At 34.9% G+C, this 71,518-nt stretch overlaps 6 protein-coding genes, 1 long non-coding RNA gene and 1 pseudogene across 10 annotated transcripts; 5 read left to right on the top strand and 3 right to left on the bottom strand.

Moving 5' to 3' along the window:
* The first annotated feature begins 14,270 nt into the window (after positions 1–14,270).
* LOC106393614 lies at positions 14,271–26,901 on the top strand (annotated as a pseudogene).
* A 5,943-nt stretch (positions 26,902–32,844) lies between these two features.
* Positions 32,845–34,444, top strand: LOC125589239 (40S ribosomal protein S18). Its single transcript, XM_048761753.1, has 4 exons — positions 32,845–33,008; positions 33,290–33,450; positions 33,819–34,007; positions 34,118–34,444. The coding sequence occupies exons 1-4, from the start codon at positions 33,006–33,008 to the stop codon at positions 34,221–34,223; spliced, it is 459 nt and encodes a 152-aa protein (XP_048617710.1). The 5' UTR covers positions 32,845–33,005; the 3' UTR covers positions 34,224–34,444.
* A 35-nt stretch (positions 34,445–34,479) lies between these two features.
* Positions 34,480–36,909, bottom strand: LOC106421174 (UDP-rhamnose/UDP-galactose transporter 6). Its single transcript, XM_048761752.1, has 6 exons — positions 36,657–36,909; positions 36,159–36,367; positions 35,882–36,066; positions 35,603–35,803; positions 35,343–35,504; positions 34,480–35,002 (listed from the first exon to the last, which is right to left on the bottom strand). Exons 2-6 carry the CDS (start codon positions 36,286–36,288, stop codon positions 34,673–34,675), a joined length of 1,008 nt encoding a protein of 335 aa, XP_048617709.1. The 5' UTR covers positions 36,289–36,367; positions 36,657–36,909; the 3' UTR covers positions 34,480–34,672.
* An 8,905-nt stretch (positions 36,910–45,814) lies between these two features.
* Positions 45,815–47,735, top strand: LOC125589237. The gene is made up of 3 exons (XM_048761750.1): positions 45,815–45,976; positions 46,328–46,827; positions 47,296–47,735. The coding sequence occupies exons 2-3, from the start codon at positions 46,328–46,330 to the stop codon at positions 47,363–47,365; spliced, it is 570 nt and encodes a 189-aa protein (XP_048617707.1). The 5' UTR covers positions 45,815–45,976; the 3' UTR covers positions 47,366–47,735.
* A 219-nt stretch (positions 47,736–47,954) lies between these two features.
* On the top strand, positions 47,955–49,167 carry LOC125589238 (light-harvesting complex-like protein OHP2, chloroplastic). The gene is made up of 2 exons (XM_048761751.1): positions 47,955–48,409; positions 48,893–49,167. Exons 1-2 carry the CDS (start codon positions 48,006–48,008, stop codon positions 49,005–49,007), a joined length of 519 nt encoding a protein of 172 aa, XP_048617708.1. The 5' UTR covers positions 47,955–48,005; the 3' UTR covers positions 49,008–49,167.
* LOC106421157 (putative methylesterase 14, chloroplastic) lies at positions 49,155–51,405 on the bottom strand. The gene is made up of 5 exons (XM_013861999.3): positions 50,835–51,405; positions 50,121–50,363; positions 49,904–50,047; positions 49,682–49,816; positions 49,155–49,588 (listed from the first exon to the last, which is right to left on the bottom strand). Exons 1-5 carry the CDS (start codon positions 51,078–51,080, stop codon positions 49,316–49,318), a joined length of 1,041 nt encoding a protein of 346 aa, XP_013717453.2. The 5' UTR covers positions 51,081–51,405; the 3' UTR covers positions 49,155–49,315.
* A 3,441-nt stretch (positions 51,406–54,846) lies between these two features.
* Positions 54,847–63,139, top strand: LOC125589236. The gene is made up of 3 exons (XR_007325413.1): positions 54,847–57,752; positions 57,846–58,991; positions 62,886–63,139. It is a non-coding gene; the product is annotated as an uncharacterized LOC125589236 (long non-coding RNA).
* Positions 63,140–65,685: 2,546 nt separating this feature from the next.
* LOC106425604 (regulator of nonsense transcripts UPF3-like) lies at positions 65,686–68,957 on the bottom strand. Of its 4 annotated transcripts, none has more exons than XM_022705820.2 (12): positions 68,674–68,955; positions 68,342–68,448; positions 68,068–68,262; positions 67,898–67,977; positions 67,685–67,789; positions 67,400–67,594; positions 67,062–67,293; positions 66,835–66,978; positions 66,689–66,739; positions 66,455–66,591; positions 66,320–66,377; positions 65,686–66,190 (listed from the first exon to the last, which is right to left on the bottom strand). In XM_022705820.2, the coding sequence occupies exons 1-11, from the start codon at positions 68,814–68,816 to the stop codon at positions 66,339–66,341; spliced, it is 1,428 nt and encodes a 475-aa protein (XP_022561541.2). In that variant the 5' UTR covers positions 68,817–68,955; the 3' UTR covers positions 65,686–66,190; positions 66,320–66,338. The 4 variants fall into 4 exon arrangements, with proteins under 4 accessions (XP_022561541.2, XP_013721780.2, XP_048617704.1 ...); XM_013866326.3 differs by having other exon boundaries at positions 67,685–67,783; positions 68,674–68,954; XM_048761747.1 differs by lacking the exon at positions 66,689–66,739 and having other exon boundaries at positions 68,674–68,957.
* Between the last annotated feature and the right edge of the window lie 2,561 nt (positions 68,958–71,518).

Below are 71,518 nucleotides of genomic sequence, written 5' to 3'. Positions count from 1 at the left end.
CGATGCTCGGATGTTCGATGAACTCGACCGGAATTACTCTTTTAAGTCATGGGTCAGAACTTGATGCTAAGGCCGCGAGAGCATTGACCTGGACGTTTTCGGAACGGGGAATTCGTGTAAGGGAAAAACAGTCAAACTCTTGAGCTAGATTTTGGACCAGTTTGAGGTACGCGTCCATCCGTTCATCCCTGGCTTCATACTCTCTGCTGAACTGACTTGCCACTAACTGGGAGTCGCAGAAAGCATGGATGTTTCGTATCTTCAAGCCGTGAGCCAAACGCAGCCCTGCGATGAGTGCTTCGTATTCAGCCTCGTTGTTTGAGGCGTGGAATTCCAGCCTGAATGATTGCTCTAAGATCTCGCTCGTCGGAGATGTGAGGCAAATTCCGATGCCTGATCCCTGCTTGGATGAGTATCCGTCGACGTGGAGGAGCCAGGTGGAATTTGGTTTCTCGTTGGTTATGGTCCCTATCGGTAGTTTGACCAAGAAGTCTGCAAGCACTTGTGATTTTGCGCTTGTTCTCGGTCGGTACTCGATATCGTACTCGCTCAATTCGACCGCCCATTTGGCCAATCGGCCCGACTGACTCGTGCTATGCAGAATCGTTCGTAGGGGAAAAGTCGTGAGTATGACGATCGTGTGGGATTGGAAATATGGTCTTAGTTTTCGGGCCGATGTTACGACCGCGCATGCTAATTTTTCCATTAGCGGGTACCTAGATTCGGCATCCAGCAAGGTTTTGCTTATATAGAAAATTGGTTTCTGTTCGCCGCGTTCTTCCCTGATCAGGACGCCGCTCACAGCTGTTGCCGACACAGCGATGTACAAGAACAAAGGTTCCCCCTCCACGGGTTTTGCGAGGACTGGAGGGGAAGCTAAATACCGCTTCAGCTGTTGGAAAGCGTTTTCGCATTCTTCCGACCATTCGAATTTTTGATTTACCCGTAAGACATCGTAGAAGGGCAGGCACTTGTCCGTTGATCGTGAAATAAATCGGTTAAGTGCCGCGACCCTACCGGTCAGCCTTTAGACTTCCCGCTTATTCTTCGGTGAAGCCATCTCGATCAGTGCGTTGATCTGTTTTGGATTAGCTTCGATGCCGCGGAATGTGACTAGGTAGCCGAGGAATTCCCCTGATGCCACGGTAAACCTGCATTTTGTCGGGTTGAGCTTCATGTTATGGGAATTTAACTGCGCGAAACATTCCTCGAGATGTGATACGTGATCCTTTGCTTGGAGGGATTTGACGAGCATGTCGGCGATATAAACCTCCATCGTTTTACCGAGTTGTCTGAAGAACATACGGTTCACGAGTCGTTGGTAAGTTGCGCCAGCGTTTTTGAGGCCGAAGGGCATTACCCTGTAGCAATAGGTTCCGCGATCGGTAATGAACGCAGTCTTCTCGCGATCGTCAGGGTTCATCATAATTTGATTGTAACCTGGGAAGGCGTCCATGAAAGACAAAAGTTCGTTACCCGCCGTTGCTTCTACTAATCGATCGATGTGTGGCAAAGGGAAACTATCTTTTGGACAGGCCTTGTTTAGGTCGGTAAATTCAACGCAAACTCGCCATTTCCCGTTTTTCTTTTTGACTACTACAGGGTTAGTGAGCCAGTCTGGATACCTCACTTCCGTTATTGACTCGACTTTAAGCAATTTTTCGACCTCGTCGTTTACCGCGGAAGCCCGTTCGGGTCCTAGCTTCCGCCTTTTTTGTTTGACGGGTTTGAAGGTCGAATCGATATTTAATTCGTGACACGTTATGTTAATGTCGATCCCTGGCATATCTTTCGCGGCCCATGCGAAAGTATTGAGGTTCTTTTTAAGACAGGTTATGAGCTCTGTCCTCAAAGGCTCACGGAGATTGGCTCCGATCTCGACGCATCATTCTGGAAATGCTTCGTCGAGACAGACTGTGACCACAGGTTCGCAAGTTGGTTCGCGTTTTTCCTCTAGGGCCGTGATGTTACGAGACTGCCAGACGAGTTCCGCTGAATCTTGACTTCGCGAATCCTTGTTGGAGATCTTTTTCTCCGCTTTTCTAGGAGTGGTCTCGAGGTCTCGTCTTTTTCATTTTTGTTCTGCGGCGTAACACACCTGTGATACTCTTGGGTTTCCCCATATTACCTCGACTCCGTTAGGGGTTGGGAATTTGAGGCAAAGATGGTACGTTGATGGGATGGCATGCATGGTGTTCAACCATGGCGTTCCCATGATAACGTTGTAAGATGCGGGACGGTCAACGACTAGAAACTCTGTGACTCTTGTCACAGTTCCGTAGACCATGGTTGTTACTCCCGAAAGTCCCAATAGTGGGCTAGGGTATTTCACGATTTCAGATTGATCGATCCCCATTTTCTCGAGAGTATCCTTGAAGATGATATAAGCCGAACTTCCGGTGTCGATTAGCACCATAGCGACTTCGACATCTCGAATCGTCAGCTCGATAACAAGGAGATCGTTTCGAGGTTTGGCTCGATAGACCGTTGCTCCCCCCCTTGAACGAGATGACGTTCGCGCACGTCGAGTCTTGCATATCGTTCCTGATCGTTGAGTAGCTTTTGCGGGTTAGATTGATCCGTAGTGTCCCCTCCTTCTAGCGCCAAACTATGGGAACCGAAATTTGCACTGTCGATTTTGGTTTAAATTAGGAAACTAGGAAAACCCTAATTTCCTAGAGGTCCCGGAGGTCCCGGAGATCTGTTAATACTACACGCTAAGCAATCAGAACACGAGATATCAACAACAAAGTACAAAAATCGTAAAAAGAAAGCAAAATAGATCTTATTCTGAATCCGTGTATGAGCGTTACAACAAGGTATAAGCCTGGGCTCGAGAGCTGTCGGCGAGATTTCTAGTTCTAGCAACCCTAAGACGGCTAAACCTAATTGAGTCGCAGCTCGAAATAACAAAAACGGAAATATGCCTTAATCGCTCTAAGTGCTAAGTTTGCTCCGAAAAAAGTCTCTCCTCATGCCTCTCGCCTAGGACTCCTTATATACTGGCTCCTAGGTCGGTTTACGCTTTTCCTCTTCTGCCCTTAAGCCGTCATAGCATAAAAATGGAGATATTCTAATTTTTCCGGTCTTTGTAATTATCTTCAAAATTTAATATTTATCCGCGGAAACTTGACATTTATCTTTCCTTGCGAACCAAGCGTAAACCGTCATGCGGCTTACGGGCTGTTGGTTAAGAAATCATAAGTTGGGCCTCGAGTCATGTCTTAGGTCCCTTTGGACCGTCTTCTGACTCGAAGCGTTTATTACGACTTCTTTCGATAAAGAACGAACTTTCCACGGTTTTTACCGTAAATTTTGATCGATGACTTAGAATGGCGGGAAACATGAAATGGGTTCGCTACGGTCTTCGGGAGATAGCATCGAAGGGTAGACGAGAATGCATGGACTAATGTCGTATCGACGTTTCGGAAGAGATCGGTTGCTACGTAGCGACCGAACTCGAGCCAAGCTCGGTCGCTACGTAGCGACCAAACGCGTGTTCCGCTCGGTCGCTACATAGCGACCTTTTTCGAGCTGTTGTCCGATGTCTCGTGTTTCCTCGGCAAAGCTTTTCGTAAGAAAGAATCTATTTCGAAAAAATATTTGTCGAAGAAAGTTCTCATTTTCTTCTTCGGACGTTTTGAATGTTAACTTCGTCGTAACCGTTTTTGAACCCAACACTAGTCCTCATATTTCTATCCTTATCTACTTATGTTGTCTTTTACTTTCGTACTATTAGGATTTGCTTTCGAACTTATTATTCTATGTTATGACTGGAATTTATCTATTTTGCTAACCTTGCATGTGTTTGGATTGTCTAACAGAGCTAACATAGCTGATTGATACAGATTCTATGATGAGTTAGACACCTTGATACGCTGCAGCTAGCACAGAAATCTTGTGTTTCTGCGCTATCGATCGACGAAGAGGTACTTACATCGATCGACGATGATGCGCTTATATCGATCGATAAAGAGTTGAATATATCGATCGACACTCGAGACAGAGGGGTACGAACATTCTTTTCTCTTGTCTAACATCCAACTTAGTACTTATTATTCATTCTCTAACCAACCAATCTTAAACTGAATATCACTGGGGACAGTGAAATTTAAGTCTGGGGGAGGTACTTACTCGCATTAGTTTAATCATTAATTATTATTTTTATTTTTTTTTAAATCATATTTTCAAAACATAAAGTTTTTATTGAGTCAAGAAGGGGATTATGAACTTATTAGATTTTTGCTTGTTATCTAACCACTCTTTAGCACCATTCTAGACTTACTGATTGCAGATAGTACTAAAGATACTAAAGTGGATCAACTTGTCAACTATGTTACATTTACTGAGATTGTTTGAAGGAACCAAAGCTGACCTCCAACACTAAACCTGACACAATTGCTTGTCTTGGGGATTGGTATACATGGGATCGGATTCTTCAAACAAGTCTGGAAGGTAAAGCCTTGTGTAGATAGATTTATCACCCTCTCTCTCTCTATTTTCGAAATATAGATATCAGAAAAAAAAAACATTTATATATATTTACATATCTATTAGAGATTTATTTAGGAAGAAATTCGAACAAGACTTGGTGGCTACAACCATTAAGGCTTGATTCATAAGAATTCTATAGGTAAATGATTAGAACAGGACTTGGTGGCTACAACCATTAAGGCTTGCTTCACAAATAATCCTAGGATATAGGTCAAAAAGAAGTTAACAGGACTTGGTGGCAACCACAATTAAGTCTTGATTCATGGAAGTCTGTCCAATCTTGTTCAATGATCATGCAAATGTAAGCAGACTTTGACTGAGAGAGAAAATTAGTAGAGAGAGAGGATAGGAACTAATGTTTACCTGTAGGTCCAGATACTTGTTTGAAAATCCTTGCATCCTGTGATCGATACTCCCAAGGTAAAGCCTGCACTTTTATTTACGCTAAGAAATGAGGTTGGTAGAGAGGAATGTCAGACAAGATTTCCTAAGTTGTTAGCTATGTGAATTTGGTTGCTAACCGAGGATATAGTATGATGTGCTTTTGTGATTAGGAGTTCTTAGATGTGGATTGCAATATTGTAAAGGTGATGATTCTAAGTTTAAAATTGTGTGAGTCTCTGCTGTTTTCAAACCTCTTTCAGAGAGACTGCTAGTATGTTTTGCTTGAGGACAAGCAAAAGAGTAAGTCTGGGAGAGTTGATAGACCATGGATTTTACCCATTATTAGCCATGGTTTATAAGTGTTTTAAGATATATTTACTATTATATAGAGTCTATTTAGAGTAATTACAGGTTCATGTACTAACTAGAAGAAAATGATGTATTTGGAGCTATTTGGAGATCTTTTGAGCTTTGTTGGAAATAGGAGATGGTCGACGGTTACCAAGAAATATCGACCGACGGTTGCCAACAAATATCGATCGATGTTGACCTCTTCTCATCGATCAACAGCGAAGCCACCCGAGATTTAATGACAAATTAGAAGATTTCAAGTTTCACAAAAGTTTTAATGACATATTAAATTAGAAGATTTAATGACAAATGGTCATGGCCGCCTGTTAGGCTATTTATTAGGGTTTTGTATCATTTTAGAGGCAGACTTGCCTAGGGACCTTTTTAGACCTAATTTGGAGGAAGCAAGAAGCCACCATTGAAAAGAGAGAGCTTAAAATTGGAGAGATAGATCAACACTGCAAAACAGAGAAGATCTTGAACTCCCTTGCTTTCATTCATTTTGTTGCTTACTCTATTTACTCATTTTATTTAAGTATTATTCAGACCATCATAACTATGTGTTCCATGAATATGTCTGAGTAGTCCTTACTGTTAGATTTAGGTTTCTCAATAGGTTGATAAATGTATTACTGACAACAACAATTGTTAGGGTGTTAAGAAATATAGTTCTTCATCTAGCTATGCTTAAAGCTAAGTTTAGGATTGATCACCCTTTAAACTTAGATCTTATGATTAATTGAGATCAAGCCATTGCTTGACTCAATACCTGAAATTAACTAGTATGATCTAACTGACTAGATACAAACGAGAGTTGGTCTAGTGAGTTAGAGAATATAAATCAAACCCATCCGTAAAGCTTTCTGGAAGAAGTATCGATCGACGCAGCAATAGCCCTGTCGAACGATATTTTGAAAGGTGTATCGATCGATATTCGTAAAGAATCATCGGTAGAAACTTTCTCGTGATTAACATACGAGAGTTGAAATCCGAGATCCAGATTAGATAATCAGATTGATTATATCTTAGTTTGAGTTCAAGAACAATTAATATCAATAAACCCCTAAAAACCACTTTAAGTATTACTTATCATACCTGAGAACATACCTGAATCTAGCTATTTCTCTCAACTGTTAACAACATCAAAACAAATCAATCGAGCAATAAACTTGCTCACCAATCCATTTACTATTTTAAAACTTATAAACCAATTAATCTAGATTTATTTCAAGACCATAATCTATTGTGTAATCCTAGAGTCTCTGTGGATTCGATCCCTAAGTACTACATCCAAACCTCTTATTTGAGAGAGTAATTCACTCCTTAGGGTAATTTGAGTGATATCAGAGGCATAGACAGAGACCCATTAGAACTAGTCAGTCAGGTATGTAGAGAGTGAATGCCAAGCATGGTATAATGCGAGAGAAACTATACCGGTTCCTCCACAGGCACATATTGCTGAAGAAACACATGCATTAAGCTTGGGTAATATTTGCATGGTGGATGGTTCATAGACCTCCACAGCTCAGTTTAGTGGACTGGGATGGGTGTAGAAGGATAGCATGGAGAAGATTCAACTCATGGGGACAAGGAATTTAAGGAGGCGTGAGACAGTGCTACACTCGGAACTGGAAGCGCTACAATGGGCAATAGAGAGCATGATACAACACTCGACCTGTCAGAGAGTTGGGACAGATTGCAATGATAGAACAGTCACAAGCTTGGCCTAACTTCTCAACGGAGCTGGAAATCATTCAAACTCTTCAGTTGTGTTTTTCGGACTTCAAGATCAGGTACTTCCCAAGGACGCAAAATGAGATTGCAGATTCGTTAGCTAGAAATGCACGTTCTTTCCATAGACCTTTATGTTTTATTGGTTGTTCTATTCTGGTCTGGCTACCAGTACTACCTCAAGTTTGAGTAATAGAATAGTCGTTTGCTGCCAAAAAAAAAAACAGTGACAAGTTTTGTAATAAATCTATACTATATAAAAGTTGAGGGCATAAGTCATTGAGAATGTCCACGTAGGATTTAAAATGACCAATCATATTATGAATAAAATGGAAATCAATATCAAATTAGTTAAATTAACAAAAGTAAAAAATTACAAATAAGTTAACTTAATATATAAACTATTTTTTGAATTTTAACATAAAAATATAAATACAAAATAATAATTAATTTAAAAATGCAAGACTTTCAAAAAATTAAAAGTAAATAAATTTAACTCATGATTTTCAAATTTTAGGCTATATGCTAATGAAAATATTCACAAATAACATATACTATGTACAAGTTGAATGTATAAATAATTAAAAATATTCACACAATATTTTTAAAACACCAAAAATATGCTAAATCATCATTTTATTTGCTATATAAAAACATAGGCTAAAAAGCCATTGAGAATATACACATAGAATTATAAGCAACCAATCAAAATACAAAAATCATAATTTTAGTTTACTATTGATTATTTGAATACAAAATGGAATTCAATATAAAAAACTACTAAATAAATAATTAAAATAGAATTGACTCATATATATACTAAGTATTTGAAAATTTAACATAAATCTATATTAAATACAAGTTTAGGTGATGTTAAATAAAAAAAACTGAGGCTATAAGTACTGAAAGTGTCCACACATGATTTAAAACAACCAATTTTATTATGACAAATCATTATTTTAATTTTAGTTTTCAAAAAGGTCAACTTTTCAAAACAAAATTCATTTAAAAATAAAATAGAAACCAATATCACACAAAGTAAGTTAACAAAATTAAAACATTATAAATAAATTCACTTAATATATATAATATTTTTCGAAATTAACATTAAAATAAAATACAAAATAAGAATTAATTTTTAAAATACAAGGCTTTTAAACAATTATAAGTAAATATATGTAACTCATGATTTTCAAAGTTTAAACTATATGCTATTGAAAATGTTCACAAATAACATATAATATATATAAGTTGAGGATATAAATCATTGAGAATATTCACATATTATTTTAAAACACCAAAATATGCTAAATCATCATTTTATTAACTATATAAAACTTGAGGCTATAAGTCATTAAGAGTATACACATAATATTATAAACAACCAATCAAAAGATGAAAAATAATAATTACAGTTTACTATTTGTAAAATGTTAAAATTTCCAAAACTGATTATTTCAATACAAAATAGAATTTAACATCAAATAATACAAACTAATAAATAAATCATTAAAATGGGATCGACTCATATATAGACAAAATATTTGGATTTAAAAAAAAACTAAATTAAAATAAAAGATAAAGAATACACGATTTTTAACATGCAAGAACACAAAATAAAATATACTCTTCAAAATAAAATTTGAAAAAAAATTACTTTCAAAATAAATTAAAAACCAATATCAAATGTATTTTCTTTAATAATATCCCAATCAAATAATCGCATAATCCTCATGAAAAAGAAATATAGGGTTTGAAGTGAATGAAGAGTAACAGTGAACAAAAACGAAAAACTACACGATAGAAAGTAAATCATACAAGGCAAAGGCAAAATCCGATAGTCAAAAAATGTATCACACCAGAAAATACCGGATATACTAGATAATAATTCAAATATAAAAAAAAAAAGATTGAAAATTTACACGCGCTCTCTCAGAAATATGTTAAGTAAGAGAACAAATTGAGATCTCCAAGCCATAATTTATTTATGAGTTTCAAATTATTTTTAATCAATCAGAAGAAATTAACAAATTTAATTATCCATTAAATTTTTTAATATTAATCAACACTATTATCTTATGTTTTTTTTTAGTCAGTTAGAGTCAAAATTTTCATAGAAACTAACCAGATAAGCTATACTGAAATAAATCTATCATGATGTGATTTATGAGATTTTTAAAAATTATTGTTCTTAAAGTAAACTACATGATAAATTCTCATTAGTGTGATTCACCTCTTATAACATTTAAAATTTAAGATGCTCTCTGTTGAGTTATGTTGAAGAAAATATTTAGAGAACAATGTTTATAAGATATATGAAAAATAAAGAGCCTAAGAAAGCATGTCAAATAAGTTAGTTAAGATTTTAAATAAATTTATAACGAAAACTAACAATAAATTAGCATGAAAGATAACATAAAAGAATTGTAGAAGGAACAATCGATATGAATTTATCAATATAAATATAATATCTAAGTATTATAATCAACAAACTAAAAACATACAAATTTTGAACATTTAGAAAACAAATCTCAAGATTAGAATGAATACGCTATCTAAGACTTTTGCTATCTTATCGTCAGCATTTGGCAACTATAAAAACCAATTATCAAAATTATTTAATAGTTTTCAAAGGATCTTAAAAATATTCGCCTAAACTCCGAAACAAAAAAAATATGATCTATTATAGCAAAAAAAAATAAATTATAAATATTTTAATACATTATACGATCATGAAAGCTTAACTACAATGCAAATAATTAGTTAGATCAAGTAGTAGATAAATCTAATACTTTAGATTCTCAATATTATTAATTCAATAAATAAAATGTTACATAACATTAGCTAAATTCATTATATTTACTGTACCTTTTATATTATCTTACAAAGGCTATTGAATATTAATTTAAATTTAAATTTTAAATATAAATTTTATACTATCACATACGTATAACAAAGCAAAATTAGATATTATGCATATAGTTCAATCGTTTATGTTATTCAAATAAAATCTATGTAAAATGTATGATAAAATATTATAATGTATTAACAGTTTACATGCATCAAACAATTTATATAGTATTTTAAATAAAAATTAATATTTTCAAAAATTATGAATATGCTTATATACATAATTATTACATTTATAAATACAAATAACTAAATAGCTATTAAGAGGGTATAGTTATAAATAGACATAAAAAAATAAAAACAACAAATCATATTTCAGATAAGAAAATTATATAAATAAATTAAATAATTAGTTTAAAAGTTATTATAAAACTAATCTAAATTACTAATACAGACTTGCGCGTAGCGCGAGTATAAAATCTAGTCTATACTAATAAAAGAGACACTTTTGAAGCTCCATATAGTGTCCACATCAGCGAAAAATCATTCTCCCGAAAAAAAGCCACATGGCATTTTGTTTTGTAAATGTCCTTAAAGTAATATTACCATTTTAAATAAATGGTTAAATAAATAAATTCGAAAGGTGAATAATGAGATTAAAAGTAACAAAACAAAATCACTTTTCAGTTTTGAAAGGTGAATAATGAGTAAATGATATATCACAATCAAATATTCATTAAAATCTTTTTCCACAATATAAAACATAATATCAAATTATTATAATCTTTTGCAGCATTAAATATTAATACAAAAAAATATAAAACAGTTATATATAAAAAGCTATATTCAAATATATACTAAAATTTAAATATTTTTGATGTTTTTGAAATTTCTCACTGTAGTCTATACTAATAAAATAAAGCTTTTGAGGCTCCGTAGAGCGTTCACATCATCGAAAAATATTTCTTCCAAAAGATGAACGTGGCATTGTTACTAAAAAAATAAAAAGTAAAAATACATATAAAGAAAAATAAATAATAAGTAAATATACAATATAAAAATTGGAAATATTCCATTAAAAATAATAAGTCAATATACAATATAAAGAAAAATAAATGATAAGTAAATATACAATATAACAAAAGAAATATTACATTAAACATCAATCATAATATTATCATTTGATATAAAAGCAAAAAAATAAAATAAGTTAATATTCAATTAAGAAATAAATAAATAAACTAAATTAGACATCTATCTGAAAAATGTATAGTAAAATAAATAATGACTAAATACATAATATAAGAAATAGAAATATTATATTAAAAATTTATTGTAATATTAGAATAAGTAAATATAAAGTATAAGAAAAAATAAATAATAAGTAAATATAGTATATAAGAAATAAAAATATTACATTAAATATATATTGTAATATTATCATTGCTATAAAAGCAATAAAATTATAATAAATAAATATACAAAATAAGAAAAGATAAAAAAATAAGTAAATATACAATATAAAAAATGAAAAATCTAAATTAAAATATATTTGAAAAATGTATAGTTAAATAAATAATAAGTAAATATACAATATAAAAATATTACATTAAACATATATTAGAATATTAGAATAAGTAAATATAAATCTATACTAGTAAATATAAATCTATACTAATAAGTAAATGTAAAATATAATAAATAATAAATAAATATACATTCATGTATTCACAGAAATATATAATTCAGAATACAACAACCAAAAGAGAAGTTATATCGTTAACATTTGAAAAAATTCACCGCGCGTAGCGTGGATTAGTTCCTAGTCTATACTAATAAAATGGAACTTTTGAGGCTCCATAGAGCGTACACATCGGCGAAAAATACTTTTTTCCGAAAAAAGTCACGTGGCATTGTTACGAAAAAATAAAAAATAAATTATAAGTAAATATACAATATAAGAAATATAAATATTACATTAAACAATAATAAGTAAATATACAATATAAGAAAAAATAAATAATAAGTAAATATACAATATAAGGAATAGAAATATTACATTAAACATCTATCAAAATATTTTCATTTGATATAAAAGTAAGCAAATTAGAATAAATAAATATACAATTAAGAAAGAGAAATTCTCTAGAATAACTCTTTTTAAGTTTTGTTACAAAAATAGTCCTCAATGAGAAATATGACAAAAAAAAGTTTTATTAAAGAGTAAAAATACATTTATACCCTAGGGTTAAATAAACTAGACTTAGGCTTTAGAGTTAAGGGGTGGAGTTTTGAGGATATGGTTTCAAATTTTAAAAAATAAAAAATAAATATTAAAATTTTCAAAATAAAAAAAAACTATGTTGGTCATTTCCTTATTGAATGCTGTTTTTGTGACAAAAATTTTAAAAATGGCTATTTAAGAGAATTGCCCACTAAGAAATGAAAAAACTAAATTAAACATCTATCTAAAAAAAGTATAGTAAAATAAATAATAACTAAATACACAATATAAAAAATAGAAATATTATATTAAAAATTTATCATCATATTAGGATAAGAAAATATAAAATATAATAAAAAAATAAATAATACGTAAATATAGTATATAATAAATGAAAATATTACATTAAATATATATCGTAATATTATCATTGATATAAAAGAAAGAAATTTAGAATAAATAAATATACAAAATCTATCTTACAATACTAAAAGAGCTTAATGCTCAAAGAATAAGCTGCCACCAATTATGAAGCTGAAATTTTCATTTTTGTCTCACATCTTTGTAACTAATCTATATTTTTGTTGCATGTTTTTAATTAGATGGTTCTCATCTTCCACTTGGATATGTACGTTGTGTGTTCTATAAAAGTTGATCTATCTAATTTTCCACTCATTTTCTCTGTTTTTAAACCATTTTAAATTTTTTTTTTATGCAGGTTTTTCAAACCAGGAAGTCTTCTCGGAAGTCTTATAAAATATAATGTGCTAGAAGACTTCCAAGAATTTTTCTTCCATATCAAGTGAAGTCCAAGCTTGTCTTTGTAGAGGAATGATTTATAATAGTTTTGTTTGTGGTCTGTTTTGTGATTTGCATGTGTACTCCTTTAGTTGTGATTTTGTTTTTGAAAATTTGAAGAGATATTAATGAAAAAATTTGGCAAATATGTTCATTTTCCACAGTATTATCTTGCCAAAATTACTTGACATAATTGAAGTTATTGATACCAATTCGATAGGAAAACACAATAACAAAAAAAATTAATCAAATTTATTACAACTAAGGGAGAAAAATTCTCAAGAAAACTTAGTCAAATTCACAAAAGATAAAACATTACATAAGTTCAAAGATAGAACACTTCCATTAGAAGTCTTCTCGGAAGTCTTCTCGGAAGACTTAAATTTAAAGTAGGAAATTGAAATATAAGCGGCAAATTTAAGCGGAAAATTAAAATTTAAGTGGGAAAGTAAAAAATTTAAGTGAAAATTGAAATTTCAAATTTCATAAAAGTTAAAAAGTGTATCTTATGATCTAAAAAGACACATTAAACCATGTTACTTGATATTCTTGAAGTTACTTAACACTTTTGAAAATTAAATAAACATATCTTAAAGTTACTTAACAAATTTACAAAAACTAACGTAGAAGACTTCTAAAAACATTAATATACATGAATGTTGGTAACTGGTAACTAAAACCAATTAAATTATGAATTTCATTCAGGAGCTCAAATATCAACTAATATACATGAATTAATAAGAAAATGTTAAAAAGTTTATATAGTCTTAGAGAAAATGAAAGTTTATTAAACATTGACGCATACGACATCCACGGAGGTCGTCTGGTAGACTTATGTAAGACTTTTCGTGGACAACTTACATTAGTCGTCCGGTAAAAAATTAAAAAAATCAATATTTTGTTATACCTAGACGACTTCCATGTAAGTCGTTTCAGGTTAGTTTTGCAATTGAAAATAAAACTTAAAATTTTATTTTTTTCTAGACGACTTACACGGAAGTCGTCCGTCCGACGACTTATACGGAAGTCGTCTAAGATAAGTAAGGTTTGACCAGAATCTCGGAAAAAAATCATGGACGACTTTCGTGTAAGTCGTCTAACGGACGACTTCCATGTAAGCCGTCTAGAAAAAATAGAATTTTAAGTTTTATTTTTCAATTGCAAAACTAACCTGAAACGACTTACAAGGAAGTTGTCTAGGTATAACAAAATATTGATTTTTTAAAAAAAATTCTACTGGACGACTTATGTGTAAGTCGTCCAGGAAAATTCAAATTTCTGACACAATCCGGTCAAATGCAAAACTAACCCGTTTACCCTAGACGACTTACTTGGAAGTCGTCTCGAATTTTTTTTAATAAACAAAGATGGACGACTTCCATGTAAGTCGTCTACAGCCAGAAGACTTTCATAGTTTCAACCAGTGAGATAACTTGTTTAGCACACAGAAGTCTTCTCCAAGCACCCATAATCTCAAATAAAAGTGACCCACCAAGAATCACAAGTTTTAATGGCTCTATGAACCATAAATATTTTAGAATCAAAATCTTGAGTTTTTTGGATGAATATATAGAGAAAGTGAAAGAGATGTTGTTTTTAATTCATAAGAATTGAAAAGAATGAGTGTAAATCGATTTAGGTGGATTAAAAGCTTCAAATTGGTTGTTCATAGTGGTTAGTGTATTTATGGCAATGACAATCTTGTAAATATTTGAAGATGATGAGGTTGAGAGAGTAAAAAGACCATTTTCGAAAAGAAAAAAAAATTAATGGCATTCTCGTGAGTGAATAATATAAACTTGTGGGGTGAATAAGACAAACAAAAAATCCAAAAAAGCATGGGTTAGTTTTATGTTTGACTTTGAGTGTTAGGTCATATTTGCAAATAGCCAAATAGCCCTAAAATATTTCTCTTTTACTAAAAAGAAATATTTGACCGAGCTTTATACGAAAGATGATTTGTTTCAACATTAATTTCAGCCAAGACAGATTCTCTTAATCTTAAAAATGTTCAACGATCTCTTAAAATTTATGAAAAGACATTAATTTTCACGTGCCAATCTTAATTAAAAGAAATTAAAAAATTCCGTTGGTAGCATAATTGAAAAAACCTATAAATAGAGGGATTAGTGCCATTAACATCCATTCATCACTACACATTCGATCGATACTTGAGAAATTGAGAGATTAGAAATGGTGAAATTCTCCGGTTTACACCTTCTCTTCTTCTCCTTCATCATAGCTACAGGTAAAACATACACACACAAAAATGTTGGATAAGCTTGAAGATTACTTGAGTTATAAGTTTCCTAATTATGTTGTGTTTATCTAAAAGAGATTAGGAAATATTGAGTTAAGTAAATCCTAATGAGGTTAGGATAATTAGAGCGTTATAAAAGGAGATGCTAATGTGTAACATAACTTGTGAGAGTTGAGAGCTTAAATTTTTGAGATAGTTTTCTTAAGCATTGTGAGTTAATAAGAAAAGTTCTTATTGAGAGATAATACAAGTGTTCTTGTGTTCGTGAGATCTTAAATTACAGTGGTATCAGAGCCATTCGACAACATCATGAGTGATATTGTTCCAGTAACCGGAAAGAAAGAAGGCAGAGGTCTTTCTTCAATCCAATGCCCTATGTTAACTACAACCAATTATACTGTGTGGGCTATGAGAATAAAGATTACCTTAAGAGTGCATAAAGTTTGGGAGGCAATAGAGACTGAGACTTCGACAGCTGAGAAGAATGATATGGCGTTGACATTATTATTTCAGTCTATACCGGAGAGTCTCATTCTTCAGGTGGGAGAACTTAATGGAGCCAAACAAGTGTGGGAGGCGATTAAAACACGGCATGTGGGAGCAGAACGGGTGAAGGAAGCTAGACTTCAAACCCTCATGACCGAGTATGACCGTCTACGAATGAAAGAAACAGAGACCATCGATGAGTTTGGTGGAAAGCTGTCTGAATTAACGTCAAAATCCGCTGCCCTAGGAGTAACCATTGAAGAAGCAAAGATTGTTAAGAAGTTCTTGTGCAGTCTTCCTCGGAAGAAATACATACATATTGTTGCATCTCTCGAGCAAGTACTTGACCTCAATACAACAAGCTTTGAAGATATCTTGGGTCGTTTAAAAGCTTATGAGGAGCGGATATCTGAAGACGAGGAAGTTGAAGAAGATCAAAGCAAGCTAATGTATGCAGATGGACAAGCAAATCAACAAAACCGTTCTCAATACGACCAAACAAACCGGTACCAATCTGAGCAAGCAAACCGTGACTACCAAACTGACTCGTATAAAGGTAGAGGACGGGGAGGACGATATTATTCTCGGGGAAGAGGTCGTGGTCGCTACAATGCTGGAAGAGATGCATCACGTATTACTTGTTTCCGGTGTGAAAAATTAGGGCACTTTGTGGCTCAATGTCCAGAGCTATAACTTAAGTTGCAAGAATCCCAAGAAAACGACAAATCAGATACACAAGAAGCCGACGAACTCCTTATGCATGAAGTTGTGTTTCTAGACCAGAAGAATGTGTTGCCTGAGAAGTATGAAACCAACAACAATGGGGAAATTTGGTATCTAGATAACGGAGCTAGCAATCACATGACAGGAGATCGAAGATACTTCTCCAAGCTTGACAATACAATCACCGGCAAAGTACGTTTTGGAGATGACTCGAGGATTGATATCAAAGGAAAGGGCACAATAGCCTTCACCGACATGAATGGAGACTCAAGAAAGATGACTGATGTTTATTTTATCCCTGATTTAAAGAGTAATATCATCAGCCTAGGCCAAGCTACAGAAGCAGGCTGTGACATACGGATGAGAGGAGAACAACTAACGATGCGTGATCAACAAGGAAAACTTCTAGTTTCAGCTAAGAGATCAAGAAACAGACTATAAAAGGTTCATATGGGGATTAAGAGTAGTCCGTGTCTGTATCTAACCTCAGAGAAGGAGTCAAGCAGATGGCATGCACGTTTGGGACATATAAACTATAAGAGCTTGCGAAGAAGAGATACAATCGATTGTGAAGAACAATACATGGGTGTTGGTAGATCTTCCTCCAGGGGAGACGCCAATAGGACTGAAGTGGATCTTTAAGATCAAAAGAAACGCAGATGACACCATAAACAAGTACAAGGCTAGGCTTGTTGCTAAAGGTTATGTGCAACAGTATGGGATCGACTTTGTGGAAGTCTTCGCTCCAGTAGCTCGAATTGAAACTATAAGGCTATTGATTAGTCTTGCCGCAACCAACGGATGGGAGATACTGTTGGGAATGTCCTAAAATCATTTTGTACCTACTCTAGTAAAAGTCGTAGTGTCGAGATTGACAATCGTATAATATTAGGTGGTTATAATGTTTTGCTAGAAACCGCTTATAATCTATGAATTGAGAATTCATTACTAATATTATATGATCCTATAGGGTCACACACCTAAGCGAACTGGATCAGATTGTAATTGAGTTTAATTAGATTAAACCAATATTAGAGTTTTGGTGGTTTAATATTTATAAGATAAATATAAAGTACATTAATCCAAATTGGATTTGGAACCAACACGTAAGGCCTTAAAGCCCATTCCCATAATAATTATTATTAGGGTTGGTATGTGTCGTGTGTATGTATGACATATATGCTGTGTAGAGATCGATTATTATTATTCTCAAGCCACCGTACTAAAACCCTAAAACTAAGAGACAAAAGGTTTGTCTAAGATTTGATCTTAACGGCACTAGCATCCCGTCTCGATCCAGTTTGTGTGCGTGTGGATACCGGTAAAGGCACGACGTTTGGAGTGCATGCAATCTTGACTTGGTTTGTTCATCTTTCCGCGGCAAGTAATCAGGTATATTCAAAACCGTAAGATCTAGATTTATTTCAGTATTTACATGAGATTTTAGGCAACTGAATTCATAGCTTGATTTATAAATTGTTATAAATAGATATGAATTTCCAACAGTGGTATCAGAGCCTACTTGTTTAATAGTGAAATTGAATAAATGAGTATATGTTAGATATATGTGATTGCTAAAATCTGTATGAAAATTGGATTATGATTTGAAGTTACGTTTCGTTCATAAGTTTTAGAAGATGAATACGTGAAATCTGACTTATTGATTTACGTGTGAAGGAATATTTAACTTTGGGAAAGTCAATATAACACATGTATGAGATAACTATAATCGTCCGATTATTATGCAACTAATATATAGTTTACTATATAGTTTACTTGCTTATCGTATGATATTTAATAACCAGGCATCGCGCATTATCGTAATGTTTGACTGCATGTTTTAAATATTTAGAAATAGCATATTCGTGACTAATGAAATCAATTGAATCAAAGTGTTTGGTTCGATTGGTTTAATACGATTAGTTTGGTTCAATTGGTTTGGTCGTTTGATAAGATTTTAATTAGATTAAATTCTAAAATCAAATATATAAATAATTAATTTATTTTAATTAGATTAAAATTATTTTAATTATTTGTAATCCAATTAAAGTATATATAAGATATGTATTAGTTATATTTATATTTATATTTTATATCAAATTTAAATTTTAAATATAAAAGTAAATTGGATTAAAATTTATTCCTCAATAAATCTCAAGTATTTTTGATGTCTACCCAATCTTATCAACCATCAAGGCTCGTTTCATTGTAAGATGAGCTTGCCAAAGCAAGGTGTCTGCAATTACATGAGTGAGGTGGATGGTAACGGTTACCATATGAATTAAGATTGGTTTACTTGACTAGGCTATCAAAACGATTTCGGGCTTAGAGACATAGGTTGGATAAGATATAAGATGTCATCTGACAACCAAGAATTATATTGGATATAATTAGTAAAGTGTTGCTTACCTAAATAGCTATACATTCGGGCGATGAGCCAAAGCTCACTCGGATTTTAGTGAAATATGGATCTTGGATATTATATTCAGTTTGAGGAAAATGTTTTGAATATAATATGAGTTTTCTTAATTGTTAAGATTTCTCTAATTCCTGAACATCATATTAATATTTGTTATTCCTCTATTCCAGAAATGTTAACTCCTCACAACCCATTTTCATTCCAATATGCCCTTAAAAAGGACAAATTGAATGGATCAAATTTCCTCCAATGGTATCGAAACCCGAGAATTGTTCTCAAACAAGAGTTTAAACCCTACTTGGAAGATCTGAAAAGGAAAAAGACTTTTGAAACATCGTCTAAGGGTATTTATGTTATAGAAGTAAATGTTACTACTTCTGGTTCTACTTCTTGGGTATTGGATACCGGCTGCGGTGCTCATATTTGTACGAATATGAATGGCCTAAGCAACAGTAGAATTTTGGAGAAAGGTCAAGTGGACCTACGGGTGGGAAATGGAGCAAGAGTTGCTGCATTAGCCATGGGAACATTTCATTTGTCTTTACCTTCAGGCTTGGTTTTAGAACTTAAGAATTGCTACTATGTACCTGCTATAAGTAGGAATATTATTTCCATTCCTTGTTTGGATTTGGAAGGATTTCAGTTTTCGATCAAAAACAAGTGTTGTTCCTTTGATCGTAATGATATCTTTTATGGTAGCGGTCCATTAGAGAATGGACTTTATATTCTAGACCAAAGCGTGCCTGTCTATAATATCAGTACCAAAAGATTCAAGTCCAACGACACGAATCAGACTTTTCTTTGGCATTGTCGTTTGGGCCACATAAATGAGAAACGCATCCAAAAGCTTCATAGTGATGGACTTTTGAGCTCATTTGATTATGAATCATATGAAAAATGTGAATCTTGTTTATTGGGTAAAATGGCTAAGGCTCCTTTTACTGGACACGGTGAAAGAGCCAAAGACTTGTTGGAACTTATACATACTGATGTATGTGGACCAATGAGTATACATGCTAGAGGAAACTATCAGTACTTCATTACATTTACTGACGACTTCAGTAGATATGGTTATGTTTATCTAATGAAACATAAGTCTGAATCTTTTGAAAAGTTCAAAGAATTTCAGAATGAAGTACAAAATCAGCTTGACAAGAAAATAAAAGCTCTTCGATCTGATCGAGGTGGAGAATATTTGAGTCAAGCGTTTAATGATCATCTGAGAGAATGTGGAATTGTTTCACAACTTACTCCTCCAGGAACACCACAATGGAATGGTGTGTCCGAAAGGAGAAATCAAACTTTATTAGATATGGTTCGATCTATGATGAGTCATGCAGATCTTCCACCATCCTTTTGGGGATACGCTCTAGAAACGTCTGCGTTTACGCTGAATAGATGTCCATCAAAATCAGTTGAAAAGACTCCATATGAGATGTGGACTGGAAAGGTTCCAAATTTGTCTTTTCTGAAAATTTGGGGTTCTGATGTTTATGTCAAACGTATGTTTACAGATAAGCTTGGACCAAAATCTGATAAATGCTTATTCGTTGGTTATCCCAAAGAAACCAAAGGTTATTACTTTTACAACTCCACTGAGAACAATGTGTTTGTTGCTCGTAGTGGCGTTTTTCTTGAGAGAGAGTTTCTTTCTAAGAAGAACAGTGGGAGTAAAGTACAACTAGAAGAAGTTCGAGAAACACAGGAAAATGTTTCATCCTCTCAGGAAAATGATCAATTAGATTTACGAAGAGTCGTAGAATCTACACCTGTGGAACCGGAGGTACGTAGGTCCGAAAGGACACGTCACGAACCTGTTAGATATGGGGTTTGGGTGACAGATCATCATGATCTATTGATAGTAGAGAATGATGAACCTACGTCATTGAGGAAGCTATGATGGGCCCAGACTCCGATAAATGGCGAGAAGCCGCAGAATCCGAAATGGACTCCATGTCAGTAAACAAAGTGTGGACTTTGGTTGATTTACCTGATGGTGTTAAAACCATTGAGTGTAAATGGATTTTCAAGAAGAAAACTGACATGGATGGTAATATACGGATATACAAAGCTAGATTGGTGGCTAAAGGTTACAAACAAATTCATGGTATTGACTATGATGAAACCTATTCACCAGTTGCAATGCTTAAGTCCATTCGGATTCTCCTAGCAATTGCTGCTCATTATGACTATGAGATTTGGCAAATGGATGTGAAAACAGCTTTCCTTAATGGAAATCTCGAAGAGGATGTGTACATGACACAACCTGAAGGTTTCACAGTCCCTGGAAGTGTTGGGAAAGTATGCAAGCTTCAACGTTCCATTTATGGTTTGAAGCAAGCATCTCGGAGCTGGAATCTTCGTTTTAATGAGGTTATCAAAGAGTTTGATTTCATTAGAAATGAAGAAGAACCTTGCGTTTACAAGAAGACTAGTGGGAGCGCAGTTGTTTTCTTAGTGTTGTATGTAGATGACATACTTCTCATTGGAAATGACGTTTCTATGCTTAATTCTGTAAAGACTTGGCTTGGAGGTTGTTTCTCAATGAAAGACATGGGAGAAGCTGCATATATTCTTGGAATAAGAATCTATAGAGATAGATTAAATAAGATTATTGGATTATGTCAAGATACTTATATCGATAAGGTTTTGCATAGATTCAAGATGCATGATTCCAAGAAAGGCTTCTTGCCGATGTCCCATGGCATAACTCTCAGCAAGACTCAGTGTCCGTCGACACATGATGAGCGAGAGTGCATGAGTAGAATCCCATATGCTTCTGCTCTAGGATCTATCATGTAAGCCATGCTCTGTACTCGTCCAGATGTCGCATGTGCTTTGAGCATGACGAGTCGATACCAGTCTGATCCAGGTGAAAGTCACTGGACAGCAGTCAAGACTATCCTCAAGTATTTGAGAAATACTAAGGATAAGTTCTTGGTCTATGGAGGAAGTGATGAACTTGTTGTGAGTGGTTACACTGATGCCAGCTTTCAGACGGACAAAGATGATTTCCGATCACAATCTGGTTTCATCTTTTGTCTTAATGGAGGAGCAGTGAGTTGGAAGAGTTCCAAGCAAAGCACCGTAGCAGACTCAACAACTGAAGCTGAATACATCGCTGCTTCTGAAGCAGCAAAGGAAGCTGTTTGGATTCGGAAGTTCATTACTGAACTAGGTGTGGTTCCGAGTATTTCTAACCCAGTGGATCTTTATTGTGACAACAATGGAGCCATCGCACAGGCGAAGGAACCTAGATCCCACCAAAAATCCAAACACATTCAAAGGAGATATCATCTCATTCGTGATATCGTCGATAGAGGAGATGTGAAGATTAGCAGAGTCTCAACGGATGCAAATGTTGCTGATCCATTGACTAAACCTCTTCCACGACCTAAGCATGAGAGTCATACTACTGCTATAGGCATAAAGTTTCTTAAGATGTGATCTTGATTCTAGTGGGAGACTTTTCTTTTATGATATGATGTTCAGTTTTACATACATTTGGTTATGTTTTAAAATTAATGAAATTGTTTCAGATTTATTTTATTATTGGATAATTAAATAAAAGTTCCAAAATAATTTATATCATTCTTATAGGTCATCAAGTACGTGACTTGATCATGAAACCCTATAGGTGAGAGATGTTATAAATTATTGAGGTCCCTAGTCAAGGTTGTTAACTTGGGACATTAATAACTGAGAATGACTAGTATGTGAGGTGATTGATGACTAAGTTTCATGGAGTCATTCAATATGTGGTATTGAAGTCAATCACATGGATATGTGTTAGAGAACACATGATCGGAATGACCCGCTATGAGAACTCTACAAGATTGTTATATGAGTGTCATAAGAGTTTCTCATCACGACTATAGAGTATAGTCCTTAGACCTGAGTTCGTCATGATTCTTTACTTATGGATTAGTTCACTTTGACCTTGTCAAACGTCAGCCGTAACTGGTGATTATAAAGGCATTGATTAGGTGTTCTATGAAGTTTGTAAAGAACAGGGATGTAACAAGATGGGATTTGTCCCTCCCATATAACGAGAGATAAATATCTCTGGGCCTATCGAAGATTTGATACTGAAAAATGCATGGCCATGCTCAAACGAGGTGAATGTCAGTCGTTTGTTTTTATCAGTATAAATCATAGTTCGATAAACGTGATCTAGCTTAATAAGGATGACACTAGTTCTTGCCTTATGCTGAGATCGAGATATAGCGACAAAGGGATTAGGAGAATAGATGATTCTAGTACAAGTGGGAGATTGTTGGGAATGTCCTAAAATCATTTTGTACCTACTCTAGTAAAAGTCGTAGTGTCGAGATTGACAATCGTATAATATTAGGTGGTTATAATGTTTTGCTAGAAGCCGCTTATAATCTATGAATTGAAAATTCATTACTAATATTATATGATCCTATAGGGTCACACACCTAAGCGAACTGGATCAGATTGTAATTGAGTTTAATTAGATTAAACCAATATTAGAGTTTTGGTGGTTTAATATTTATAAGATAAATATAAAGTACATTAATCCAAATTGGATTTGGAACCAACACGTAAGGCCTTAAAGCCCATTCCCATAATAATTATTATTAGGGTTGGTATGTGTCGTGTGTATGTATGACATATATGCTGTGTAGAGATCGATTATTATTATTCTCAAGCCACCGTACTAAAACCCTAAAACTAAGAGACAAAAGGTTTGTCTAAGATTTGATCTTAACGGCACTAGCATCCCGTCTCGATCCAGTTTGTGTGCGTGTGGATACCGGTAGAGGCACGACGTTTGGAGTGCATGCAATCTTGACTTGGTTTGTTCATCTTTCCGCTGCAAGTAACCAGGTATATTCAAAACCGTAAGATCTAGATTTATTTCAGTATTTACATGAGATTCTAGGCAACTGAATTCATAGCTTGATTTATAAATTGTTATAAATAGATATGAATTTCCAACAGATACACCACTTGGATGTAAAGACTGCATTTCTCCATGGAGAGCTGAAAGAAATCGTGTATGTATCGCAGCCTGAGGGTTTCGAATCAAAGGGTCAAGAGAATAAGGTCTACAAACTTAATAAGGCATTATATGGATTGAGACAAGCGCCAAGGGCATGGAACACCAAACTCAATCAGATTCTTATGGAACTACAGTTTCAAAAGTGCTCCAAAGAACCCTCAGTCTATAGAAAGATGGTGGACGGCAATCTTCTTGTAGTAGCCGTGTATGTAGACCACTTGTTTGTGACTGGCACATGTGATAAGCTTATCAAGAGTTCAAAGTTGGAATGGCAAACAAGTTTGATATGAGTGATCTCGGTAAGCTTTCTTATTAACTTAGGATAGAAGTATGTCAGAGCAGAGATGGGATTACATTGAATCAAAGCCGGTATGCGACAAAGATACTAGAGGAAGCAGGTTTGATGAAGTGTAACCCTATTTGTACACCTATGGAGCTCGGCCTGAAGATATCAAAGGCGGAAGATGAAAAAGAAGTTGATGCCACCATGTTTAGAAAGAAAATCGGGTGCCTAAGGTATCTGTTACATACAAGACCTGATCTGTCTTATTGTGTTGGAGTTCTAAGCCGCTATATGCATAGCCCTAGAGAATCGCATGGCGTTGCGTTAAAGGCGTGTCTAAGATACTTGTGAGGCAGCATCACATATGGTTTAGTGTTTGAAAGATTGACTATAAAGATACCTAAGCTGATAGGCTATAGTGATAATAGCTGCAATGTTGATCCAGATGATGGAAGAAGTACTACGAGTCACATCTTCTATTTAGGTGAAAATCCTATCTCCTGGTGCTCGCAGAAACAAGAAACTGTTGCGTATCTTCATGTGAGGTAGAATTTATGGCTGGGACAGAGGCTGCAAGGCAAGCAATATGGCTGCAAGATTTACTAAGCGAAGTAACCGGATCACCAAGCGTGAGAGTCACCATCCGACTTGACAATCAATCAGCCATAGCTCTGACGAGGAACCCAGTGTTCCATGAAATAGCTGCAGTTTCCCAGTCTGGCCGGGAATCCTCACTGGAAGCGGCGGCGCACAACTCAACGATGGCGGGTTTACCTTAAACCCTGGAGCCTCCATCAACGTAAGCGCGCCTGTGGGATGGTCCGGCCGAATCTGGGGCCGAACAGGGTGCAACTTCGACGGCTCAGGCGCCGGAAGATGTCTCACCGGAGACTGCGGAAACAAATTAAGATGCGCCGGCGCAGGAGGAGTTCCACCGGTCACACTCGCCGAGTTCACCATCGGTAATGGCGGCGGCGCGAAGGACTTCTATGACGTAAGCCTCGTTGACGGTTACAACGTCCAGATGGGAGTCACGATGCGAGGCGGCTCAGGCATTGCCAAAACATTTGCGGACCTGAACGGGCGCTGTCCGAACGAGCTACGCGTTATGGATGGGGCGAATGTTGTGGCGTGTAAGAGCGCATGCGAGGCTTTTGGTAAACCGGAGTATTGTTGCACCGGTGCGTTCAATACACCCGAGACTTGTCCACCGACAGATTACTCCAGAATTTTTAAAGGAGCTTGCCTTAAGGCGTATAGTTATGCATACGACGACGCTTCAAGCACTTTTACTTGTGCCAATGCTAACTATTCCATCATTTTCTGTCCTAGATAATTATCGTTGTCGTGGACGAATTGTATAATATTATGGAACTATGGATTCACTGAAACTAATAAAGGTTTTGTGGAATGAGATAAATTCTGCAGGCTAATAATGAAATAAATTACAGAATGAAGTTTATTGGTAAATCGTTTGATTAGTTAACTTTTGCAAAATAGCAGATTATATAAGAGAACTACATACCAATGAATGAATGAATGACTCCACTCACTTAATAAACGCTAACTATTTGTATATACACAGAATCATAACGAATTTTTTTTTTTTTTTGGAACTGACATAACTAAATTTGTTAATAATACGCTATATATATTTCCTCGTACATAATCTGTAAAAAGTGGAAGGGAAGCTATCTAACAGATTTCATCACTAGCTTAAAATGATGAGAGAATCGTAACTATACAAGGCCAATAGAACTAATGACCATGATATACTAAGTATTTGATGAATGTTTTCTGTGTATTCAACGTGAGACTAATGCTCAATATATATACATGTTTACAATAGGAGATCATCTTTATCTTTCTACCGACTTATATTAGAGTACTTATCTCTAATATATTACATGATTATCTACTCTAGATAAACACAATCCCAACGGCTATCCTAACACTCCCCCTCAAGTGGGAGCATGCGGATTAGAAATGTCCAACTTGGACATAAGCTTAGTGAACTGAACCTTTCCCAAAGCCTTCGTCAAAACGTCTGCTAGCTGCTCCTTGGTCCCAACATACGAACACGTCAATAACCCGGATTTCAGGCATCTCTAAATCGATGGCAGTCGATCTCTACGTGTTTGGTGCGTTCATGAAACACCGGATTCGATGCTATGTGTAACGCAGACTTGCTATCACAAAAGAGACGCGCGGGAGACTGTGGTGCAAAGCCTAAATCAATCAACAGCTGTCGCAACCAAGCTATCTCTCGTGTAGCAATCGACATTGCACGATACTCGGCCTCAGCCGAAGAATGGGATACCACATTTTGCTTCTTTGTCTTCCAAGACACTGGAGACCCTCCAATCATGGCTACGTACACTGTCACAGATCTTCTTGTCATTGGACATGCTGCCCAATCAGCGTCGCAGTAAATAGATAACCGCAGGTCTGTATCTGCCTTCAGCAATATTCCTTGACCCACGGTTCCTTTGAGGAAACGAACTACCTGGAGGGCTGCATCCATATGTTTCTCTCGCGGCTTCTGCATAAACTGAGAGAGTATGTGAACAGAATAGGATATATCAGGTCTGGTGTTGACGAGATAGATAAGACGTCCAACAAGTCATCTATAAAGCGCTGGCTCGGTGAGAAAAGCACTATCATCAGTTGCCAGGTGATGATTCTGTTCCATTGGCGTTGCGGCAGGTGCAGAAGTAGTAAGACTCATTTCCTCCACTATGTCCAACGCATATTTCCTTTGGCTAATCACAAAACCTTCCTTCCCTCGTGCAGTTTCTATACCAAGGAAGTACTTAAGCCTCCCTAAATCCTTCATATGAAAACACTCTCCAAGATAGTTTTTAAACTTTCGTATCGCTTCTCCATCATTCCCACATATAATCAGATCATCAACATAGATCAGTACTCTTATCTCAACGTGTCCATGAGATTACATGAACAACGAGTAGTCCGAGTAAGACTGAACGAAACCAGCCCTGATAAGCGCTTTGGTAAGCTTTTCAAACCAACACCGTGGCGCTTGCTTCAACCCATAAAGCGACTTGTGTGACTTGCACACTTTGTTTGGTTCAGAACTGGTAACTCCTTGCGGAAGCTTGATATAAACCTCTTCATGTAGATCACCATGAAGAAAATCATTGTGCACATCCATCTGGTGAACCTCCCAGTTGTTTGCAGCAACTATTTTTAATAAACTTCGAACTGTTGTCATCTTCGCAACAGGAGCAAAAGTCTCATCGTAGTCAGAACCTGCTTTCTGACGATTTCCAAGCACAACTAATCTTGCTTTGAACCGCTCCACAGTTCCATCAACATTATATTTTATCTTGAACACCCACATTGTACCCAAAGCAACACGACCAGGAGGTAGGTCTACCACACTCCACGTGTGAGAAACTTCAAGTGCATCAACTTCTTTGTACACTGCCTTACTCCATCTCTTATCTCGCATTGCCTCCGTAAAATTCTTTGGTTCTCTTTCAGCACACACAGCTGCAACAAAAGCTTTGTGTCCAACAGAAAAGGCATCATCAGAGATGAACTCAGTAAGAGGGTACAATCTCTTACCTGTGACCGGGTCGAAATAGACGATGTAGGAGTGATTTGAGGTGAGAGCGGGAGGTGTACTATTGTCGTAAACTGCGTTATAAGTGATGTAGTCATTGAGTAGAACGGATGGTGTCTTGATACGTTGTCCTCTACCCAACTGTTCCTCTGTTACCGGCACAACTACTGGATTCACAACCGTTGCAGTATCCGAGTTCCTCTGTTCCTCTGTTTCTGGCACAACTTCTGGCCCAATTTCTATCACTGCGGGGTCTTCAGAGACTGAGGTAACACCTTGATCTTTCTCAGTTGAAACAGAGCTACTCCCCCTGTTTCCAACGTTCCCATCACCTTCTTCATGTAATAGGATCGCATCATCAAATGTCTCCATCGCAACCAGTGGCGTTGATTCATTTGAAACCGTCTCTGAAAAGGGAAACTCTTCTTCTCTAAAAATCACGTCCCTAGACACGAAAAATTCATTGTTTTCCAAATCATACAGTTGCCATCCCTTTTTCCCAAACGGATATCCAACAAACACACACTTTCTACTCCGAGAGACGAACTTGTTTTTGTCTCGCAGTTTCTTGTGTGCAAAGCAAAGCGACCCGAACACGCGGAGGTCTGAATACGACTGAGCTGACCCAAATAATACCTCATGAGGACACTTTCCATTCAGAACTTTTGTTGGAGTAAGATTGATCACGTGAGCTGCAGCCAGAATTGCCTCTCCCCAAAACTTAACCGGCATACTCGACTGAAACAACAATGATCGTGCAACGTTCAACAAATGGCGATGCTTCCTCTCAACCCTACCATTTTGCTGTGGAGTTGCTACGCAGGAAGTCTGATGTATGATCCCTTTAGATTTGAAGAAATCCGACAAGCACAGAAACTCAGTACCATTGTCACTTCTAACTTTCTTTACTGTTTTTCCGAACTGAGTCTCGGCATAGACACAGAAACTCTGTATCATTCTCTTTACGTATGACTTCTCAAGCAATAAGAAAGTCCATACGGTGCGTGAGTAGTCATCTACTATAGTTAAAAAATAAGATGCACCATGAGAAGATTTTACTCGATACGGTCCCCATACATCGGTGTGAATCAACTCAAAACAATCACTAGTTTTATTAGAACTTTCTGAAAAAGATTCTCGAGTTTGCTTAGCCTCAAAACAGACTTCGCAAGTGTGTGAATCAGAAACACCAACACCAGAAAACAAAGGTAATGACGATAAAACAGAAAAAGCTGGATGCCCCAATCGCCTGTGCCACAGGACTGAACTCTCCACCTTCACAGCCTTGTTGACCTGAGCGACTCTGACATCAGTAAAATAGTACACCCCTCCACGTTCCTCACCTGCTCCAATCAGCGTCTTCGAACACCGGTCCTGTAAAACGCACAATGTATCAGTGAAGAATGCGAAACAATTCGAATGCTTCAAGAGTTTTGATACGAAAATCAGGGAGCAGTTTAAATCTGGAACATATAGCACATCGTGCAATGATATACGATCAGACAGAGGCAACACGCCTACTGACTTTGCCACAGTAGTACTTCCATCTGCAAAACCAATGTTACAAGGAGATATCTCCTTAAGATCTTTCAGGAGCCTTATGTCTCCTGTCATATGGTGCGAAGCCCCAGTATCAAGTATCACATAACCCATATTCTTACCAGACGACTTCTCGGAACTCTTTGATTTCTCATTGAGTATTTGAGAGATGGCTCTCCATTGTTCCAGCGTTATCTCAGGCGAGGAGGCCCCTGTTGGATTAGCATTGGTGGCGTAAGCCACATTAGACTGATTAGCGTTTGTGGCGTAAGCCGCATTGGATTGTCCTCTTCCACGCGAAGTACCGCTACGACCTCCCCCTTTGGATACACCACGGGTTCCTCTTCCTCCTCTCTCTGTAAACCATTCTGGATAGCCAATTATCTGCCAACAAGCACTCTTGTCATGGCCACTTCTCCCGCAGTTAGAACAGACTCGATCTCGTCCTCTGTTTTGTCCTCCTTGTGGACTAGAATCATCACGTGAATCCACATTATTCCCTTCACGACGAGTTGCAAACCCTACAGCATCTTGTTGTTGCTCTCTACTCTTGGCAGAGTTCAAACGAGCCTCCTCTCGTACTACTTTGTTATAAACCTTACCAAGGTCCGGCAATACATCAGCTTCAATGATCGCCGTAACTACATGTCCGAATCTGGACTCATCCAGACCCATAACAAACTGATGGACTCTCTCGTCCTCTCTTTCCTTCTCGTACAAGGCAGCTGCGTCACAAGTACACGCTGGTGGAGGTTTGTACGTCTGCAGCTCCTCCCACATCTTTGCAAGACGACCATAGTAGTCGATCACAGCGTCTCCATCCTGCCTACACGAAGCGAGCTTGGACATGAGCTGATGTATCCTAACTTTGTTTCCAACCGAAAATCTCTCTTTGAGATTCTCCCAAAGTTTATGAGCGTCTGTGATGAACGTCACAGTCGACCTAACGCGTGGTTCGATTGATGTTCTCAACCAACCCACGATCATAGAGTTCACACTCAGCCATGATTCGAGATCGGCATGTCCCTCCGGTGGCTTCGTTAGTGTCCCATCAATGAAGCCTGTCTTCCTCTTGGCTTGTAGAGCGTTCATCATCTCTGTTGCCCACTCATTGTAATTTTCACCTTTAAGTTGGACTGATGTGATAAGCGCTCCACGGTTATCAGACGAGAACAAGGAATAAAGGGAGCTTGCACCCTTCTCTCCGGTCACGCCGGCAATCACTACTTTGTCGTCTCCCATTGTTACGTTGAGAGACAAGAACACAAATGAAAATTGTCAGATAAAACAATAAGATCGTTCAAGATGGATCTATAGCTCTGATACCATGATAAACTAAGTATTTGATGAATGTTTTCTGTGTATTCAACGTGAGACTAATGCTCAATATATATACATATTTACAATAGGAGATCATCCTTATCTTTCTACCGACTTATATTAGAGTACTTATCTCTAATATATTACATGATTATCTACTCTAGATAAACACAATCCCAACGGCTATCCTAACAGACCACAGAGAGTCCACACGTGGGTTTTGAGCCAAGTCTAAACAGATGTTATATTCAAAGTTACTAGAATCATCGATGTTTTGCGTCTAGAACAAGAAGGGATGCCAGACATGATTCACCATATACCTCTGATTTATAACTCCTACAATAGCATTAGTCACAGCAAGTTTTGAAATATGTAAAATAAATAGCTTTTTAGGACTAGATTGAAATTTTGTTAAGCTTCAAAGTCCAGTAACAATTAATTGCTGGATCATTAAGCTTTAATAGGAAAAATTGTTTCCAAACACGTAAACCGGAACCATAACAGATCTCTCCGCTAAACCATTACAATCTCCGGTTACGTATTCCAGCGATTATGATAACCAATTTATCGTGGAGTTCGATCGATTGATGAAGGGGCCGAAGATCCATCACATACGATCAGAGACAAGGACGATCATCAACGGAAAATTCATTTTTGACGTGTAATCGACTGGTCAAAACCTACACGTGAGCACATGTCCGCACGTGACTATGAACTAGTATAATCTAAATGTTCTTCTTTTTTTTTGAACACAGTATATCTAAATGTTCAAACACTTGTAATATTCGAAGAAAGAAGCTCATTTGTTAAATGTTCTTATACTATTAAAAAAATTAGAAGTTCATTATATTATATTATGTTACTTGATATACATATTCAAATCAAAATAATAATTTAAATTGATTTATATCAAAAATTCATTCAAAAATATACATATATTCAAAACTTGATTTTTACTAACATATTTTTTAATAACCATTATAAAAAATGTTTTCAATATATATAAGAAAAATACAATAGAAAGCCCAATTACAAACATCAACTTAAATTATGGTTTTTATATTTCATATTGAAATATAAAATAAATATATGTGATTATTTATATGATTGTACGTATAGAATATTATTAATTATAAGATTATTTATTTGATGGTACATATAAAATACGATTAATTATATGATAACACATATTTTTGTAACCTATGATGACACATATAAGATATATAATAGTGATTAGGGGTGGGCGTTCGGGTTTGTTTTCGAGTCTATAAGGGAATTCGTGTTCGGTTCAGATCTTTGAGGATTCGGTTCGGATTTGGATAACCAATTTAAATTATTTTAAAAAAATTAAAATTTATTATTTGGTTTAATTTTTTAAAAAATCCATAAACAGTATAATATATTACATTCAATAACATATGTCAGAGTACCTAACTTAATATATAAATTGGTTTGATTTAAATATTTAGATAGAGAATTAATAATTATTTAAGTATTTTTAGAGTTTTGAGTATATTTTGATTATTTTAGATATTTACTTTTGATTATTTGTATATATTTTCAATTATTTAGATGAACTTAAAAGTATCATATATATTCTGGATGTTTTTATATATATTAAATCTAAAAATAAATAATATATATATAAGTATATAAATCTATTTTGGATACCCAAAATACTTCGGTTCGGATCGGATCAGATTAGGTTTCAGACTTTCAGTTCTTCAAATACCAAAATTTTGAATAATTCGGATATTTAATCAATTTTAGTTCGAATTTGGTACTACTTATTCGGATTGAGATCGGTTCGGTTCTTCGAATTCGAGTTTTTTTCCCAACCCTAAATAGTGACATAAAAATAAATAGCATCATATTTTTTAAAAAATACACCCGCGCGGATCAAAATCTAGTTGAATACTTCAAACTCTAATTCAACATAGCATAAGAGCATTTCTAAAAGACACTCTAATTTCATATATGAAATTTTTACTTTCTAAAAAGGAATTTCAAATCTAAAGTTTCATATTTTTTTTGCATTATGTTCCGTACAATTACATATCACATTTATGATTATTGTATATTTTGTTTTTATCGTATTAATCCTTACAAAAGATTATATTTCATAAATATATCTATTTATCTGTGTAAATATAGTTTTAAAATATTTTTAACCTCATTTTAAAGTTTTTCTTTATTTTCTACACATAAAATTAAATAAAAAATTTTAAATGAGGTTTTAAAATATTTTAAAACTAGATTTAGACAAAAAAAAAAAAAAGAGGCCACTGCTTGGGCCCAAATAAAAATCTCTTTACACAAATTTCACAGAACTTGGGCCGTTTAAAAGACACTGCTTGGGCCCAACTGTATGCAGTCTATACATAGATATAAACCACCGCTAAAGAAACCCTAGTTTTTCTAATCGGTTTGCGCGAGAGTTTAGAGTGTAAAACGGCGAGAGCTTCTCATCTTCTCTCTCAGGCAGCTTCTCATCTTCTCTCTCAGGCAGCTTCTATTCCAACCGAACAATGGTAATTAGTTCTTACGCTTTCTTTAGCATTTTCCAGTTAGTTCCTCGAATGCTATCGTCTCTTAGATCTATTTTATCGATTCACTGGTTCTCATCGATCTGTAGTAGTCTCGTTAAACACATCTACTCCGTTTGAATCCAGTGTTGTTTTGTTAATTTCCCGTCTATAGAAGTTAGAAACAGCCTAAAAAACATGAGCGAGGAGCCATGTTACTGAGTATCGTTTGATTTTCTTTCAAAGTTTTGATCTATTTTGTGTGTTTTGTGATTGTTAATGTGTAGTCGCTGGTAGCAAACGAGGAGTTCCAGCACATTCTGCGTGTGCTCAACACCAACGTCGATGGCAAGCAGAAGATTATGTTTGCTCTTACCTCCATCAAGGGTATTGGAAGGAGACTGGCCAACATTGTCTGCAAGAAAGCCGATGTCGACATGAACAAGAGGTATGCTTTGTCTCTCTTTCACGTGTGTTGTCGAATGTCACTGTAGTTCACTCAAAAGTAATTAATACTTCCTTTAGACCGAACATAGTAGTCTTGTGTTTTGTTTTTTTTTTCTGTAATTTCTAAGTGATGTTTGCTTTCACGTATCTACGGTATGAATTATGTTTCCATTTTAAATGAAAATGTTAGCTTAGACAGTTACTCTTATTATAGTTCTTCTGACTCTGTGGCTTTTTTTTTTTTTGTCAGTCTAACATGAGAAGTGTAGAATTGTTAGGGTTTTTGTATGTTCAGCGATAAGTTGTGTTGGAAATTCAATGGTCTTGTGTATAACAGTTTGAACATCCTCTTATGATCTTCAATTTCAGGGCCGGTGAGTTGTCTGCAGCTGAGATCGACAACCTCATGACCATCGTAGCAAACCCGAAGCAGTACAAGATTCCAGACTGGTTCTTGAACAGACAGAAGGACTACAAGGATGGAAAGTACTCCCAGGTTGTTTCCAATGCCCTCGACATGAAGCTCAGGGATGATCTTGAACGCCTCAAGAAGATCAGGTCAAACTCATTCCAATCATATAACTCGTTACCACTTTGGGTTCTCTTGTGATTTGAATTGAATGATTTTATGTAACGGTTGTTTTGCTTTTTTTCTTGACAACGAGCAGGAACCACCGTGGGCTGAGGCACTACTGGGGTCTCCGTGTCCGTGGACAACACACCAAGACAACTGGTCGCAGAGGAAAGACTGTTGGTGTCTCTAAGAAGCGTTAAGACAATGATGCTAGCTGCAGCTGGGATTGGATCTTTGACAAGGCCCCTTTTTTTATGTTTTGTTGCAAGTCTCAAAATCTGGATTTTAGGTTTTTTTTGTAAGACATCCTTCACTTGTTTTTTCACATTTCGTTATATTACTTTTGTCACGGTATCTCTGAAGTTGCTTCTCTAGTAATATTTTTTATTTGAGTAATAAAAGTGCTCAATAGTTCGTTGCATTTCTGTTTGATTAAAATACAAAAATATTTGTAGGTTATTAAAAAGAGATTTAATATATTATGAGAAGCTATGGGTTAATACAATTGTAAACAATGATTCCGAGAAAAAAACATTACAAAACAATCTCAAACGTCTGGGAGGATCATAAATTAAGCCAAGACCATAAATCAAAACAGAGATGTGGTAGCTATGTGATGTTCCTGATCATTTACTACTTAATACTACTACTAGGCTTTGTCTTCGTTGTCATCAGAATCCGAAGCAGCTCCAAGCTTCTGTTGACGAGTAGTTGGAAGAGAATAGCTTCTTCGTTCTTTGCCTCCTGGCTTGGAAGAGGCATTACCGTACCAGATCATACCAAGTACTGCAATAACCATTCCAATAACCACATGCAAGTTCAGACCTTCTCTACCAAAGAAGAAAAATCCCATCACCAGCACCAGGATTGTCTTCATGTGTCCCAGGACTTGAAATGACACCGCTGTGAATCTCCCGATGCAGATGAACTGGCTTAGGTTGGTCCCGATTGCTATTGTGCACGAGAGGGTTATAAACAGCTGCAGAATTCAAAATAACTTGTCAAGTTTCAAATGAGTTTATAACCATTTTGATACACCACGATCTGGCTAGGTAATCTGTTCTTAAGTAGACACAGCATTGAACTGCATGAAACAAACAAGCTAAGGCTCGTATTTAAATGTGCTTGGCTTAGTATGCAGATTTTAAACAAGGCTGGTACCAGATGGTGGAGATAATAGCAGACTACAACAAGATTAGTAAGGTAGTGACAATATTTATGGGTGTTGACATAGTGATGCTATTTCCCTTTTGTGAGAGAAGAGTCAATGCTAATGAGACTAAGGTATGAAACTTAGTTTGAGGTTTGTAGTGGCTTACCACGGAGACCAAGTTGTAGTCGTACATGTCAACTCTTTTTTCTGTGAGCCAATAATCAAGAAATGGACCAACAACCAGCAATGTTGCGGCTTGGGCTGGAGCGGTATGTCCCAATAGGTTGAATGAGCTAAGGGAGTACTTGCGCTGAAGGTAATGTACATACTGCGTAGCGTTCATGTATAAACCAATCTTACTTTTAAGACAAAGGAATGATATGTTTAGTTTTGTATGGAGCAAGATATATCCTTGAGAACACTTACATATTGTTGCAGAGAAGTACTCCAGACGGCAACAAAAGCGGCTAGAAAGCCTTTGCTATTGACACTAACATCAGTGACAGTGCATACACCAACACCAGCAAGAACCAGTCCTATGCTAAGCTTGGTGTCTCTGGAGTAACGGATCTTATCTAACACCATCTCCAACAAACAGGATACAGGAATCATGCTGAGCTTTGCAATCTGGGAGGCAACACATAACATTTGTTTTGTTAAATAGAAGATAAGATGTGCAATTTCTTTCAGAAGCAATTTAATTACCTGATAAAAACCAACAGAGTTCCACATAAGACTGACGTTCATTCCAACGATGGAGAAGTTGGCAAAGAAAATAAATCTGAGAAGCTCGGTAAAGGGAAGATGAGAAGGCTGAATGTAACCAAGACATCTTAGAACAATGGTCATGAGAGTTGTGAAAGCAAAATGTAAACCGGTTAAGGTTGTAGCTGCAGCAGGGGTTGAGACATAAGCAAGAAAACAAATCAGAGGAATATTCACGTTCAGATCATAAAAAAAAAGAGAGAGAGAGGTTGGTTACCAAAGCTATAACCGTAAGTGGCCATTAAAGCTTTATTGACAATGATGATACCAACAGAAGTGACGACATTGAACATCCAAGCCCCAGCATCTGCTGCTGTTTTCTTATCGGCTTTACTCACAGGAGCCATTCTCTCTCTCTCTCTCCCTCAACTCTCTATTTCTTCTTATTATTCTTCAATGTCCCATTCTCCAGAGACTGACTTTCCGCTAAGGATTAAGAAGATCATAGAAAAAATCAGAGAATCAGCACGAAGCTAAAGCGCAAAATCTTTCAAAATCAACAGAGTAATTTGAACGTAATACGATCAAAACTAGGAAAAAAAAAAAGAGTTTAATCAATTTTCAATCGGATCGGAGCGAATTTCCCGTAAGATCTAAGACCATAGAGATCAATCTCCCTAATTTTAAAACGATGGATCGATCCTCCAGACATTTATATCATCAATATCAGAGGAAACGAAGAAGAAGAATACGAGAACAGGGAGTGGAGTGTTACCTCAGCGTATGAAGAGAGATTGAATGAGGCGGAGGTGATCGGAGCAGAGCACCGGCGCCGGAGATGGCGAGAGAGTGTGGAGGAAAAAGAAAAAAAAAAGAGTAATCTGAAAAAAGGCAGTTGGGCAGCGTACGGCTCGTGGAGCGATACTAGTACTAGTCAGGCTCCAGCTATTTCGTTTCCTTTTTTTTATTTTTTATTTTATCTACATTCATGATATTCTTACTATTATACCCTTCTTTCTCTAAATATGAAATTAGTATTCAGACGAGTCGAAACTAAAAGAGAAAAAGACAAAAATAGCACTAAATCAATCAAGTTTTTGTTTCTAAACTAGCACTTAAGGTCAAAAGTCACAAAAATAGCATTTAATATTTTATCAAAAGTCACAAACTTAGGGTTTAGAGTTAAAGAGTGGGGTTTAGGATTTAGGGTTTAGGGTTTAGAGTTTAGGGTTTAGGGTTTAGATTTTAGGGTTTAGGGTTTAGAGTTTAGGGTTTAGAGTTTAGGGTTTATGGTTTAGGGTTTAGGGTTTAGAGTTGAGAAATGAGGTTTTGGGGATAAGATTTCAAATTTTGAAAAATAAAAAAATTAAAATTTTCAAAGGATAAACTTAGAAAGATGTTATTTTGGTCATTTTAGTTTTTGAGTGCTATTTTGTGATATAAACTTAGAAAGATGCTATTTTGGAGATTTGCCCAAACTAAAAAGTACTTATTAGATTAGATATGATCGACAGCTCTTCTTTATTATGGTCCGCATAGAGTTTTGAAGAATGTAAGGTTGTTTAAAACTGGGCAAATTTGTTTGAGATATCGTAAGCAGAAGCTACAAACATTTTCCACACAATGCAAGAGAACATGTTGTCGTCAACGGCGAACCCATAAAATTTTTTATGTGGGGTCATAAATATAAAAAATAGAAAAATAAAGGTCATTAAGAGAGTTGAACCCGGGTTTGTGGGTTCATTTACTACTTTTTCAACCAAAACTACCAGTGTCAACTAATGTACATAGCTTAAAATTTTAGGTTTTATTGTTTTTGTGGTGTCAAGTGACCCCACATCACTACACGTGGGTCCGCCCCTGGCTGTCGTGGTTTGGACACTGTTTGCTTTGACGTGGAAATAAATAGTAATTTATTTTTATCGAAATAGCAAATGCAAAAGTTTGTTAGGAAAAAAGAGAGCAAATGGTTTGATTGCTAAATCTAAAGGACATTGTAGAAGACACTCACATATGCTAAGCTTTACAAGACTGATCTTAGCAATTATCCGCGTGGCAGAATCACTCTAAAAGTTTGGCAAACAATGAATTGTCAAAATCTTCAATTATTGTTTTACACTCCTCCATGTATTGTTTTTGGGCTTATATACATAGCTCAGGAGTAATTAAGTTAGTAACCATAACAACCCGATGGATATGATATGTTACATAATATGCTCTGAAGTTCCAAAACTACTCTTCTCTTGCGCGTTGAAAGCCAAATCGTCACATATCTTCACTTTTGCCAAGAAACTGCAATTTCATAAACACATTTTCCTGCTTGCTTTCTCTTATGATAAACGAGTGCGAAAGTCATATTTTGCAAATGTGTTTAAGGGCATCTGTTGCGAAACGGAGGACGAGACGCCAACAATCGGAAAGCCCCAAACGGAAGCCGATAACCTGTGGAAGTGAGGGACATGTGGTGTTTGGGTTTCGGCGCCGTAAACCTTTGAGGCGAGAGTTGAACGTGGACAATTGACACCGACATAAACAAGGTAAAACATTTATTTTTTAAGAGTTATCGATCTCACAAGATTCGATGGTATGCCTTCTTGAGTGAGAAATAACTGACATCGCCTTGCAGCTTTGGCGGAAAAAAGTTTGGTAAATTAAATATTTTCTTTTATTGGTCGTGAACTTACTATTACACTTGAACAAACTAGACTATCGATAGCTGATTATAGTATAGAACCCCTTATGTCGGAAACGTAAAACCAGATGGAAGCTTGTATGTATATGATGTATGTCCATATAAGATGTCCTAAGAAGCTATGAAAAATTGCAACTGTTTACGGCTACGTCATATATGTATTTAGAGACTGAATTTATCAGTGTAAGAAAACACATCGTTTCATCTTGTACTATACTATAGCTATAATGGAAGTAGTATAGTGTATGTGTTTAAAAGCACCGCTTCCAGTTAACGGTTACCTAACCATTCTATTAGGTTTTTATATATATAATAGTTATATTTTGCAGTACCAGTGCTTTAATTGTAACACCTCCAATATTTACACACCACAGGATTATCGTGTGTTGCAACACATGTCCTTATGGAACTTAATTGAAAAGGGAGCCTGAACAATGCATCCCAACTAACAGAAGACGATCTTGGCACTGCAACACAAACATACGCAGTAGAAGCTTTCTCATGCTTCAACCCCGACTACCTCCAGCAATTTCCTGTGGAGTGATATTTATAAGTTTTACTTACCTACCCTGTTTCAACTTTTAATGTTATCGTATCTGTGTAACCAAACGTTAAGAGCAACTCCCTTATTGATGGGGGGGGGGGGGAGGGAGATGCTATTGTATACATTATCGTTCATGTTACCTTGTTGCGTATCCACTATAGTCGCCTCCACTTGAACCACTTGTTATGCCTTCTCCAACAAAATGTTTTCCCATAGCAACCTCGGCGAACTATACTATATCACATATTGTATACTAAAATTTCCACTCTTATTGTCCTTATATGTCATGTTAGCATATATATGTCTCGTGTATCGTACAGTCCAATACTTTCAAGCCTTTTATGGTCACCACTGCTATAAAGTTTATCTTATTGAATTGGAGTTCACCTTCGCGCCCCAGAAACACCTAGGCTGATGGTCTCTTTAACTTTTGTGGTGCTAATACTATGTCATATATATTATAGTATAGTGTTGCCTATCGTGTAATACACTTACAAAAAACGTTGCGTTGCGTTTCCAATTACATGAATATAGTAAGCTAATGGTTACAATAGAAATGTGCCACTCTCCTTATCTTCACGCGCATGCGAGTGCAATGCGAAGAAGGTCAAGATTTGGCTCTAATTGTCACATCCCATGACTTCCAATTTTTTTTTTTGTAAAAGGCTTTCAATTTAAGTTGCAGGAAAAAAAAATAAAAAGTTACAAACCTAATAAAAGGCTAGTGTAGCAAGGTCAGCAGACCCAATAAAGTTATTTATAAGAAGACATATCAATAGAACTTGGACCCAGAGCCCAGAATGTGATTAAATGAAGAAGTTTCAGAGGCCCACTTGTAGCCCAGCAGAAGAACTTGATCGTCATCAGTTGCAGAGAAGACGTTGGCGAAGAAGAACTTGATCGTCATCAGTTCGCTCCAACCAAAGTTTCATCATAAAGCTAGAAGATCGAGGGTTTGATTCTCTGAATCCTATTTCGGATTAGTCTGTCTAGGTTGCTAATGATCGAATCTGGTGATCTGAAGATAGTTCGGTGAAGTCGTTCTCACACCAGATGGAATAGATGGTAGATTGTCAACAGAGGAGAGTAAGTCGCTTTCCATGTTTGCTCCCAGTTAATTGCGCTAATTGAGTCACTGTTGCATCCCAATTTCGCAGCGGACGCAAGCTCCGGTGGGAAGCAATCACAGACCAAATCGCATATGCAAATGGGCAATCAAAGAACAAATGATTTATGGATTATGGATAAGAGTTGCAGAGGAGACAAGTCAGAGATACATCGAGGCCCCAGCTGATCATTATGTCTTTCTTTGGGAATCTATCTAGCATCACAAGCCACATCAAGAAGCTTTGCCTTGGGATTCCATAGGAGGGCCAAACCAGTTGTGACCAATTAACATTTGTGATGATGCCTCATAGGTAAGTGTACACTGCGCCAATTGAGAAAGTGTTGCTAGTCTTTCCTGCAATTTCCCATTCGTAGTATATAATCTTCATCTTCCGTTAGGACTAGAGTTGTTAGGTATGCCTGAAGCTAAAGTTGATTCTCTATTCTAGCAGGTGGTAGCATCCAGTTGCCATTAGTAGACAGTGAGACCAATGTAGCTTGTTGCGGAATTCCCAGTCGAGATGAAGCCGCATTTAGAAACGTATAGATACTACCAACGAAGACCAATTATCGTGCCAAAATCGTGTAGTAAGACCATTCCCAACTCTACATATAATCAATGGAAAAATCATATCCCTCCCTTTGATGAGTTTGTTTTGCAAGCTATGAGAATTTGGAGTTTTGCTTGATTGTCCAGTAGTTACTTATTGATCTTCTTAGAATGACTTCTTTGAACCAGGAAACCCAAACAGAATCTTCCCCGAAGAACATCAACCAAACAAGCTTTAGGATGCACACCTTATTCCATGTAGCCAAGTCACAAATTCCCAGTCCTCCTTGCTCCTTAGTGTTCGTAACTTTATCCCACGAGATCCGGGCTGAGTGACTCCCCTCTAGTCCACCATTCCAAAGAAAAGCTCCACACATTGAGTTTATTACTTTTACGCAAGCCTTTAGAAGTATGAAAGAGGAGCACCAGAAGGTAGATATCCCTGAGATGAATGTCTTTATAAGGAGTAGTCGACCCGCAAAAGATAGTGTTTTAACTGTCCAAGAACTGAACTTTGCTTTGACCTGTTGAATTAGGGGCTGGCAGATATGGAGAGACAGGTTTTTCGAAGAGAGAGGCACTCCAAAATACCGCATAGGAAGAGAAGCACAAGTCATACCAGTTGAGGCTTGGATAGTCGCAATTTCTTCTTCTGTTAATCCCAAAGCAAAGAAGCTCATTTTTTTGAAACTAACCGTAAGACCAGATCACTGCTCAAACTCATGAAGTGTCCTCAGCACAGTCTGCACTGACTCAATTGATCCATCAATAAAAATCAACAAATCATTAGAAAATGAAAGGTGGGTGAGCTTCATTTGGTGGCAGTTTTGATGATATGCAAGTTTTCCTTCCTCTGTGACTTTATTAAGCATCAATGACAAGCTGTTCATATCAATTACAAAAAGGTAAGGAGACAAAGGGTCACCTTGTCTCAACCCTCTTCTTCCCTTGAAATAACCATTAAAGTGTCATTATAACCCATAGTGAAATTGTAGTGCAGATACAAGCTTTCAACCAGCTGACAAATCGGGAGGGGAGATGAAGCGCATCTAAACAAGAGAAGAGGAAGTCCCGCAATAAAGTATCAAATGCTTTAGAAATATCCACCTTCAAGGTAATTCTCTTAGGTGCCTTATTCTTATGGTAGCCATTGACAAGTTCACTAGAAAGCATTGTGTTCTCAACTAAAAGCCTATCTTTGACAAACGTTATTTGATTTGGCACAATAAGATCCCGTAGAATAGGTTTTAGCCGAGAGACAAGTAGTCTTGAAATCACCTTATAGAGGGTATTAAGGCATGATATAGGTTTGTAGTCGACAATACGGGAGGCTCCTGGGAATTTAAGGACTAAAGTCAGGATCGTAGAGTTCGCAGAAGCTGGTAGGAACGATGAGTGAAAGAAGTGAGTAATAGAGTTAATCACTTCCTCTCCCAATATACCCCATGCAGCCTTAAAAAAAACTGGAAGAGAGACCATCAGGCCCTGGTGCCTTGTTAGGATTTAATTTGAACATGATTTTGGTTATCTCCTCCGAAGCTGGAATCACTAACATTTGATTCTGATGTGACATGGAACATCTGAATGGAGTAAGCGAGTGAAACAAAGCGATATGGGTGAACTGGCGTCTCAAGATTGAGCCTTCTGGACCAAGTACAGACTTGAAATGGCAAACTGCAAGATGACTCATCTCTAACGGGTCAACTATAATATCTCCCGAAGCCAGTAAGAACGACCGGATCATTATAGCTCACCCTTACTTGACTTATCCTTTGAAAGAAGGTAGTATTTTGATCTCCTAGGTTTAACCAGTTAATTCTTGATTTCTGCTTGAAGTAACTTTCCTCTATCTGTCTCAGGAAGTGCCATTTTTGATTTAAGATGGACTCTTGGAGGAATGACTCCGCCGATGGTGACTCAAGTGATTGAACCTGCAAAATTTGAAGTAAACGGTAAGTTTCTTTCACTCTCTCTTGGATATTGGAATAGTTATCTCTATTTAAGTGTTTTAGCTCTCTCTTTATAGTCTTTAGTTTCCAACACAAACTTGCAAGATCTGTGCACGTACTTCCGGCATGAATCCAAGCATCCTGAACCACTTGGTGAAAATTTGCGTGTTTAGTAAGGTAGTTTAGGAAATTTGAAAGGTTGGATATTGGCTTTAGGTAGTTGGAAGGCTAGGTCAATAAGGCAAGGGGAGTGATCAGAAATCATAGGGGCAAGGAAGAAGGAGGTAGTGTGTGGAAAAGACTGCAGAGATGCATAGTTGAGAAGCACCTTGTCAAGCTTCTTCGTAATGGGTAAGGCATGATGTTTATTCAACCAGGAGAAGCAGGGTCCTTGATATCTTGAATCAAACATTCCCAATTTCAGAAGAGTGTCTTTGAATTGGTATAAGGAAGTGGAGTTGTTGTAATCGAATGACACAGACTGCTCCGTAACATGAAGGATATGATTAAAGTCACCTCCGATCATCCATGGTTTACAATCAAGGTCTAAGACTGAGTGAAGATGGGTTAATTCTGTCCAAAAGGTATGTTCGATCCTGACTTGTATTAGCTGCGTAAATAGTTGTGAAAATGATAGCTTGCAGTCCCGGAATTTTGATTTCACAAGTAACTTGTTGTCGAGACTGGGAGATGATCGAAACAATGAGAGGGTTACGCCAAATGATAATCACCCTTCCGTCGTCATCAGATTGGTGGTTAGAAGCAAAGTTCCATCTTGGAAAGAGAGAGGACATGATATGGGTCAGTGAAAGTTTTTTGATATGTGTCTCTAGTAAAGCTCCAAAAAGTGGCTGCTGACTATTAATCCATGAAACAAAAAGCCGATGTTTGTCCGGATCATTTAAACCGCAGACATTCCAAAAAAGAGTTTGACACTCATTAGGAAGAAAACTTAGGTTCCCCATGAGAATGAAGAGAACCTAAGGACGAAGAACAAAAAAGGTTAACAGAAGCTGGGTCAACAAGGTTAGGGCAGAAGAAACCGGCTCTGCAACTCCTGAAGAAAGAGTGGTAGTTGCAGGATTTTGATTTTTTGAGGGCGCTGGGAGTGTGAGGGTTTTTTGTTGATGGGGAGGTGATAGAGTTGGAGAGGATCAGGAACATTTTAAGAAGGGTCTAGGAGGGTCATGTGGGCTTTGGTGTGTATTTAGAATGGCAAAAGGATTAGAAGAGATTGGAATAGGGGCAGTAGGTAGCTTTATGTAGTGAGTTTTTTGGGTATTGGGTTTAGGGATAGAGAATGAATTCTCAGTTTCCATAAGGGACGATTTAGAATGGGTTGGCTTTGAGGATGGAGTTGCAGGTGGAGAGGAGTTCCTTGAATTAGAACCAGTTCCTACTTCACCCAAGTGCTTCTTAGTATTATGATTCTTTACTGCCACATATTGAAATTACGAAGCTGACTTCTCTGATGATTTTTTTTTCTTCAGGTTTTTTCGCTGTATCATTTCCTTTAGCAGCCGACGCAGCAGGGGGAAATGGGAGCTTTAAGCAATTACACACTATGTGGTCAAGCTCTTTGCAGTGGGAGCATGTATGGGGAGCCAAGGATATGATACCAACACTTCAACCACTTCACCACTCTGACGTTCAAACTCAACTACACACTCGGAAGAGGTTTAGTAAGATCCACCTCAACTTTGACATGAGATATCATTAAACTGACCAGATTCAGGGTGAAGGCATCAGTTTTTTTGGGTCTCCAACCAGTCCTGCAACAAGACTTAACCCATCTTTATGTCTGAGATCCAATGGCATTCCAGTGAGATGAGCCCAAATTTTTATGGAGTCCATGGTCGTGGGCATCGCTGAGATAGTAGACTACCATAAAGCAGTATGAAACATAATGTCTCCTACATACCAGATGGACTTCACCAGGATCTTATTTCTCAGGTACTCACTCGGGATTCTCACAATTGTTGTTCTATTGAGAGAGTTGATTTGGATTTCTAGCTTGTTTCCTTTGCCCCACATATGCCACAGAGGGGATGTTTGAGGCGGTAGTTAGTATATGCTGGACAGGGGAGGCCATCTCCACATCTGCAAAAGCAGAAGAGGACTGAAGGTTACTTGAAGAGGATTTATGGGGGTGAAGGATAATGACATCAGGGTTAGGGTTTTGAGGGTTTTGATTTTCAGACAGAAAGGTTACAGCTCGTTGTGAGGACATAACCAAAGCCTCACTTGGAGCAGTGGTCACAGTTCCCAAAACTAGAACAGTGTCTTCAGATCCAACAGATGGAATAGCAGTAGTATATGCAGCCTTAGAAATAATTTCTAGAGGCAGCGAGAGGGATGACTGAAACACAGAGATAACAATAGTTGAGGTTGCGGAAGATAAAGTTGACTTGGTGGAGGAAAGTTTTGGGGATTTAGTACATAGAAGAGGGAATTGAACAAGGGAAAATGGAGAGATAGGGTCGGGGGAGGGGCTCAGGAAGGTGGATGAGGGGAGGAGAATGTTCGCCAGTGGTAAGGTTCGCCGGATTCATGTCGAAAACGCGGCAGGGAAGCTTCCAAAAATTGTGCATGGAAAAACATGTCAAGATTGTGCATGGAAAAATATGTCAGAGAGAATTTGACTTTATTTTCCAATTTACTATGGTTATATTTTTTTTATTTTGGGGTATTATAAATATTGATCAAATTCACCCTATTAACAAACAATATATTATTTATGATCAATGCTATTGAATGAACCGGTATTAGCAACGTTTTTTTTAAATCTTGTAAATAGTAAATTAGTAACCATAAGTCCATAGCCACTATTAGCATTCTTTAGTTTGAACAGGCATTACGGTTCAGGTAGTTGATTGATTATCAGATCAGAAGAAAAGAAAGCAAGTTCCGACATTTGAACACCCAACCAAAATGATTTGAATTGATTCTGGAAATCATATTTAGCAGATTTTAGTACAATCATCGTAAAATGCAAACCATTTTATGTCGGGTCGGTTTCTAAAACATGAGTGAAAATCAAAACGGGACCCACACACGCACCGCTTCTTACTTATGTCTCACCTTTTCATCGCCAAGGCAATTTATCAAAGTTTTTTTTTATCACATTATTTTTTTTTGTTTCCCATCTCTCTCTCTCTCTCTCTCTCTCTCTCTCCTCTCTCTCTCTCTCTCTCTCTGCGCTTACGCCGGCATTTTCTCCGTTAATCGCTTCGTCGTCTCTCAGATCCGCCAGGTGAGTCGCGAGTCTCTTACCCTTTTAGCCATCTGATACCTTATTTCTCACTTTATGTTTTTTTTTTTCACTGTTTCGTTGTAAATCTGAAGGTGAAACAAAGTTGAACTTACTATGTAGAGTGGTTGTAAATTTCGTAGCTTGGTTAGTTGTTAACCTATTTTACTAGCTAATTCAATGATTTTTTTTTTTGTAATTTTTGTTTTTCTCTGCTTTTATTTGGCTGCATTCAGTCCATATTTTCTTGACAAATCAGAGAACAAATTAAATTTTGATACCTTTTGTTTCGATATCTGCATATTGGTTTCTTCAAAAAAAATGACGTGATTTGGTGATGAACTCTTTCCGCAGATGTTATTTGCAGCAGAAGGAGGAGGATTCTTCTCTTCATCAGCTTCCGGGTATAGCAACGGTCTAGCCCTTCTTCTACTTGGCCATAAGAATGAACAAAAACCTGTGAGGGTATCACCTTGGAGCCATTACCATTTGATAGCCGAAGACTCTGATACCAAGTTTCACTCGGATTTATCTAAGAATTGGCTCTCACGTCGCTGCACTTCCCTTATATGCTTTGGTCGTAAATCTGATAGTCAGCCACAGGAATTTCCTTCTGACAGCGAGGGGAAGAAGGATCATGCACCACCACCGAGTGTTGACTATAACTGTGAAGTCAGTAATAGGTTTGCACTTAAGAGCAGCTTGAAGAAAAGATCTTCATTTAGCGGTGTTGTTCTTGCTGATGGTGATGATCTGAGTAGAGACGGCGTGCTGGATCATGCTGACAGAAGGAAAGTGCAGTGGCCTGACACCTGTGGAATTGAGATTGCTGAGGTCAGAGAATTTGAGCCTAGGTACGGATGCTTTCTCTTATGAAATTACATCCCTTGAAAGTGTTGTATGCGTGGCTAATAGATGTTGGTTTTGGCGTATGTTAGAGTATGGAATAACCAATGTTCCATAAAAGCAGATGCAGAAACAACTGACTTCATGGTTTCGGAACATCCTTTTATCATGATTTTACCACATTCTTCCATGTAAAGTTTAGATCATTGCCTGATATTTGATAACACTCTAAATTATGAATAAGCTGCAGTTTAATAAAACAAGAAAATATATTTAACTTATTTGTTCTTGAATAGATACTACTCAGAGTTTCCCTTATGTAGACTAGTAATATTTATACACAATGGTTTGTCTTCTTCTATAGAAGTTGCGTTGTAGACTTGTAGTTGTGCAATCATTCAGGTTGTCTTTCTTTTCTTGTTGTCATACCAAGAACCAATATGTTGAAAACATTTTTGCTATGATTGAATTTGCAGTGAAGTGGATGAATCAGATAATGAGTTGTATCACGGAAATAGAAAAAGTTGTATGTGTGCAATCATGTAACCAGAATCTCCCTTAATGGTATTGGCCAACATATAAACTCAAACAAAGCAGAAGCTAAAAGACATGTTTTCAGAGACAGAGAGGGCTTTCAATCGCAGCTCATATAGTTGAGGTAGATGCTCACCAACTTCTTGTCCTCTCTTTTCATGCGCACCTTTGATATATGAAGAGAGAGAGAGAGAAAGAGAAAGAGATATAAGATTGGATAAGAAGAAGAACTTTTGGATGTGTACCTTTTGTAGCCACTTGTCAACTACGTGAGATTGATTATTCAATGTACAACCATCTCTCTTAATGCTTATGTCCTGTCTTGTAAAGATGAATCCACACCACAGCTTTTGGAGTTGAAAATCCAACAAAAATCTTTGTACTTCCCTTTTTTTAGTTTTGTGTTTATAACTTCAGAATTTAGATACAGTGTAACTCAAAGGTTTAACTGTGGTCCAGTCGCTATCCACGCGCGTGGGATGATTCCGAACCACCATTTGACAAAAGATCATTTGTGCAAAACTGTGTGCGACTTGGCGATATTTCATCCACACACACATTACCAAAAGACGCACTACAGAACCATTCCATTAGAACACAACCTGAAAATTTGCAGACAATTCAAAGTTAAAAGAAAGGCATTAAACAAAAGATGTCATTAGCTTCGCCGATTCAATGCATCAGAATTATAAATCCATCTTCTTCTTCTTCATCTTCTTTGACGACTTCGTCGTCTTTGAGATTCTCAACGAGTAAGCCATGTGTATTCATCATCAGATGTTCTCAGGCCGAAGGTCCCCTGAGAAGGCCCTCTGCTCCTCCTACTCTCCGGGAGCCTTCACCCCCCCAAAAACCTGTGCCTCCTATGCCGTCTTCTTCTCCTACACCACCACAGAAAGCTGTGGCTGTTGACGGTAAGAGCGTAGTAACTACGGTGGAGTTTCAGAGGCAGAAAGCTAAAGAGCTTCAGGATTACTTTAAGCAGAAGAAGCTTGAAGCTGCTGGTCAAGGTCCCTTTTTTGGTTTCCAACCCAAAAACGAGATCTCCAATGGAAGGTACTTCCTTTTTGCCATTTTTTTTTAACTAATGATCTCAGTCCTGGAATTTGATTGCTATGTTCTACTAATAATATTATATAGAGAGATGAATTTGATAATTGTGAGTCCTGAATACTTGTAGTTAGAGAACAGACTGTCTGCAATTTGATGATGTTTAATGTTTTATTCATAAGCTAAATATGTATCCATTATGATGGATGGATACATTAGTTTGCAAATGTTGTTGTTTGCATTTGAGGGCAGTTCTGGTTTAAGCTGATGTTTCTTCATTTGCAGCATAAGTATTCAAATTTAGACATACAGAGCTTAAAGTTGATTTTTGCCTCGTCTTTGGATTTGTCCCATATGATTGAAAACTCATTTTCTCGGTGTTTTAAAGCATCCATATCTTGCTATGCTGCGGTTGCTTCCACAATTAGTTAGCACTTGCTGGACATGAGATATCTCTCTCTCTCTCTCTCTCTCTCTCTCTGTTTGCAGGTGGGCTATGTTTGGTTTTGCGGTGGGGATGCTGACAGAGTATGCAACAGGATCAGACCTTGTCGACCAAGTTAAAATCCTTCTCTCCAATTTCGGCATTCTAGACTTGGAATAATAATAATAATAATAATAATAAAAAGAGTGGTGTTGGTGTTATATAGATATATGATCCTTTCTCTCATTCCCTATGTTCAATCTTCTTCTCCTTGTTTATTCTTCCTCCTGTATATGCATCCCCTAAAGATCTTTTAATACAGGGCCCTTTTGTTGTTCAACCACTTTTATCTTTCAAATGTTACAAGTATGATCTATGGATCGATTCTAAAAATTGTGTACAATAACATAAATGGTCCCAAAGAAAAGAAAAGTATTCTCAAACCAGAATATGTTCAATATCCTCTCCAAAGGTGGTCTCAGATGATCTTAAGGAATCTGTGCAATCTCGAGAAGGATCTTGTGTAGAGACTGAGGCTTTGAGAAGAAAGGAGAATGATCACTTCCTTTGATCTTGTACACTCCTTCAGGGCTGTTCTCTCTCACTAGCTTCTCTTGAACGTCTGGTGAGAGCGCTAGGTCGTCTAGTGTCTGAACATAGAATCTTCTCCCTTTCCCGTATCTTTCTGCGGTCAGTGTTACCTTCTCCATCATTGGTCCAAGTGGTACAGGTCGCATCGACATCATTGCCAGTGCTATATCCTGAAAACCACTCACCAAGAATCAATTAAAAAGGTGTACACTTTGGTTAGTGATTACCAATAAAAAACGCTAACTCAGTGTGTAAAGCTGTACCCTGTTGGGTGATTGATTAAAATACAAGCCTTTCATGTGTTGTTTCTCAAACATGAACCCTGTAGGAGGCTCATCTTTTCCATTGCCATAGATCAAGAACTGGGACTCTTTCATGAACTTCTCTGCGGAACCAAGCTGCAGCATTGTAGACAGTTTCTCACAATATGCCATGGCGTTTTCTCTAATGGATGAATGAGCTAAAAGAGTGTTTATTATTGTTACCTCTTCAGAGAAAACATCAAAGGGTCTTTGGCCATCAGAAACCATTGTTGCACATACGAATATAGCTTTGGAGATTTTCTCAGGAAACCGCTCTAAAGCGTATGAAATGGACGCACCTCCAGTGCTATGACCAACCAGAATAACCTGCATATAACCAACAAACTCGTATCTCTCATTATCCCAAATCAAACGAATGTTCCTTCAAACAAAGTCTAACCTTGTCTTCTTCAGGGAGATTTTCGAGGTACTCGATCAATGGTTTTGAGTAGTCCTCCAAGGTAGAGACAGTGTTCGTGTCAGTCATATTAAAACCAGATCCAGTGAGGTCCACTGTAATAGGAGAGAGTCCTGACTCATCCAGTGAAGCAACGATTTTGTACCAACACCACGCCCCAAAGCCTTCACCGTGCACCAAGACGAATTTCTTCACTGTCAAGCTCTCTGATGAAAAATCTGGTACCTGAAGAAAGAAGGAAAGTAGATACATGAGTCAAAACTAAGCTTCTATAATCATACATTGTCATAGCATCTTAAATCAATTACAGGACTTTAAGAAACAAAGAGGAGAGACAAAAGTGTTTCAGACAATAACAAAGGATATCAGTACATTCATAGGCTTTTATAGCTCATCTGGTCCCAATCCAATGTCAGTATCAGAGTAAACAACATTTATTATCTGGATAAAGTTAGCATTTCCAACCGATAAGTTACGAATCTCTGCGCACTTTCAACATCTCTTTTCTAATTTTAAACAAAAAGAATCTTATAAAAAGTTCCCAACAATCATTAAACCCAAAAAAAGGCAAAGGACCCAGTCGAAATAATCATTACATCATATATATAAAATGATTAGATGAGTAAAAGATTTGAACTTTCCAAGAAAAGATTCACACTTTGTTGTGATTAAGAAGCAGTAGTGAGAAGAGAGAACCTGCTTGCCATTAGAAAAGGGGTCAGAGAGGGTGCGTTGTTTCCTGGTGCTAGTAGACCCGACCCGTCTAGACATGGATCCGTCGAATCTCTGAGAAAGCTGAGTCTGATGAATGGCCATGGACAGAGCTCGGCGATGCAACATCTCTTCATCAGCGAGCAGTTTCCTCTGAGAGCGATTCATTCTCTTGCTCTTAGATCCGTCTTTGCTGTCTTTCTTCATCATGGACATGATCTTGTTACCCATCCTTTCTTCCAAATCAAGACCCAGAAAGCTGAATTTCGAGTTTCACAGGACGGGAATTCAAAGAAATTCTGGCATGTTTTCTCGAGAAAGTCAAAGTTCGTTACGTTTGCCCTAGATGGGATCAAGCAATCGCCTTATTACTTGACTTCCAGAGAGAGAGAGAGAGAGAGTAGGTGAAGGAAGCAATCGGTCATTTCATTCAAAAAAAAAATAAAAAAAAAATTCGGTCATTAACTGCTTTACACAGTTGTTTCTGAATTTTTGTACCACCGCAAGAAAAAAAGAGAGGAATAGAGACGGATTTGGACATAAGCAAGCAAAACGAAGTGTGTTGATGCTGTAGATAGATTCGAGATTTCATCTTCCTTCCAGAGTGTCATTTTTTTCTGAACTGGAAAGTCAAAATATAATTTTACTTCGGTGGAATGTAGAAACGAGGATTTGACCTTTTTTCAACATACTGGATTCCGTCAAAACTTTACATGTGTCGTGTATTCCATTTTGTTAAAATATATATACCTCAACATACTGGAATTGATTTTGGTAAAGACATTTTAGCTTCTCTCTATTTTCATTTGTTTGTACAAAAAAAAACTTTTTGAAAGAAGCTTCAGAGGTTTGAAATATAATTAATTTAAGATTTTTAATATTATTTTATTGTAAAATCATAATTAATATTTCATAATTACTTATTAATACATGCATCTTTATAATTCAATTTCCAACGTGTCGTTTTCATGTTAACTCTCATGATAGTCGATTACATTCATACTTTTAATGAATGAACTTAATTATTATAATTATCAATATTATTATTTTCTTTTCTTTTTATTTAACCCATTATTATAAGAAAGATTTTTTGTAACCAAACTATTATTAAAAAAACTATCCTCACGTTAGTTACATATAGGTCTGGGCGTTCGGGTACCCGTTGGCATTCAGATCGGGTTTTTTGGATTTTCGGGTTTTCAGGTTTATGCTCCTAGGTCCCATAATAAAATTTTATCAGTACGGGTCGGGTTCGGATAATAACACTTCGGGTTCGGATCAAAATTGTATTGCGTTCTAAAACCCATAAAGTAATCATATATCGTACGGATTTGGGTTATATAGGTTCGGTTCGGATATAACCGAAGTAAAAAACAAAAATTTTAAAGCAAAACACAAAGAAAAACATCTAAATTAAATAAAAATTAATCTATCACACATATAATTGATAAAATAACAATAAAATGTTAACTCAAACATGAAAACAAACATCACTTGTAAACAATATGTATTAACTTATAGAGAGTAGACGTTTTATTTCAATGAGAAATTATAAAATACTTATTTATAACTAATTGTATACTTAAATCATTTATTAAAATTTTAATATTTATTATTATATATCATATTACCACAAATATTGAATTTAATAATTGAAATACTTACAAAATATTTATATTGACTATTAATTTTGGATTTTTCGTGTTACTCGTTCAGATTCGGTTAATAACACTTTGTGTTCAGATATTTTTTGTACCACCCTATAAGACCCGTTCAAGTATTTTTACATTTCAGGTCGGATAACGGATCGGGTTTTTTCGGTTCGGGTTCGGTTTGGATTTCGGGTTCCGAATTTTATGCCCAGGCCTAGTCACCTTAATGAAATTAACCTGCAATTTCTTTTTTCTTTGTAAGTATTTTTCCTTTTTCTTTATTTAAAATTTTTTATTATTTTATAGAATCATCTTACTCTAGAAAGGCAAAATCCTATGTAAGTTAAGAATATTGTAACTTTTGATTATAAGTATACAATGTACAATTTCTGAAAAATCTCCTAACAATTTTATGCAACTTTTTTTTTCATATAAAATCCTAATCCTAATATTTATTTGAATACCAAATAGATTGATATAAAAAATAAATTACTAATCATAAAGAGAATGTAATAACTATTACAATTTATGTCAAAACTAAATTGTGATAGTTATTAATAAAAACTAACTAAAATAATAATATAATATTATTATTTATAGTAATAGTTTCACGCATATAAATTTATGGAAAAACTCAAAATATTAATAAATAAATATAATATGAAAATTTTAAATAATAATATAGAAATATTAACCAACTATTACTACTAATTTCTTTTGTATAATTTTTATATATATATATATATGTATGTATGAATTTCCAAAAAACTATTGTTACTATATTCATTTACGTAAATTTGAATCAATCAACCTTCGATACTTTAGTTTATTTTTATTATTTGATTCTCAAAACAATATATATTAAATTATACACAATCTAATAAAATATATTTACAAAATTAAGATAAGAATAAAAAAAATGCAAATAAAAAATTAATCAAAATTTAAATCTATTGAACGAAAATATGATGGTTGAATCGGAAAAGTAGATTTATACGATATATCCAAATAGTAACCAAACAAACAAGATATTATATATCCAAAATCATATGTATAATTCAAATAACATAATATTATTTAAAGTAAATTATGTGTATTAATTACAATATAAACTACAAAATAATTAAAACTAAAATAAAATATTATTAATATTATAATATATTTACTTTGTAAATATTTATATATGTACATGAACACGGGAAAATCTCCTAGTTACTAATTAAAAGTCTATAATTATAAATTAATATTTCTATTTTTTAATTTTATTAAAATATATGTTTAAGATAATAACACAATATATATATATATATAGAAATTACCTTTTTATTTTAAAATATTTTTTAGTTTAACTTTGAATTGAAAGAAAACTAGTCTCAGTTGATCTTCAAGCATCTTAAATGAATACGAAGAGTCCATCTGAACTCGAATTAAAATAGTGTGCATATCTTTCAAGAAAAAATTGCTTCTGAAAACAAATTATGTGTTAGCAATTACTCCTGAAGACACATTGGGACTAGTGAACGCTTTCACATATCTTTTTGACCAATTTGCCCATGAACTAAAGAACATATGTCTACCGTTTGAATCAAAACCAGTTGCAAAATAAGATATATTATCTGATAATATCTGTATTTTTTTCGGAAAGTATTCTTATATGCCCTAGTTAGAAAATTTATATTCTTACTATCCCACTTTTTTTCTAACTACCCCACATTTTTGCACCTTTCCCTCTTTCTTTTCTTACCCTTTCTTTCTTTATTATTTTTGTTTTTCTTTTCAAACATAATGGGACCCACCATTATTCTCTCTTTTTTCCTTAATTTTTTTTTTTCGAGTGGGTCCCATATAACTTTCTCTACCGACCAGATTTTTTTCTAGTTTCTTTTAATCTTTTTCAGCTGGGTCAAAGATTTTATTTTCCAGACCCTGTTTTTAAGATTTTTTTTCTAAATTGTTAAATGATTATATAGCTGAAATTTTATGGAAAATAAAAACTTTCTGTTTATCTTGAAATAATATTTTCATAAACAATAAAATAACAAAATAAATTATTAAAATAATATTTTAATCCACAATTATTTTTCAAAAATAAATTTGATAATATTTATATAAATTAATTTTCTTTAACTAAAATTTTATTTCTCTTATAAAAAAGCAATCAAATTTAAAATAAGATATTTCATATTTAAATCAAATATTAATTTTAAAAAATAAAAAATATTTCAATAATATTTCAAAAATACAAAAAGTTTAAAAAAAATATTTTTATAAACAGTTAATTTTAAAATTAAATTTAATAAAAAAATATATAAAATTTTTATAAACAATTAATTTTAAAATTAAATTTAATAAAAAATATATAATTTTTTTTACATAAAAATGTTATAAAACTATAAATTTAATAAAAAATATATTTCAATAATATTTTAATCAAAAATTAATTCCAAATTTCTTTAATTTAAGCTTTTATATATTTTATATGGCCTTCAAATTGAAAAATAATATATTTCATATTTTTACTGTTTATATTTGTAACTAAATTAACAACCTATATAAATAATAAATAATATTCTCTGTTTTATAAAAAGTAAGTTTGACATTTTTTCTTGTTATTTAAGGAGTATCATTTAAGATTCCAATTCAGTTATAGCTATTTTAACTTTAATATTATTTACAAAATACTTTGATTTTATAAATAATTTATCCATCTTAAAATCTTTTGATTAAATAGATATATTTATTAAGAGCATGAATGCATTCACAACATTTTTAATCTTTGTGAAAAATATCAAAATTACATTCTTCTTGAAACAGAAGATACATATTATTTTATATAAATTTGAAGATTTGATATTATATTTTTATTTATATAAATGTGTGTGTGGACTACTAGCACTACTAAAACTACTTTGTACTACTTTGTATTACCTTGGACTACTATGTATTATACGTATTTCTAATAACTTTATATTTTTGGGTTATTATATATTTTCAGCTGATATAACTTATATATTTTGAATTATATGTCCTCATATGTGTTAAGGTATCAAATTAGTCATGAAAACTTTAATATTTCTTAAGTCGTTAGAAAAATTATCACTTCCACCAAAAACTTCCTTATACTTCCATATCTAATGTCTTGATAGTGATGTTATAATAAGGTAAATCACACAAATTACATATTTTCCAAATTTTGTTTCTACAAAAATGTTATATACAATCTAAAACTATCTAAATGCATTGGTTCTACTAGCAATATTTTACTTTTCACGTGGTATTACTTATAAATGTTGAAATTGACAAAAGTATTACTATGAACAAGATAATATTACTACTACCTTGAGTACTACTGAGTGTAAATATAATACTAGTGCTTTTTAAATATATGGCATAAACACATTTTAAATGAGTACGTTTTTAATTATATTTTAATAACATGTGTTAAATATGTTATACACGTTTTAGACATGTTTGAATTTTTTTTATTTAGCTTAGTAATACCTAGCAAAACCAGTAGTTCAAAAAATTTCTTGCACTTAGTGTTTTATTTTTATTCTTACTTCACTAAGTTGTAAATATAATATTATTTGATGGTATGCATGTTTTAAATGTATGATTTAATAATTTTGTAAATATATGTTATATACAAATTTTTGAAGAAATAGATTCCCGAGCTACGACCAACAAAAACAATTTTTGCTTTGTTACAAAATTTTCTAGTCATTACACGTACGTTTGAGTTGGGTCTATAATTTTTAGAAAGAGATCCCTGATCTGATTTGATACGACTAGGGCTGGGTAAAATATCCAGAACCGAAGAACCTACCCGAAACCGATAAAATATGATAGTTTGGTAGAAATATTCAAACAAAACCGTATTTAATGAGAAATTTTGATTATTTTTATTACATTTGGGTACTTTGAATACAAAATACCTGAACCAAATCGGGTAATATAGTTACTTTAGGTACTATTATCTGAACTTATTTAAGATATATTCGTTATTTGGTTATTTTCAAGTTTCTTTACATCAAAATTGAACCCACTAGGACCGAACCCGAATCGAACCCGATCTAAAATTTTATAATGCCGAACATCGCTAATTTCTAAACCGGATAACCCGGTACCCGAAAGAACCGACCCGTATCATACGACCAACGAAAACAATTTTATTTTACCGGGAATAACATAAGATTTTATTTTATAATACAAAATTATATACAAAATGAACTTATGAAAAAAATATACACAATGATAACTCCTAGTTTGGTGTTATATTGCTTGATTGTTAACTAGACAGTCCCTGGATCAATACTCAGCTTCGTTAAGTTTTAAAAAGACATTTATATTCAAAATTTAGTTGATGTGATGATACGTAAAAGTAACTTACGGTCTGGTGGTATGCTCCTGGTTTCTTAACTTTACGGCTCCGGATTTGTTATCTTTTTTATTTATTTTTTTAATGAGTGGAATGGCAGTTTCGTAATTATTTCATCTTCCTATTAGGGTTTTCCTGATTCAGCAAATTATTTTTCACGGCCGCCATGGAATTTCTTCAAAGAATCTCCATATTTTTGGGTTATAGTTGTTGTTTACACATCAAAAATATAAATTTATCCATATTCATCAATTTGAACTTAAAATTGGTGGAAACAAACATAACTTTTTCTTTATCCTCACCATTGATATGGTTTAGAATCGCGAAACAGAATATTAAATGACATTGAGCTCACCAGGCTTATTCAAAACGCAGGCTACCATTGATATTCATCAACAGGGGAAAACACGTGTGTGTGGGGGAGGGGGAGAAGGAAACCTTTGAACTAGAGGGTTTAATTTAGGTTGAGTTGTAGTTTAGATAATTCATTAAGGCTATTTTAGTACTTAGCCATATTTCTGTAATTAAAAGAAAATAAATAATAAATAATTTATTAAGAGGGACAAAATAGCATAAACATAGGAGTTACTAGGGCAAATTAGAATAAAGTCCATTTTTTTCCTCTTTAACTCAAAACCCCCAATCCCTCCAAATCTTAAACCTAATCCCGCCTTAAACTATCACAATCTTCGTAATCTCTCACCTCTCTCATTCTCTCCTTCCTTCGAACCCTAATCTCGTTGTCTCCTTTCAAACCATACTGTATTGTGTCAGAGTTATAAACTCGAAGCCTTCATTGCTAACTTCTCCTCACCTTTCGTCTCCTTAACTCTCGTCTCCTTCTCGTTTCACAGACAATCTGTGACATGCAAAGTGCGATTTCTACTTCAAAATCGAACTATTTTAACTTTGTTTTGTTTCTAAGGATAAATCTCAACTCTCGTCTCCTTGTTCTTAAATTTGCAGTGAACGGAGAAGAACACTCTACTCCCCATCACTTGTTCACCAAAACCACAAGCACTGCATCCTTGTGTCTTTTCATTGTACAACGCATCGTTTGTCAATTTGTTGTTTTTCTTAGATTCATATCTTCCTTGTGTCTAACAAACAAATCCTTTTTAGTGTATCTGGTTTGACGACACATAAGTTTCGTAACTTGTTTTTTGAATTGTACTTCATGACACCTTGTTTATCCTTGGATGTGGTTTTAGTGTATCTGGTTTTCTTATTTTGGAGGTGTGTTGGATTTTTGTGGATTTATTACAACAACTTCTCCATTGGGTTTTAGGATGTTCTAGAATACTGTAGATTGTGTTACAACAACTGGAGGTGGGTGGAGTGCCTTGTGGACACTATCATATGGATTTGATTAAAATTTCTGTTGAAAGATCCATGGACAATTAAATATTATCCATGAGATCTCATCTACGAAATTTTTTCCATGATATCCAATTAATTTTTTCACAGTTTTTAATTATTCATATTATACAATCTACTTTCACATCAATGTTTCCAACGTCCATAAATATCAAAATATATATATATATATTACTGATTTTAACAAAACAAAACATTATGAATATGAAAACTTAGGTATCCACAAAATACCTATCCACAGATAACAAAATAATATCCACAAAATATTTCATATAATATATGAATTCAAATTATATATTTAAAAATATTAAAATACATATATATATATATGTGTGTGTGGGTATCAAAATATTAAGAAAAATGTAATTTTTCATATATTATATATTTATTTATTTATACATCTGAATATAAAATAATGACAACCAAATTATGTTAGGGAAATAAAAAGTTCATCATAATATAAAATCATTATTTTTTTGGAAATAGAAATAGACTATAACGATAGTAGTTCTGGATGAAAACATTCCAAGGACAGCTGTCCACACAAAGTGTGTCTAATACACAATGTGTCTTCAGTTGGAAATACAAAATAATCTCCTTTGGTTTTTATGATTATGAAGACGATCTCACGACTCGTCATAAGGTTTCTAGTAGTCTTCAACCTCTCACATGCGATCTGCATCATCCCGACGTCTCTCCTCACGACGTATTTGCGATTTTGATCTCCAAGCTCAGGTAATCCCTAAAGCTCAAACCCTTCTTTTCTGAAGAAAATGTAATCCCTAAAGCTTAAACCCTTCTTTTCTGAAGCAAATGTTTGTTTTCTTATCGCCTGCGAAAATCAAAAAGCTATAACTTTGCCTTTGGTTTCTCCATGCTTCCAACAAAATTGATATTAAGACTCAATATGCTTCCAAAAATCCAAGTAACTCACTTCACCTTATGTTCAGTTTCTTCTACTGATTGGGAAAATCCCAGTTCCATGATTTTGTGTCTGATAATTTCATGTTGTAACTTTTTCCAGTGAATTGATTAGGCATGGGCGTTCGGGTACCCACCGAATTCGGTTTGGGTTATTCAAATGTTTGGATTTTTGGTATGATGCTCAAAAGCCTCATTCGGGTTTTACTAATTATTCAAACCGGGTTCGGTTCCTACAAAGTTCGGATCAGATGTTTTAAATCAATACAATATTTTTTTTAACTAAAAAATTTGATAAAAGTATTCAAAAGATATTAGTTATTTACAGATCTAATTAAAAGCTAGTTGAACTAAGGAAATTAACTAAAATTATTCAAAATAACAAATAAAACAAGCTAAAAACTCTTTAAAATATTCTAAAATATCTGAATTACCTTAACATATATAAAAATATTAATATATTTAACTAATTTCAGATATTTTCAAATCCTAGTTTAGATTTTGGCGCAGTTAGGATTGTAACCAAACTCTAAAGTACCAAACTCTTAAGTCCCATTTGGTTATTTGTATAACGATTTGAATCAGACTTCATTTCTTTGGTTCTGGTTAAGGTAAAAACTTCGGTTTGGGGTAAAAACTCATAGGTATAGAATTGATTATAACCAACCAGCAAACTTTACCTACTTCAGATATCTCAATAAAACATCCTTAGCTGTTCTCAGTTTTCATGATCTGAAATTTCCTCAGATTTTCTTTCTTCACCATTAGTTCATGTCAGTCAATCAGTCAAATTTCCTTTACGGCATAAGATTGCAACTTAATTTTCAGGCTAGATGCTGGAACATTAACCTTGTTTCTTGAATGTAGCCTATGTGATTTCTCTTTTCAGATTCCAATCACACAAAACATTATACTACAATAAGTCTTTTGAAACTTAGTTTAACTTTAGTTTAGACATTTAATCTGCAAATATCAATACTTACAACTCGAGTTGAAAAGTTGCTTTTCTTACTATATTTGCAGATTCTATAATTGTAGGAAGCCATAAAGCTCTAACACCATCATCAATCTTCACATAGACTTCAAAAGATTTACATCGACTCAAAAGTTAAATCAATTTTTTTTTTGATATTAAGTTTTAGAACCTCAACAACACATTAAGTTGTAAGAGAACCTTAACAACACATCAATTATATTCAATTATATCACGATAAACAAAGTCTTCACACGAAAGGATTAATTGAACCAAAAATAGTCTTAATTGAACAAATAATAATAAGAAAATAGATTAAATGATCATGGAAAATAAACTAAAACTGAGATAAATATGTGAAAAACTCAAACTTAGTGGAAGGTTTCTAAATGCGTATGGTTAGATCTTGATCCCCCGTAGAAGAAATAACTGCCCCAATCATTGGTATGAAATACTTGCCCAAATCATTGACTAAAAGATGTTATTGCTGTCTATAGTCTCTAGGTTTCAGAAATAACGCTTTCTCAAACTTTCCTTGGGAAAATTTCCAGAACCCATCTGGTTCTTTGTGTGCCGGCCAAACATGTGAGAATCTATAATCTCACCTCCCCACACCACCGCAATAACATGATCTACTAAGATTGATAAAAGTTCTAGTGGCCAATGATAAATGATATATTTACTTAATCTTTGATATCCTGATAATGTTAACTACATTTTGTTGTTAATAATGTTTTTAAGAAAAATAGTGTTTTTATTTTATTGTAAAAATACAAGAATTACTAGCATATGCCAAAAGAAAAACACATGCAGACTTGTAAAGCCCATAAACCATTTTCCATTCTATTAAAGACAAAACAATAATTGTTTCCCAAAAACGTGAGTTCCTATCTATTAGAGTATGATATTTCATAAAATTTTCTTAGCAGTTTCTTCAAGATTATTACTAATTTGTATAAAACCAGATTCTTCAAGATTATAGCCTCCAGTTCTATTGTTAGTGTTACTCTGAAAAACTGTTTATGACATTGCTATTAGAATCCAAAACCTAATTCAAGTTAGCTCAATATCATATCAATATCATTTGTAATTTCATTTAATATTAATTAAATACTCATTCCGTTTCATATTCATTATCGTTTTAACTTTTAAAATTTGTTTAATTTAAGTGTCATTTTAGATTTTCAGTGCATATATTAAATGAATTTTCCAGCTTTTACCATTATTTATACAATAATTAATAAATCAAACAAAACAATGTATTAAATAAGGGTAAAATAGAGAAATTACTAGTTTTTTAATCTTTGTGCAAAAACCTTAAACAACACTTATTGTGAAACGGACGAAGTTTCTATGTGTGTCCATAATATGTATTTTATAATTAAATTCCAACTAATCATGTTAAAGACGCCATGAGAGAGAATATTAATTAAGTTCAACAAACAATGATATTTTTGATACTTTACATTTGAAGTTTTTTTTTATATGTGACATTTGAAGATGTTGCTTATAATGATAACATTCATAATCATAAACGGTATAACTAACATATACTTTCCTGAGATCACAATTTGATCTTTTTTATAATATGCCATTTTAACCTTCATATCTTCAACAAGCCTTGTCTAGAAGTCCATATAATATGAGGTTTCATCCTACATATGGCAAGTATCTTACCTCATTTAGAATTACGTGATTACCATCATGATTTGCAATCCTTGTTTTCCTCATTCTCTTGATATCACTATGTGTATTATTGCCTTAGCACCTTTTCTCCTTCAAATTCTTTAAGATATCAAACAATAGATCTTTATTTACAGTAATGTGGAATGTGCATCCTGAATCCATGATCCACTCATCTTTAGGATATTGCACACTTTCTATGAGTGCAAATGGCTCAACCAAGATGCTCCATACCGCATTCAAAGATCGTACGAGCTATTCTGTGGGTCTTTGTTCTTCTTCTTAGGATAATGTCTCTTTTTTTGTATTCCTAACAATTTTGTCAATCTTTGGTGTTAACTGTGATTTTTTTGTTTACTCTTAGACCTTCCAATCCTTTGTTTCTTTAATTTGGTATGCCTTTAGAACTAACAAATAGTTCTTTAAAAGTTGATATCAGTTTGTTGAGTAAACCGTTCTCCTTTAGTCTCACCTTTTTGGCATAGGCAGAAGTAACAACATCATTCACATGAATGTATCATTCCCAATACCATATTTAAGTGTGTGTTGTTCATACTTTGGAGGCATGCTTGCTAGGATCTGAATAGTTCGATATTCGTTAGATATGTTTATCTTCAAGCTTTCTAGATATTTACCAACTTGAGAAACTCATTTAGGTCCTCTTTAGATAGATTCTTTTTGGCAGATTTTTAGTTTGATAGTTTCTTTCTAAAGATTTCCACTCAACATGAGTTGTAGGATCTTCATAATCTTTCTTAGAATGCAATTAGTGAAACTCACACATATGAGAATATTGCACCTTTTCTCCTTATCATTGGCTAGAGGTTCATGTTAAGCTTCCTCACTTTCTGCCCCATTTCATTTGTTATCAGTTGATTTTTTCACCTTCAACTAGGCATTTTTCTAATACTTAAGTTTACAGCTGACACATCATTTTGTATTTCCACATACTGAAATTACATTTTACATCATATGTTTCAACATCAAACGTAACTTTCTTAAACTTGGTTCCATAACTTTTTGATGATTTTAATTTCTCTAATTTTTTGCAGGTACATAGAGGACCAACAATCACAAACCAGTAGACTATAGTCGCTTAGCAGATAATAATACCCAAGTGTCAGTAGATAATCCAATAATACCATAATACCTTGAATCCAGAAAACCAAAAGACTGAAGTTGATAAAACCCAAAAAGAGTCCTTGATAAATGAGTCGAAAATGGCATGTATACTCCTCTTATCAAGCGAGATAAAACCTTATCTCACAACTGAGTTTTTCTTATGTTGCTTTAATTTTCTTTGCTTCTTCTTCGTTCCATGATGCACAAACCAAATGCTCTGATACCACTTGTTAAGTACGAAACAGAACTATATATCTTGACTTTGGTTCTAGTATTTCACTCACTTTCTCACTCACTTTAATAAGGCTATGCAATATAATTAGTGAAACAAGAAACTAATGAGTCCTCTAAATGGTTACATGTACCTTTCGTGAGGGAACTAGTGCCTTCAACTCCACAAAAAATCAAGGATACTATAAGTATTTTTTAATCTCTTTTTCAGCATAAAAGCATGGAGAAGAGCCACAAACTAAACTCAAAAATATGTGCAATGAGGGACACTTGGCTAAAAACAATGCTCCACACCGTTGCCAAGCTTCACCGGAGACACCATTTGAACTTCTTACTTCAATATTCACCAAAAAAATTCAAATAATCTATATTATAACCATTTAGAATGTAGGAAATGATAGGATTAGGAGTGTATAATGAGAGTATGATCGTGGATACAAAGAGAGAATATACAGTGTTTTTATATTGCATATATTTCTCTGTACAAAGAGATACATATACGATCAAGATATTAAACACATAAATGACATATTTGCATGTAGGCGTAAGACCAGGCCGTCCTTGCATGAAAGAGAGATGATATATATTCCATGCTAAGTCCTAGAGTGGTTGAAGTGAATTCTGGGTACGTGGCAGAATAAATTTTGTGTAAAAGTATTCTCTAGAACACCAAAGTGACCACTTTACAAAAACTTGAAGTGACCCACTTGGAGGTCACTTTTAGAAAATTTAAATGACCACTTTGAACATGTACATAATAATTACTTGATTTCAATATTTCCCCTCAAGATGGTTGGCTAGTGAACATGCATAAGCCTATCTTGCCATGAATCTCATCACAAACCTTCAATGTCACTTCTTTGGTGAATACATCAGCTAGATGATTCAAACTCTACATCAGAAGAAAGTATAATACCAGCTTGAAACTTATCTCTAATTAAATGACAATCTACCTCTATATGTTTAGTTTTTTCATGATATATTAATTTAGATGCAATGTGTATAGCTACTTAATTATTACAATGCAACACAATCGGTTCAGAAGATTCAACTCCAAGGTCTTTGAGTAGACTCTTCAATCATACGAACTCATGCATTATGTTTGCCCTGCTCTAGCCTCATCACCCGATCTTGAAACAACTTTCTGCTTAATTCTTGCCTTTTCAAGTAACCAAATTTCCCCCAACAAAGGTGCAATGATTAGTTGTAAACTTTCATTGAACTATATATCCTGCCCAATCTGCATTCCAATAACCTACAATATCTATGCTCGCATATCGACCCATACATATACCTTTCCCTGGTGTGCCTTTCACATACTTTAGGATCCTCTCAACCATATTCTTAGGCATGGGCCTTTTTACCCCAAACAGAAATCCTACCTTAACCCAAACCAAAAAACCCAAAACCTGAACCACTATAAAAAGTATTTGAACAGGATTTAAGACCTATGTAGTTTCGGATTCTGGTCCAACCTTAATCGAACCGAAAATCCGAACAATGATCCAAAATATCCGAAACTAGTTAATAATGTTAACTTTTTATATATGTTAAGGTAATTTAGATATTTTTTTAGTATTTGAAGTGTTTATGTAGTTTTTATTTGTTATTTTGAATACTTTTAGTTAGTTTAGAATATTTAATTAGTTTTTTAAAATAATTTATATAGGTTGAATATTTTTGCTATTTTGTTATTTTTCTTTTTAGATTTTTGAGCTATTTAAGACATAACCCGATTCAAAACAAACTCGATCAAATGTTAAAATTAAAACCAATTTTGTGTTACTTTAAAAACTGAATAAATCAAAACAAAAACCGCGGTCCAAAATCTAGTAAGTAAATTTGATCCTATGTAATTCTCTCTATTTTTTATTTAAAATATTAATATTATATTTTCAAATATTTTATAAACAAATATTTATTTCCAAAGAAAAAAATTTCAAATAGTTTTCTTTTTAAATTTTTTGTCAACCAAATAACTCTTCAAAAAAAATGACCAAAATAGTACCGTTTTATTTTGAAAATTTTAATTTTAATTTTTTAAAATTTGAAATCTCACCCTCAAAACTCTACCTCTTAACTCTAAACACTAAATCTAGATTAGTTAACACATACTTTTGGTCATTTTTCTACTTTGATGATTGTTTTGTGAAAATAAACTAAAAGACTATTTTAGAGAATTTCAATGTCTTTTCCAATGCTCAAGGAAAAACTGTAGCCAAGTGCTTTCCCTAGTAGTCTTATTCATTCCATCTTTCACCAATTTAATCTACCAACAATTGTTCCCTTAATGGATATCCATTTCCTTACCTTCTTGAGTCTTGGAGATGGTGATACAATTTTTTTCTTTTCGCTGGCAACCAAAGTACTCAGATTTTGACTCCAAATCCCAATTACTGTAATTTTCGATCTATGAGATACATGTTATTATTATTATTACTTTGATGCATAGAAATTTCACAAGAAAACCGAGCAATCTTGTTGGCATGCGAAACATTCTTTTGGTAGAATAAGCTATATAACAATCAGATGAAAATAAACCCAATTCCCACAAGAAAAGTGATAAAACTATTATGGTTAAATCCTGCAAATCACAGTCCGAGACCTCTCAGGAACCAAAAATAATAACCCGGTAAGGTGTTTCCTGCTCCCTATACACTTTGACTTTAAATCATTACTTAAGACTCGGGAGTAAGTTGTCACTTCTCACACTTGTCTGTAACCCAGCACAAGCCAAAAGGGAATGCAGGTACCGTGAATTGCTAAAAGCCTTCAAAAGCAAGTAGCAACCGAGTCTTTCTTGTCTTAAAACCTTAAATCTTGAGCTGATTCCTACTATGAGAAGGGTCTCTTTTATCTGCAATACTACGACCTACGACGATGGACCAAATGTCCCCAAAAACCAAGAGTGATGTTGATAGTGTTACTCCCCATTTCGATTCAGATCTATAGATTCCCGTTGAAGGACATCATAGTCCATTGGAATTGGCTTGATATATAAAGCCTGAAAAATAAGAACAAACATAACATTGTCTTGTTATATCCATCTTCTAATAATTCATGAAGAGAACAAGAAATTGATGTTTAACGCTGGAAATGATAGAAGGAAGGCGCGCGTGCAACTAAAGCTTACCATATGTAAAGCGAATATATCAAGTACCGGATGATGATTTTTGGATCCACATTTGCTTCTGCAGCACGTTAAAAAAGGAGTCTTCTAAACATTTATATGAGCATAAGGCGGTAAAAAGGCTTTAGTTTGGCTTACCTCATGTGAACTGGGACCCCCACCACCACCACCACCACCACCACCTCTCCGGGGTGTTTTACCCTCAATAGTCATGGCAAAGCCGTCTTCCTTTCTATTGCGAGCTCCAATACGGCGACTAGAATGTCTAGCAGAACCTGGATAGAGTCAAATGTTTTGGCAGAACCAGTATCATTTTTCTTTATTCATACAATGACACAAGGCACATTATGCTCCAACTTCAAATGAACTAACCATTCTCAAGAGTGTGCCCACCAGAGGAGTTCACCACTTCTCCATTGTTTGCTGTAAGGTCGTATAGATGATGAGTTCAGATGTTATGCACAACCATTAAAAAAAACCTACACTAATTACATATTTGTAGATAACACGAACAGAACCTGCTGAAGATGTAGGCTGATCCTCGGTGATATTGGAGCCATCAGCACGGCGAGGAGCCCACACAACACGATCAGGTCTGTCCTTGTTTCTTGCACGCCTCTCTAGCTTTTCACTGTTGGTACCAGAAACATGATAATCTTTCCCTGCACATTTACCATCTCTATTTTAATTTATCAGCCTAACTTGGGTAGCTCACATTTTTACTGAAATCGTACTCCACTAAAACCTGCTCGAATGTTGGCTGGCCGAAGAGGACGCTTGGAGTTTTCTGCTTCTGTGGGTTCCACTCTTTGCTCAGGCTGGACCAAAGATGAAGCCTGGCTAGGCCGCGTCTCATTTCTCCGAAGTATTCCCTTAATCAACCTCCCACCAACATCGATCTTCTGATTCTGTCTTGAAGTCGAGGAGCTTCCGGAGAGATTAGTTTCCATCTGCTGTTCCGCTTGTTGTGGAGAGTTCTATAAAAACACATTGCCAAATGACTAATGATTCTGTCTACAACTATCAAAATATTGAATGAAAAAGAAATCAAGGCTTTTTGTTCTGCACAGGCCAAAAACTTACAACAAGGTTGTCACGGTCTTTTTTCAGGAGCAAGATCTTTTTCTTCCCAGAATCCATAGTCAATGCAATCCCTGGGAGAGAGCTATCAATGACAGAGGCTGCACTTGAATTTGCCTGATTGTAATCTTGCTTGGAGCTGCCGGCATCTGATGAAGCCGTCCGGGGCACACCTTTCGAATTGTCTTTTTGCACATACTATTAAGAAAAGTAAGAAATTGAAAATGGACGCAAATTTGTTCACCACAAGAAGGCAACACATACACTCGTACAAAGTCAGAGACACACCTTTTTCTTCTCAGAGTTTCGTTTCGAAGGTCTCGAACTTGGGTTGTTTGCAGAGATTGCTCTGGCTCTCCTGCCTCCTCTTCGACCATCTAATGAACCCTGTTGCTTGAACAGAAACCAGAGATCAACAATACATATTCAATTTCGGAACACATAAAACTACAAAGATATCAGTCCAAAGGAAATTTTTGATTTTCTACTGCGTATCCGTACCTGTGATCCAATCACAGTAGCACGTTTTTGACGTATGAATTCCATAAGAGGAGTGACAATGGGAGCCGATTTTGAAGCGCCTAAAAAAAGCGATTTTTGTTAGTAAGTTCAATTAATTCATTAGAGGATAACGACAGACTGCAAAGGGAACTTGTTTTCGAAAGACGAACCAGACTGCTCAACTTCTCTTCTCTCCAGCTGGATTTCAGCACTTGGGAGATTCTCAACAGGTTGAGCAAGAAGCTCAAGGAATTCAAGATAATCAGGGTCTTTGGTAATAGAGCCTTCACGAGGATCTTTCTTGTCACATGGTTTGGGCACACGCTGTGAAGGCGCATATTCAACTATGGCCTTAAACTGAGCACCTAAACAAATAGAGAACCATAAAACCACATCTCCAGAAGAAAAAACAACATGCAGGACTCAGATTAAAGTTCAAAATACCCTTCTCATTAACAAAGACATGGCCGTTGAAAAAGGCAGCAAAGTCATAAACATCTTCTGGTGCCTTGAAACCAAAGTAGGCCCGTGAATGCTTCTGAGTTTTATAGCTGAGGACAAAGAGAAAGATACACATCACTTTCAAGTGCACGCAAACATCACCACACTAACAAAGCAACTAGCTAGAGAGATTCTATAACATAACTATGATTGATTGATTGATTGATAGATTAATACTGGTCAAACCTAATTTCCCTGAACTGAACAAAATCGGCAATCTTCCTCGATTAATCGTAGCCCTAAAACTAAGAAACGAGACTCAAAATAGGGCTTACTTGGACTTGCCAGGACGAAAGGAGAACCAATAGTAACGATCACCGAAACGAGAGTCGATTTGGGATAACAGATCGGACTCAGAAAGAGAAGGCGGCAAGTGCCTTACCACCACCTTCCTCTTCGCTAGAGGGTCCTTCATCATCAGATCAAAAGAGTTTAAGAGAGAAAGAAAGAGAGGTGAAACACATCAGTCAATAAATCGAACGCAATTTTGCCCTAATTTTTTTTCCCACTCTTCGTTTCCTTTCTCTCTAGTAAAAACCAAAACCAAAGAAAAGTTGTATAAAATAAAAACAAGAAAATTCTCATTTCGAAACCATAGCAAACCAGACGAGAGTCTGTATGGGCCACGATTTGGGCCTATCATGTGCCTCGTCCCGCATCTGATATAGAAACCGAACCAGCCAAACCAAAATGGTATACTCTAACCTCTCTTTTTTATTGAGATACTAGCGTCGGCCCGCCACACGGACGGGATATATTTTATTTGTGATTTAAATTATTATTTTTTGTATAATTTTGTGAGTTGTGTTTTTGGTTTACATTTGCAATAGATGTATATGATAATGATTTTTGTCTTTTAGAAAGTTTTAGGTGAAGAAAAATTAGATGTGATAAAATATATTTTGTTCGTTTGCAATAGTTATTTCTTTATTAAAGAGTTATGGCATTGTTATGTTGTGAGGACTTCAAATTTCTTCATGCTGTTTCATTTTACAAAAAAAATTGATTTTGTATTTGGTATGTTATTTGTGATTTGTAATATTTAGGCTGTGAAGGATTTGGCTGTGGGTAATTTTTTATGTATGTTATAAAAGTAATTATCCTTTATGTTGAAATCATAGATTTTCGACATGCTATTGGAAAGAAAGTGGTGATTATTTGAAGTTGCATTTCTTATTCAAAGTAAAATGTTAAATTAAATGAGAAGAAGATATTAGTGCAAAGCTAATCAAAATAAGAACATATTGAAACTGGAAAGTGTGAAAACTAGTAGTGGCCGATGAGTGTAGGCACTTGGCAATCACCGTAAAATCAACACTAAGAACTTCTCCATTTGTTTATAGTAATAACAATCAATAGAGATTATTGAGATGTGGTGGCATTGTAAAGATCATAGTAGTCCCATAACACTTCTTTTTCAATATAGAAACACCGCATAAGAAACGTTTGATCTATCTCAACATTTGTCTGCCCGAGACATGTTGGTTTTTGTTCATGACGATCCATAAATTTCATTCATTCCTCATGTTCTCATGTGCATAACAAAATTATGGCATAAAGATAGTTACCTCACCACAGTTGTTGTTTGATAATATGTGAAAATGTTTTAGTCTTGTGGTAGTTTTGTTTCAAAGTCAAAATTATTTATTTTTTTCTAATAATAATTCTTGTATAGATTAAGTAAATATTTTCTTACTTAATCTCATACACTGACTTTTAGAGTCATTCGTCTGAACTGAACGGTTTTGAGATATTTTAAATTCTTTATATTACAATTAAAATTAAAAGCAAAGAAAAACACATTGGTTAAGTATGTATAATTGGTTTAATAGTTGTTCTTATTTGAGAAAGTTTGGATATATGTGGGTTGAATAATTATTTTCGTGGTTACTTTATTTTATAGGGGTTTATTATGAATTTTTACTATTTTTTTGAAATTAAGTAAATTTATACGTTGATGGTTGAGATGATTTCAATAGAAATGTGTTCTTCTTTATTTTGGTAATATAAATATTTTGATTGGTTTATTTTATATTTTCTACTTTCATTTATACTCCTATATCTTATCGTTTTTATTAAGTTTCAATTTAAAATTTATAATTACAAAAAAATTATTTTCATATCAGTATTAAATTAGTTGTATTGAAACTCTCTCTGAAATTCATGAAGTTACTACATTTATTTGCATATGGTTTCTTTAATGTGTTATTATATAAATTCAATTTTCATTTATTTTTATAGTTAATTCTTTTAGTTCTATTTTATTATATTTTTCTCAATTAATTGTTAAAAATCTTTTAAAATTATGTGACTTATTCCATTTTTATAATATTTTTTTAGTTTCTCGTATTTCTCGTGTTTCGCGCGGAGTATATGTTATTGTAAAATAAATTCTTATTTTCAGAATTATTTTTATGTTATTGAATTATTTTTTAATAAAATTTCATATTCTTTTTATTAGTTATTTTTAGAATCATATTTTTTGTTCGAGATATTTTCACAAACACTAATCACGTTTTGTAGTATATATACGAGAGAGGAAGGTATAGCTTCAGACAGTAACAGTCTAACAAATAGTATACACAACGGTATTATGTTGGTAACAGATTAAAGAGCAGAGACATCAGAGTCGAAACATATGAAGAAAGGATCTTGCAAGAGTCTTAAACTCACCAATATGATGGAGAAGTGGAGGCAGTGTCAGAAAGGACACTTCTCTGTGTACACCAGAGAAGGCAGGAGGTTTGTTTTGCCGTTGGATTATCTGAAACATCAAATCTTTCAGGTCTTATTGGAGATGGCGGAGGAAGAGTTCGGTTCCACAATAAATTTCCATCAAATGTACCTGTCATTCAATACAAAACAAAATGATGCTATTTAACACGAAGGAATACTACAGATTAACTTGTCTCAACCTTAGAAAATAAAAGGCTAATCAAATGTCCAAACTCACCAATGACATGCTCATTAAGAGCTTCCATATGATGCTCCACATCTCTTCTAGCGAGGATACCACCGTGTATGTTTGGGTGCAAACTCTTCACACGGCCATCAAGCTGCTTTTCTGAGAAGAAAAAAAAAAACAAAATGAGAGGTAAGCTTAATATACCAAACTCAACT

The sequence above is a fragment of the Brassica napus genome, chromosome C6 (genome assembly GCF_020379485.1).
Source record: "Brassica napus cultivar Da-Ae chromosome C6, Da-Ae, whole genome shotgun sequence".
Classification (NCBI taxonomy): Eukaryota; Viridiplantae; Streptophyta; class Magnoliopsida; order Brassicales; family Brassicaceae; genus Brassica; species Brassica napus.
Note: the sequence above shows the minus strand (reverse complement) of the source record. Positions and strands in the feature narration are given on the sequence as shown.

Coding starts and splice junctions, on each gene's coding strand:
- LOC106421174 (XM_048761752.1), bottom strand. CDS start 36,288: ATGGCTCCTGTGAGTAAAGCCGATAAGAAAACAGCAGCAGATGCTGGG. Junction 36,067..36,158: donor CACTTACGGTTATAGCTTTG/GTAACCAACCTC, acceptor CCCCTGCTGCAG/CTACAACCTTAACCGGTTTA. Junction 35,804..35,881: donor ACTCTGTTGGTTTTTATCAG/GTAATTAAATTG, acceptor GTTGCCTCCCAG/ATTGCAAAGCTCAGCATGAT.
- LOC125589238 (XM_048761751.1), top strand. CDS start 48,006: ATGTCATTAGCTTCGCCGATTCAATGCATCAGAATTATAAATCCATCT. Junction 48,410..48,892: donor AACGAGATCTCCAATGGAAG/GTACTTCCTTTT, acceptor CTCTGTTTGCAG/GTGGGCTATGTTTGGTTTTG.
- LOC106421157 (XM_013861999.3), bottom strand. CDS start 51,080: ATGGGTAACAAGATCATGTCCATGATGAAGAAAGACAGCAAAGACGGA. Junction 49,817..49,903: donor TTGATGTTTTCTCTGAAGAG/GTAACAATAATA, acceptor ACAATGCTGCAG/CTTGGTTCCGCAGAGAAGTT. Junction 49,589..49,681: donor TTAATCAATCACCCAACAGG/GTACAGCTTTAC, acceptor AGTGGTTTTCAG/GATATAGCACTGGCAATGAT.
- LOC125589237 (XM_048761750.1), top strand. CDS start 46,328: ATGTTATTTGCAGCAGAAGGAGGAGGATTCTTCTCTTCATCAGCTTCC. Junction 46,828..47,295: donor GTCAGAGAATTTGAGCCTAG/GTACGGATGCTT, acceptor TTGAATTTGCAG/TGAAGTGGATGAATCAGATA.
- LOC125589239 (XM_048761753.1), top strand. Junction 33,451..33,818: donor GATGTCGACATGAACAAGAG/GTATGCTTTGTC, acceptor CTTCAATTTCAG/GGCCGGTGAGTTGTCTGCAG. Junction 34,008..34,117: donor GAACGCCTCAAGAAGATCAG/GTCAAACTCATT, acceptor GACAACGAGCAG/GAACCACCGTGGGCTGAGGC.
- LOC106425604 (XM_022705820.2), bottom strand. CDS start 68,816: ATGATGAAGGACCCTCTAGCGAAGAGGAAGGTGGTGGTAAGGCACTTG. Junction 67,978..68,067: donor AAGAGAAGTTGAGCAGTCTG/GTTCGTCTTTCG, acceptor CGCTTTTTTTAG/GCGCTTCAAAATCGGCTCCC. Junction 67,595..67,684: donor GAAACTCTGAGAAGAAAAAG/GTGTGTCTCTGA, acceptor TTTTCTTAATAG/TATGTGCAAAAAGACAATTC.